The 72,089-nt window shown below is 36.6% G+C and overlaps 1 protein-coding gene across 2 annotated transcripts; it reads right to left on the reverse strand.

Moving 5' to 3' along the window:
- Positions 1 to 282: 282 nt before the first annotated feature.
- FAM174B (family with sequence similarity 174 member B) lies at positions 283 to 55,099 on the reverse strand. 2 transcript variants are annotated; one of them, XM_074234153.1, is made up of 3 exons: positions 54,786 to 55,099; positions 37,325 to 37,456; positions 283 to 25,854 (listed from the first exon to the last, which is right to left on the reverse strand). In XM_074234153.1, the coding sequence occupies exons 1-3, from the start codon at positions 55,097 to 55,099 to the stop codon at positions 25,851 to 25,853; spliced, it is 450 nt and encodes a 149-aa protein (XP_074090254.1). In that variant the 3' UTR covers positions 283 to 25,850. The 2 variants fall into 2 exon arrangements, with proteins under 2 accessions (XP_074090254.1, XP_074090253.1); XM_074234152.1 differs by having other exon boundaries at positions 37,313 to 37,456.
- Between the last annotated feature and the right edge of the window lie 16,990 nt (positions 55,100 to 72,089).

Consider the following 72,089-nt stretch of genomic DNA (forward strand, 5'->3'; position numbering starts at 1 on the left):
ATGCTTTAAAAGCTTTTGACAAAAATATGGAACCCTAAAACAAGAGAGCATAGGAATAAATGGAGTTTTCTTTAAAAATAATCATCAGGGGGTGACTAGGTGGTACAGTGGATAGAGCACTGGCCCTGGAATCAGGAGTACCTGAGTTCAAATCCAGCTTCAGACATTTAATAATTACCTAGCTGTGTGGCCTTGGGCAAGCCACTTAACTCCATTTGCCTTTCAAAAATCTAAAATAAACAAATAAATGAATGAATGAATGAATGAATAAATAAATGAAATAAAATAAAATAAAATAAAATAAAATAAAATAAAATAAAATAAAATAAAATAAAATAAAATAATCATCAGTAGGAAGCAGCTAGAGCACAAGCCCTGGAGTCAGGAGGGCATGAATTCAAATCCAGCCTCAGACACTTAATAATTACCTAGCTGTATGACCTTGGGCAAGTCACTTTTAACTCCATTACCTAAAATAAATAAAATTTAAAAAAAAATAATCATCAATATCTAAAACCATCAGAAAGTATTATATGTAATGGGAATAAGCTGGAAGAATTCTCAATAAAATTAGGGTTGAAACAAGGATGCCCATTATCACCATTATTCAATATTGTTATAGAAAATAGCAATAAGAAAAAGAAATGGAAGAAATTACAATAGGCAATAAGAAAACAAAACTCTCACTCCACAAATGATATGATAGTATACTTAGAAAATCCTAGAGAATAAACTAAAATACTCCTTGAAACAGTCAGTAACTTGAGCAAAGCTGCAGGATATAAAACAAACCCAAATAAATCATCTGCATTTCTATATATCAGCAACAAAGCCTAACATCAAGATATAAAGAGAAATTATAAAGGGGCAGCTAGGTGGCATAGTGGATAAAGCACCGGCCTTGGAGTCAGGAGTACCTGGGTTCAAATCTGGTCTCAGACACTTAATAATTACCTAGCTGTGTGGCCTTGGGCAAGCCACTTAACCCCATTTGCTTTGCAAAAAACCTTAAAAAAAGAAATTATATTTAAAATAACCATAAACAATATAAAATATTTGAGAATGTACCTGCCAGTACAAATCCAAGAACAATATGAATAGAGTTACAAAACACTTTTCCTACAAATAAAGTCAGATATGACAACTGGAACAATATCATGGTAGACTGAGTTAATAAAATAAAAATGACAATTCTATCTAAATTAATCTACTTATTCAGTGCCATACCAATCAAACTACTCAAAAATTATTTTATAGAACTAGGAAAAAATAATAGCAAAATTCATCTGGAAGGAATAAAAGGTCAACCTTGCCACACCAGTTATAAAACTATATAATAAAGTGGCCATCATCAAAACTATTTGGCACTGGCTAAGAAACAGAGAGGTAGATCAGTAAAATGGATTAGGTACAAAAGAAACCGTAGTAAATGACTGCAGTAATCTGCTGTTTGATTAACCCAAAGACTCCAAAATCTGGAATGAGGACTCACTATTTAACAAAAACTGTTGGAAAACTGGAAAATAATATGACAGAAACTAGACAGAGATCAACATCTCATACACTATTCTAAGATATGGTTGAAATGGGTACATGATTTAGACATAAAGGGTGATATCATAAATCAATTAGGAAAACAAAGAATAGTTTATCTATCAGATCTATGGAGAAGGGGAGAATTTATGACCAAACAATCTTGCTGTTAGACTTTGTTGGTAACATGTAGAAATGCTGATGAGACAGAAATGTAGAAATAGATGAGGTAGATATGTAGAAATGCTGATAGAGAATATTACAAAATACAAATTGAATAATCTTTTAATAATTTTGATTACATTAAATTTAAAAGGTTTTGCACATGCAAAACCAATGCAACCAAGATTAGAAGGAAAGCAGTAAGCTGGACAATAATTTTAAAGCCAGTATTTCTGATAAAAGTCTCATTTCTAAAATATATAGAGAACTGAGTCAAATTTATAAGAATACAAGTCATTCTCTAACTGATAAATGACCAAAGGATATAAACAGGCAGTTTTCAGATAAAGACATGAAAGACATGAAAAATGTTCTAAATCACTATTGATTAGAGAAATGCAAATTAAAACAACTTTAAGGTACTACTTCATCCCTATCAGAATGCTTATATGACAAAAAAGAAAAATAATAAATGTTGGAGAGGTTATGGGGAAAACTGGGACACTAATGCATTGTTAGTGGAGTTGTGAACTAACCCAGCTATTTTGAAGAGCAATTTGGAACTATGTATACCCTTTGATCCAGCAATATCACTTCTAGGTCTGTATCCCAAAGAGATCATTTTAAAAAAGGAAAAAGACCTACATGTACAAAAATATTTATAGTGGCTCTTTTGTGTGATAGTAAAGAATTGGAAGTTGAGGAGATCCCTTCAATTAGGGAATGGCTGAACAAGTTGTGGTCTATGAATATAAGAAATCATGAGCAGACAGATTTCAAAAAAACCTAGACTTACATGAACTGATGATGAGTCAAGTGAACAGAACTAGGAGACCATTGTAACAGTTACAGCAATATTGTGCGATGACTGGCTATGATTGAATGAGCTGCAATACTATGATCAAAGGAAATTCCAAAAGACTTGTGATGGAAAATACCATTCACATTCAGAGGAAAAATTATGGAGTATGAATGTAGACCAAAGCATCCTATTTTCATTTTTTTTAAATTTGATTTTTTTCTTAAGGTTTTTTTCCCCTTTTGTTCTGATTCTTCTATCACAACATGACTAATATGGAAATAGATTTAATATTACTGGACTTGTATAACCTCTATCAGATTACTTGCTTTCTAAGGAAAGAGGAAGAAAAAATTGGAATTCAGAATCTTACAAAAACATGTAAATGTAATATTTTACATGTAATTGGAAAAATAAAATACTATTAACAGAGAAAAAACTTAATGGAGAAGGTGAGAGACTAAGAGCAAAGTTCAACTCAAATTAAATTTAACAAATATTAAAGTGGCCAAGTCAAAAAAAAAATCAACCAACCTTAGGTGACCTTCAATTTCAACCTTCTACCTATTCATCTAATTATCTGGGCAATAATGAAAAAGTCTTTAAGGACCTGCATCTATAAAATTAAAATTTGAGTTATAAGATCATTAAGGTCTCTTTTAGTTCTAACATTACTTCAATTATCTCCTTCTTTATCTTTCATTTTCTCTTTATGTACTTCTTCCTTCAATCATGTCTAAGTCCCCTATATCCTAAAATAACTTCCATTTGTCCTGATTGTCCCTTAGGGCTATAGTTTTATTTGTTTCCTTCTTCTTGTTACCAGACTTCTTTGATGAATGGTTTACACCTACTATCTCCCCTTTCTCTTCTCCTGTACCCTTCCTTCTCAACTTGCAATCTGACTTTCCAGCTCCACCATATTATTGAAACTCTCTAATGTCACAAATAACCTTCTTCTATCTGGATCAATGGCTTTTCTCAGACTTGATCTGTCCCTGCATTTTATCATTTGGTGCACTAAACAGTCTCCTATTTCTTCAACCCCTCTACTCTCTTAACTTTTGTGCCAATTTATGATCTTTATTTTCCTCCTAATCATTGCATTCTCCTTCCCATCCCCCATACACACATATACCTGTTTCTTTTGATGGATTCTAATCCTCTCCCCACCCCCATCTTTCCCTTGGGTGTCCCTAAGACGACCCTGGGACTTCAATTATTCTCCTTACACTTTCATTCTCTCTTAGTTCACCTATTTATCAATTTTTACCTAAATCATAATGATTTCCAAATATTTTCTCTGGATACAACCTTTTTTTCCTGAACTCTATTCCATACTAACTCCTCCTGTTTAGTGCTTCCAACTCTAACCCCACTTGACTCTTCTGCCATCACCTCAAGGAAACCCACATAAAAAAACCATCTTTTCATATTTCCCTTTATGTCAAAGACAGTATATATTTGTAGTCTGCTAAGAAAGAAATTATGGAGTCAATATCTACTTCTTCATACTTGTTGACTAATTGATTAGGTCAACAGGAATTTGGAAGATCATAAGATAAGAACATTTTCTCTTCATGTGTAATTTTTTGATGCAAAATTAGAAAGATTTCATCTGTCTTTAGGTTCTCGTTTTTGTTTAGTTCAATCAGCCTCTAGGATAAAATACAGTGGTCCAAAAACCAAGGTTCCAGAAGGAGCCAAGCTAAAGCTGTTTCCCAGGAAAGAGCTCTTCTCTATCTTTAGGGTTCACCTAGAAAGAAATAATCACCTTTTTTCAATTCACTCAGCTTCAATTCCAAATTCTTTGACATGAGTCAGAGTCTCTTTGAGAAATATCTTGGATGTGAATAAAATGCTAATTTTATCTCTGAAATGGTTCATTAATAAATAACAAAGTGTTTATAAATATGCAAAGCACACAATTAGTCAATTCCACAAGTTCTCTGAGATGGGAACATTAAAAGCATGCCCTACAGAGAAAAAAGAGTCAAAGTAAATTTAGATTTTCTCTATAACATACAAGCAATGAATACTGAATAATTTACTTCTGATAGTTTTTACATAAAAGCAAATCATTTGTTCCTTTGAACATGAACAACATGCCATAACTATAATTTACACATATGGAAAACCATATAGAGACTAAATGAGTTATCAATGAGAACAGTAGCAAATAACAGCTGTTTCAACAAAATTTCATGTATCCTGACTTGTACTAATCATCATTTTATTTAAGCCCAGAAGGCCATAAGAAATATTACTCATTCCATTAAAATATATCTCTCTTGAACATTTAAATTAAAACTTGAAATAGTCATGTTATTTCAACGGTTTATTACAAAGATGGAAAGACCTCTCATTATAAAATTCTACAATCCTTCCAGGTTTGCAGTTACAAAATCAAGGAATTGGAAGCAATGAGTATAAACTTCATATTCTAAACTCTCACAAAAATATATTTCTGGGGCTTCTGTGCTTACTTCAAAACAAGCAGAACAGGGCAGCTAGGTGGTGCAGGGGAGGCTATGTGATGCAGTGTATAGAGCATCAGCCCTGGAGTCAGGAGTACCTGAGTTCAAATCCAACCTCAGACACTTAATAATTACCTAGCTGTGTGGCTTTGGGCAAGCCACTTAACCCCATTGCCTTGCAAAAAAAAAAAAAAAAAAAACAAGCAGAAGTCTTGATCTATAGGGGAAAGGGAGGAGGAGAGGGGAGGGGAGAGAAAGAGGGAAGGGGTTGGGAGAGATCAAGAGGAGAAAGACAGAGAGAGGAGAAGGATTTGGGAAGAGAGAGAGAGAGAGAGAGAGAGAGAGAGAGAGGAGTCAGATCTTTGCCTTTCATATCCCCTCACCCCCTAAAAAAAAATGGTTTATGATTCTTAATCCTTTGACAGAATGCGCCCTCAGTAAGTTATCACATTGTCATCTTTAGATAAAATTTTTTTATCTATATCCCGGAATAATATTGTCCTTCCTTTGAAATATTCCCTAGAAAAATTGCACTGCCAATCTCCTTGGTTTATTTAATTAGGTTTGCAATCCCATTTCTCAGAGGTTTAGTCACTGCTCAAAAAAAAATGAACCCATAATGAGGGATATGCTGCATTGGACAGACATTTCAACCATCCCTTATGTAAGTCCAGAAATGGTCAAGAGAGATATTGGTACACTTTTCCATTATTATCTGGATATTAACAATACTAGCAAAAATTAAAGCGATTGCATGACTTAGTGGAGAGAGTGATAGACAAAGTCAGGAAGAACTGAATTAAATATGACTTGTGATACTGGCTATGTTACTATGGTTAAGTCACTTGAAGTCTCTAAGACTTATCTACTAAGTTATAGATGGGTTTCAATATGTGTTGATCATGGGAATTCTCACACCAATTAAAAAACTACAGATTATTGACTTGTGGTAGTCAAGGGATACAATTTAGAGTACATAAAAATTTAGAGTATACTATTAAAGAATCAACATTTAAATGCCTTCACTAATTTTTTAACTAAAATGATTATTTCTTACTCTAAACATGATATTATCTCCAGACAATATAGTAAACTATTTTTCATTATTAGATTCATATATGGTTCTTTGTTCAAATACTGGTTCTAACAAAATCTCAATTTCCCAATCTATAATTCTTTGATATATCTTTCATCAGGGCAAAATTCAGTAGTCTTCTCATCAGAGTTACTGTGTTAAAATTGTTTTATTATGTTCCCCCTGACCATCACCCTCTCCATTCTAGTCAGTATAAAAAGTTTATAAGTAGCCAATAAAAGGGGGCAATAGCAAGAAATAAAAATGCTAAAATAAAATCTGGAGGTCACATGCAAATTGCCCCAAAAATCAAAGAAGCATAGCTTACAAATTTTATCATTTATTAATCAAGATTAACATCCTGGTATCATGTGATGAATCAGCAGATCTATCTAGGCACTGCTGTCAAGGTCCTACTTCATGAAAATCCCAGACAAAAACCAACAAAATACCAAATGTCATTGATAATTCTGAGGTAATGTGAACATATTAACTTTAAAGTTTACCTGACAACTTAGAAATGACTTGGAGATGAATTAGCCTTAAGGTGGCACAGATAAAAGTTAGTCCGTTCCTCCACAAAACCCTATAAAAATGAGACCTCAAACTCTTGTCCCTGCCACTCTTCCATCTCTCTCAGATCCACACTGCTTAATGCTTCCAACTCTGCTTAGTGCTCCCAGCTCCAATCCCTAATTATAGGAGTTATACTGTCTGCATAACCAGTTATACTGTCTCCCCTTCCCATTCTCTTCCCCACTACCACTTGCCTTCCTTCACCATCCCATTCTCCTGTCCTCATCTGGTCTGCCTTTGTATCCCATCTGCTGCTTTCCTCTGCTATATTTTTGCTCTGCACCTTCTATAGACAACTAAAATGCAATTGCCTCCCCATTTCCCATTGCCAGTTGGGGTCTTTCTAGGAAAGTATTCAAAAAACCAAATATGCCTGCTCCCATTTCACAATTTCATAAATTATCATTTCATTTGTTCTGGGTCATATTCCTTTCTTAATAATGTCAAAAATTGGGGCAGTTAGGTGGCACAGTGGATAAAGCACCAGTCCTGGAGTCAGAGTACCTGAGCTCAAATCCGGTCCCAGACATTTAATAATTACCTAGCTGTGTGGCCTTGGGCAAGCCACTTAACTCCATTTGCCTTGCAAAACCATAAAAAAAAATAATGTCAAAAATTTCAAATGGTTTTTACCTACCATGTCACATTATTGATTCATTAAATAACTTCATTCTACTGAAATACACAAACCACCCTTCAAAGGCAACAAAATACATAAATTTTTTCACATTGGATCTAGGTAAACTTTGATCATTCTAAACTTGTTGCAATTGATTTTTTAAAAACCCAAATGCAGGACTTTAACTTTTTTCCTATTAAATTTTGTCAGATTTCACTTGTACACTTTTTTTTTAGCTTATTAAGATCTTTTGGCATCCTGATTCTATTGCTATTGTGTTTTTCTAACTCTGTATTAAACTATCAAATTTGTATTGTTTTTACTGTCTCTTAAAAATGTTGAGACAATGAGGTGGCTCAGTGGATAAAACACTGGGTCAGGAAAACCCGAGTTCAAATTTGACCTCAGGAATTTACTAGCTGTGTGATCCTGGACAGGTCACTTTATCCACTGGAAAAGGAAATGGCAAATCACTCCAGTATCTTTTCCAAGAAAACCCCATGGGACTGCACTGGCCATGATCCATGTAGTCACAAAGAATTGAACATGACTGATCAACAACAAATAATGTTGAACAGAGTAGAGCCAAAAACAGATTCCCTTAGGAACTCCTTTACCTCACTCCAAATTGACAAAGATCACTTGAGCACTACCATTTCAGATAAATCAGGTAAAAATCCAGCTAATTTTAAATGTCTTTCAGGTCACATCTTTTAATTTTTGCTCAGATGGAAAGACTGACTTTGCCAAATTCTTGCTAAAATCCAGTTTTATTATACTCATGGCAGTTTCCTGATTTCTAGTCTAGTAACCTTGTCAACAAAGGAAATAGGGTTAGTCTAGCATACTTTGTTTCTGATGCAACAACTTGACTCTTACTGATCACTTCTTTCCTTTCTGGGAGTTCATAAACCACCCTTCAAAGGCAACAAAATCAAGTATACATTAATTAGAAGAATATAACTTTTTCTTTTTTCATAGAAGGGGAACTGAACAAAACGAAAAAAAATTATAAAAGCATGCTGTCTGAGTCCACTACAAATTTATGTTACATAACTTCACCTAGGTCATCACTTCTGCAAGGTAATCCCTTTCCTCCTCCTTAATTAGCTCACTGCCCCACTCATAGTGATTCTTTCAAATCTTTTCACAAAACTTCCCATTTTCTTCTCTCCTCATATTTTCCACTGTCTCCTCATTCACAGGTCTCACATGAGGCAGCCCTTCTTGCCAAAGCAAACTCTTCTACAAGTACAGGTGATCCTATTCCATTCAATCTTTTCCAAAAGACTGCCTTTACTCTCACATTTGTCTTCAATGTCTCCCTGTATATTGCATACTGTATCCTGTGAGGACTCAGGAATCCTATCACATTGCAGCAAGAGCTTGAAAAAGTACTGGATATTTCAAATTGGATGCCCCACAGACATCTTAAACTCAACCCATCCAAAATTGAATTCTTTATCCTTTCCTCAAGATCCTCCCTTCTTCCTGATTGCCCTATTACTGTTGAAGATATAGTCATCTTCCCAGTCATCAGCTCACAAATCAGCTGTCATCATTGGCTCTTTACTCTCTAACCTTCCATAACCAATCAGTTGCCGAACCCAGTCTATTTTGATTGCTTTTTTGTTCTCATATACACTTTGTTCTCTCCCCTGACAGTGTCATCACCCTGGTGTAGTCCCTCGTCATTTCATACCTGGACTATTGCAATAGCCTTCTTATTTCTTTCCCTGACTCAAGTATATCCCCATTCTAGTTCATTCTCCCTTCAGTTGTCAAAGTGAGCCTAGGCTACACCACATTAATAATAAATCCTCCTTTAAAAGCAACAACTCAGGTTCAGCTAGGTGGTGCAGTGGATAAAGCACCGGCCCTGGAGTCAGAGTACCTGAGTTCAAATCTGGTCCCAGACACTTAATAATTACCTAGCTGTGTGGCCTTGGGCAAGTCATTTAACCCCATTGCCTTGCAAAAAAAACCCTAAAAAAATAAATAAAATAAAAATAAAAGCAACAACTCAAGTACATAAGCAGTTGTGATATTCAATAGAATTTGGATAGGCAGAGTATTGAGATGGGAGTGATAACTCCCCATTCAATACAACTCTTCCTCTATTCATCCTACAATGGTTGGTTCACTTCCTCTTCATTACTTTCCCTATTCAAGTGCTATTGAATACCCCAACTACTGAAGCACACTATCCTCTCCAACTTCAGCTGTATACTTCCTCATTTCCATTCACCTTAAATCTCCTCTTCCCCAATTTCCCATTCTATCTGTCTATCTCTGCCACTGAGCTCTCTGAAATGTCTGCTTTATAATTAACAAGCTTCTCATATTAAATATTTTGAGATCTGTTGCCTCAAGAACCACAAGGAATAGAACCAAATTTATAAAAATAAGAGTCATTTCCCAGTTGATAAGTGGTCAATAGATGTGAAAAAGAAGTTTTTGGAAGAAGAAATCAAAATGATCAATAGTCAAGTGAAAAATGCTTTAAATCATGACTTATTAGAGAAATGCAAATTAAAACAGCTCTATTATACCATCCCATACCCACCAGACTGACTAACATAACAGAAAAGGAAAATGACAAACTTGTGGAGGGTAAGTATAAAAATTGGGGAGCAAATGAACTATTGGTAGAATTGTGAAGTAGTCCAACCATTCTGGAGAACAATTGGAACAATGCATAAAGGATTATAAGACTATGCACATATCTTTGACCTGCCATTACTAGGTCTGTACTCCAAAGAGATCAAAGAAAAGTAAAGGGACCTATTCATACAAAAATATTCATAGTAGTTTTTTTTGTAGTGGCAAAGAATTAGAAACAGATGGGATGCCAATCAATTAGGAAATGGCTAAACAAATTGTGATATATGATTATGATGAAATAATATTGTGCTTATAAGAAATGATGAGCAGGATGATTTCAGGAAAACTGGAGAAGACTTATATGAACTCACACAAAATGAAGTGAACAGAACCAGAATAATATTGTTTAGGGTTTCGTTTTTGTTTTTTTAGGTTTTTGCAAGGCAAATAGGGTTAAGTGGCTTGCCCAAGGCCACACAGCTAGGTAATTATTAAGTGTCTGAAGCCGGATTTGAAACCAGGTACTCCTGACTCCAGAGTCAGTGCTCTATCCACTGTGCCACCTAGTCACCCCATAAACCAGAATAATATTGTACACAGTTTCAGCAATATTATAAGCATGACCAACTATGAAAGGCTTGGCTACTCAATGATCCAAGAAAATTCCAAACCCATGGTGAAAAATGCTATTCACCTTCCAAAAAAAAAGTAGACTTTTTATTTATTGTTGTTGTTGTTCTTATGTTTTTTCAGTCACATCTAATTTGTTGTGACTCCATTTGGGGTTTTCTTAACAAAGATATTAGAGTGGCTTACCATTTCCTTTCCAGTTCATTTTACAGATGAGGAAACTAAGGTCAACAGAGTTAGGTGACTCACCTAGGGTCTCATAGCTAGTAAGGCTCTGAGGTCACACTGGAACTCAGGAAGTGTTCCTGACTCTGGACCAACCACCCTATCCACTGTATCACCTACCTGCCTTACCATATTTTTATTATTTTATTTTGCTTGTTTCCTTTTGCAAAGTGTTTAATATAGAAATATGCTTTGCATGATTTCATATGTATAATCAAACCACATTGCTTGCCTTCCCAAGGAGGAGAAAGTAAAGGAAGGAGAGAATCTGGAATTCAAAAATTATTTAAATGATTGTTTAAAGAATTTAACATGTAATTGGGGAATATTTAATGCAATAAATAAAAATAATTTTTAAAAGATTCATATATAAAATCCTCTGACTCTTAAACCCCTCCATGATGCTCCCTATATTTTCAGGCTTTTTAATCCTTAATCCTATCCCTGCTCCTACATATGCTGTGATCCAGAGAAACTGGCCTCCTCCATTTTTTTCTCTCTCAAGACACTCCATCTTCTGATTATGTTAATTTTCATTTTCTATCTCCCATGCATGTAACACTCTCCCCTCATCTCCAACTCCTTACTTCCCTGCTTCCTTCACATCTTAGAGAAAATTCCATTTGTGCAGTCTCTCTTGCTCTCCCTCCATACTGTTGCTTTCCACCATCTTGATTTTTTTCTAATTTGTCTTGCCATAAATCTTGTTTGCACATGATGCTTGCATATTGTCTCCACAGTAGCCTTAGACTTTAAAGACAGGAATTTTCTTTTAATTTTTTGGGGGGATTCTGTTAAACTGTAAACAGTGTCCCATACCTTAAGCACTTAATAAATGCTTGTTAATTGACTCTCCATGTCCTTGGAGCCAGTTAGATCAGGAGACAAGATATGGTAGCATCTGAGCAGTGCCTCTGAGTTGTTGTGCTTCCATGGACCTCCAGAATCTGGGTCAGGAGGAAAGAGGCTACAGCATCAACCTCTTTTACCTCACATAGTTATGAGAAAAAAATGGACTTACTGATGTCAAAGTGCTTCAAAAAAATGTTAAAAGCTCTGTGAAGATTTAATAACTCCACATTTACTCTGCACAATCGAATTTCATTTCCAAAAGAAAGTTACCACTGTCTATATAATTTATCCTCTTAGAAAAGTAATTATGAGAGCATACCCAAGGCCATAGTAAGTTCCTTCTTTATCCTTCTGCTTCATATTACTTGTCAGATCTTGCTTACACTATGAAGGGGCAGAAATAAAGGCAAGGTGATAGTTGGAGACCCAGTGAAGAATGTGACACTTCTTTTCAATAACATCCTTTATATGGGGAAACTCTCAAAATTCCCAAACTCAAATATTTACAAATGCCAAGGCAACCCACTCTTAAGATGCTTTGGAAAATCACTGGAAGAAGTGAAAAAGGCGGAATGAGTACTATGTATTCAGAGACATGCTCATTACTAGTTCCTGATTGACTTTTTATCAAGGCCTATTTGGAAAACTCAGCTTCCCCCACTTCAACCCCATTCTTTCCGACTCAGTGTAATGGCTACATCTAGGAAGACAGGGAAGAAAGCAAATGCGTTTCTGTCAGTATTCTAGGTCAGGAGGGGAAAAAGAAAAGGAAAATGAGTGAGTGTGTTTGTTCCTGTCCAATAGGTCCTCCCTCTCTTGTTTCAGCAACAAGTATTCCAGGAAATTTGTAGAGGCAAAGGGAAATACCAAACTAGTAATGGGCTTCAGTAGTGAAAGTTTTTTTTTCCTTTCTTTTTTTTCTTTTTCACAGATATCCTAAATCTGATGCCCTGGAAAGAATCATGTTTTCTTAGTCTTTTAAGGGGAGTTGCTTAGCCAAGAGACTGTAAAGATCTGACTCTTCCTTTTATTATGAATATATCTCCTACATAAGCATTGGCTCTCATGAGGCAGGAAGCATAAACAGGCAGAAAATAAATAGCCTCTCTCCTAGAAGCAGAACTCATTTTGGTGTTTCCTATTCACTGGTAATGCTTTTCATACTCTCTTATGGTTGGGTTCACTTTTCCTGGATTTTGCCAGTTATATTTCTTGGTTTCCAGGATTTTATTTACAATGGACTCTACTTATGGCTTGGCTGCATCAGGCACTAGTGGTTGTTATCATTGTTATTTTTAAGTTGGATCCAACTGAAATTAGATATGCTAGTGGGTCTCTGAAGCCAGATGAGAACTCAGGAAGATGAGTCTTTCTGACTCATCCAAGCACTCTATCCACCAGCCACGTAACTGCCCCATAGGCATTGGGAGAAGATACAAAAATAGATCAAATGAGCTGCCCTCATGAGGGATGCTTAAAATTTAGGAGATGATAAGGACACAATCTCCCAGATTCTTCTAGTCTCATTTATTTCTTCATCTCTTTATCTCAGTTGTACTATCAATGCCTTTCCTTCCCTAGATAGTTGCATCTCTTAGTTAGAGATCACCTAACCAATTAACAGTTAGTTATAGGCACTGTGCTAAGTGCTAGGGATACAAGAGAGGTAAAGAGTAGTCCCTCCTCTTAAGAAATTTATAATCTAATAAAGGAGATAACAAATATTTGATATATATATAAATAAAAATTACATATTATATATATAATGAAGTAAGCTGTGTACAGGATAAATAGGAAATAATTCATAAAGAAAAGACACTAGAATTAAGAGGTGTTGGTGAAGGCTTCCTCTAAAAGGTGGGATTTTAATTGGAACTTAAAGGAAGTCAGAGTGGAGGAAACAGAACATTCCAAGCATGGGTGAGTGCCATAGGAGATGCCTAGAGACAGGAGAATGAGCATCTTGCTTGTAGAACAGCCAGAGGGCTGGTATCATTGTATCAAAGAGTATGTATCAGGGAGTAAGGTATAAAACTGGAAGGAAAGCGGGGGTTAGGCTATGAAAGTTTTTGAATGCCAATTAGAGCATTTTGTATTTACTGCCAGAGGCAATAATAGGAAGTCCCCAGGTTTTATTGAGTGTGACATTATAGGACTTAGGAAAATAACTTGCATGACTGAATGAAAAAAGTTTGGAATGGGGAAAGACTAGGGCAGGCAGATGCACCCCAGCAGGTTATTATTATTAATAACCCAGATATGAGATGATGAAAGACATACCCTAGTGATGGAAATGTCAGAAGAAAGAAGAGGGCACGTTAGTGTTTCAAAGGTGAAATCAATAGACACTGGCAACTGATTGGATATGGGTCATGAGAGAGAGTAAGGAATTCAGTTTTACTCCTAGGTTGCATGCCTGAAGGAGTTAAGAGAGTGATGTTGCCCTCTAGATTGAGGAGGGAAGGTAAAGAGGGGAGAGGCTTAAGGGGAAAAGATAATAAGTTCCATTTTGATGTTTTAGATATTTGCTGAATATCCAGTTTGATATGTCTGAAAGGCAGTTTGAGGTCAGAGAGACTAGAGCAGAATGGGTAGATTTGAGAATCATCAACATAAAGATGGTCATTAAATTCACAGGAGCTGATGAAATTACTAAGTGAACTAAAAGAAGAGTGGCCCTGGACAGAAATCCAAGGGATAACTACAGTTAAAGTGTATGATCTGAAGGAGGAACCAGTAAAGGAGACAGAGCTGGAGTGATCTGATAAGTAAAATGAAAACCAGGAGAGAGTAATGTCCCAAAAAAACCTAGAGAGTATCAAGGAGGAGTGAGCAATAGTGTTCAAAGGCTACAAAAAGGTAGGAGAATGAGGATCAATAAAAGATCATTGGATTTATCAACTTAAAAAATCCTTAGTAACTTTGGAGAGAGAAGATTTGGTGGAATGAGATAAGAAACCAGATTGTAAAGGGGGGGGGGGGGGAGAAAAGAGTGAAAGGAGACAAAGTTGAGGCACCTACGGTAGATTGTCTCTTCAAGGAGTTGAGCTAAAGAATAGAAGAAATATAGAATGATATAGCAGGGATGGAAACATCAAGTGCAAGTTTTTTGGATTTTTTTTGAGGTGTTTTATTTCAGATTAGGGGAGATATGGGCTTGTTTGTAGGCAATGAGCCAGATGGGAAGAGAGTGAAAATAAGTGAAAGAGTTAAGATGACAGAAAGGTCACCCTGTTGAAAGAGAAGGGATTACTTGAAAAAGTAGAAGGGTTAACCTTGGTAAGGAATTCGGCTATTTCATTGTGGAGTTGGGGTGGACCAGGAGAAAGTAGCAGAAGATAAGAAAAAAAGGAAGCAAATAACCATTTATTACAATGTAACTAGAACTGTGTTAAGTGCTTCACAATTCTCTCCTTTCATTTTCACAACAACCCAGCAAGGTAATTGTTATTAGTATCTCCATTTTACAGATGAGTTAAGGCAAACTGGCCCAGGGTCACACAAATGTGTCTAAAGCTGCATTTGAATTCAGATCTTCCTGACTTCAAGCTCAACCTTCTCTAGCAATAATCAGATTCTTCACTGCCTTCTACCCTTGGAGATCAGTGTATTCTAATAGTATGCAATTAGCATAGGTCATAGTTAGCAGTATGTAGCCTGGGTGGGTAGAAAGAACCCTGAGGATAAGAATCAAAGGCATTGTGTTTGAAGCCTGGCTCTGTCCCTTATTAACTGTTCATTGACCAACTTACTTCACCTCTCTGGACTTCAGCTTCCTCATCTGCTAAATGAGCAGGTTGGATTATATGATTCCCAAGCCTTCTTTCAGCTGTAAAGTTTTCTCTATTGACCAAGTCATATTCTAGGCCTTGAGGAGGAAACAAAAATGGATAAGCCAAAGCACCTGGCCTCAGAGAGTTTATAATTCAGTAAAAAAGGATTAAAAATGAAGTACTTTGAATGTTCTCAGGATGAGGAATTTTGTCATCCTGGTGGGGAGGAAGGAAGTAGGGATAACCCTGGGAGATCAGGAAAGACTTCATGAAAGAAGATTAATGTCAAAAATGAAAGGTTGGAAATAGGGGATTAGGATCTTGAGAAAGGGCGTCCCACTATCCTGGCAAGAAGGAATGAACCAGCAAGGGAGCCTGCAAGGCAGTTCATCCACCAGTGCTGAAGTCATGTTAAGCACCCCACCAGAAGGCTCTGCTCTCAGCAGGCACTTGATGAATGTGCAAGGCTAAGGCATTCAATAAATGTCACTGACTTGCAGATAATAGGGAACAGCAGGGCTCCTCCCCAGCAGCTGCTCCATATTGGGCTGAAGTGGGCCCAGTTCTTTGGGGATACAATAAAGTATATTGGCAGGAAGAGGCACAACTAGGGATTACAGTGCCAGAGAGAGGCAAGGAAGAACTAGTCAAAAATAGGGAAATTGGAAATGTGCAAATGGCACAAGGAAGGTTCTACAAAGCAATAAATGGAGCTCTGTGTCTCATTCTGCATCCATATTTGAGTCCTATGACTATTCTGATCACTCACACTAACCTAGTGCTCTGTTTTACCATCTGGATAGACAATGAAGTCATCTCCGACACAGGTCTCGAAAACCTAGATTATTGAATATACAATTTGCTTTAATCTGATTCTTTCCAATTTGCTATTGCCTCAAATGTTATTCTGATGGAATTATAGATCAATTTTATGCCCTATTCTCATAATAACTGCTAATACAGTTCATGTTTTCTCACTCCAGGTCTTTGCACATACTATTCCCTATACCCAAAATTGCCGCCATTCTCATATCTGCCAATCCTACCCATCATTCATGGCCCAGGTAAAATGTTACCTCCGTGAAACTTTTCCCCATTTTCCAGCTTTCACAGAACTTTAGTTTTTTCATAAGCAAATATCATATTTATTTTAAGTCATATCACACATTCAAGATATATAAATATAGATAGATAGATAGATAGATAGATAGATAGATAGATAGATAGATAGATAGATATAGATATATATAGCATCTGTGTAATATCCTAAAGACAGGAACAACCACATTTATCTTTTGTATGCCTTTTGGTGCCTAACAAAATGTTGAACAATGACATTCTCTTAGCTGAGAAAAGAACTATATTGACACATTATTCTTTTCTGACACACCAAGATCACTGTATTACGAGTATAATAAGGTTCTACTTGAAGTGCTAGTTTAAATAAACCCTTAAAGCATCAACCAGAGATGTGAAGTTTGGGCTGAACATAGCTTTCCAGTAGGAAATAAAAGACTTAAAAAACACAAACTTACTTCTATAATCCAATACCAATTACAATTAATGGCTACATAGAGTATCTACATAGTGACATCTTAGCTAAAGCAACAACTGGTTATAAATTTGCTCATTGCCCTTCCCTACTTTATTACTCAAAGTTTAAAGCAATTGTTTTGTTTATATTAACATTCTGTCAATACTCAAAAATATTTATTGCGTTTTTGTGTGAAGAACATTGATGGACATTAAAGAAATAAACAAAAAATAGATAAGACATGGTATTTATTAGCCTAGAAGGAGGAATAAGACAAATGCAGATAACCAATTAATAACAATATTGTGTAAGTACATTATAGAGCCATGCAAAACAAGGTACTATGTGAAATCTGAGGTGGAAGGTCATTACTGACCAGTGAGTCTGAAAAGGCTCCAGGGAAAGGGTGGCATTAGATCTGGGATTTAAGGAGGTTCAAGAATTAATTGGTGGGAAGGGGACGGCTAAGTGGCAAAGTGGATAGAGCACCAGCCCTGGAATCAGGAGGACCTGAGTTCAAATCCAGCCTCAGACACTTAATAATTACCTAGCTGTGTGGCCTTGGGCAAGCCACTTAACCCCATTTGCCTTGCAAAAAACAAAAAACAACAACAACAAAAGAATTAATTGGTGGGGCTGCTAGGTGGCACAGTGGATAGAGCACTGACCCTGGAGTCAGGAGGACCTGAGTTCAAATCCAGTCAGACACTTAATAATTACCTAGCTGAGCGACCTTGGGCAAGTCTCTTAATCCCATTGCCTTGCAAAAAAAAAAAAGAATTGGCAAAGAGGATGAAAGACGTTTCTAATACAAGGGATAAGAAGAAGAAGGCACAAAAGTAGAAATAATAAGGAAGATTCAAGGACTGGGCATAAGAAGACATAAAGCTAAAGCTTAGCCCAAGAGAAAAGTTGAGAAAATGTTCCTCCCTCCCTTTTTTCCCAAGAGGTTAGAATTTGGGATATAGCAGAGTGCACATTCTCTGAAGCATGGTTGATGGCTTGGTTGCTTCGCCCCCCTCTTTCTTTTTAATCTTTGTTACAAGGAATGGTTCACTGGGTAGGGAAGTAGGCAGGAATAGATTTAAAAATTAAGGTGACTTAAAAAATAAATATATTAATAATTTTTAATACAAGATTTTTAAAAGAAAGGGTAGTGCCAAATTGTGGATGGACATGAATGTTAAGGTGAAGTCATTTGAAATTAACCCATTAAGCAATAAGGATAACTGAAGATCTTGGAGGTGAGGATATGACAAGAATTATGCATAAGGAAGATTATTTTGGCAACAGTTATGAAAGATGCATGAGGAGAGGGGGACAGAAGAGTGGATTCTGAAAGATGTTAGCTCATTAATCTTTTTTCTTCCCCCATGAGGTGGAAGAAGACAAACCTCAAAAACAGGGGTACATTTCTGCAGCCCTGACAAGGAGGAGGTGAAGGCTAGCTCTAGTTCAGGAGTTTTGAGTTGGACTAGGGCTAAAGCCCACAAGATGTATGCATTAAATCTGAGATCAATAATGGGAGGGTGGGGAGTACAGGGGAATCCAGGTTGCTTAGGATGGAAATTAGAAAAGTTCAAAGCTTCTATCCAATTGACAGTAAGATCAAACCACAAATTGCATAGGAAGACCCAGTCTCAAAAATAAATAATAAAATAAAAATGCAGGTGTGTATATATGTGTTTGTGTGCATGTATTTATGTATTTGTGTATATACAGCAGGCCACATTGAAGAAAGAAAAAGTAAAAGACCACCACACATATAGTCTATTGGCTAAAGCCTTGGATCCTGACTTAGAAAGGCCTGGGTTTAAATTCCACTTGTACATCTGAGCCTTGGATCCTGACTTAGAAAGGCCTGGGTTTAAATTACACCTGTACACCTGCTAACTATGTAGCAATGGGCAAATCACTTAATCTAAGCCTCAGCAGTCTCTTCAGTAACATGTGATTATACCACATATTAATACCTGGCCTAACAACATTATTTTGAGGTTCAAGTATAATCAATGTAAAACACTCAGAAAACTTTAAGACATTATTTTTAAGGCACTATTATTTAATGTTAATGATATTATTTAAGCTCTTTAGTGAACCAGTCATTGGTAAGTTGCAGAATGACAATTTGAAAATCGTGAAATTGAAGTTCAAGGGTACCCCCACTTCTAGTACATATGCCAGAAATAAAGGAAAGATAAAGAACAAGAAAAAAAGGTCAGTGATAGTTATTTTTCTCAGTCACCACTCGGTGTTTCCTAGTGGCTAATACATGGAAAAGTTTTACTAGACTCCATTTGTGTAAGAATCAACTCAAGGAACTGAACAGTCTGCCCCCAGCAGTTGCTGGGTGAAGCTTGGGGGTATTTTTGGTAGGTTTATCATCAGCAAAGAATTGAAATTCATTTGACTAACAGTTGAAATTTAAAAGCACCAGATGGACAACAGCTGTCTTTTGTGTGCAGTGCTCAATTATTTGCTGGACTGTCACTGAGCTTTCTGGCAGGGGTTAGAGGAGGAAGGGGGTTCAGAAAGGAAGATAGTCCATTCCTAATTGCTGGGCACAGTGAGGAAAGGGAAATACCAAGTTCATGCCAAGGTAATATGGAAACCACATGAGCTAAATATCTGAAAAATGTTTTAGCTTAAGCCCAGTTTCAGGCAAATATTTGAAAGTGACAGTGTCACAGTTTGGGGGCAATAAATCTTAGGGTCAGCTTCACCCAGATGTCAGCTATATTTCTAGAAATCACATCTAGCACCATTTCTTCAAGGACAATACAATCAATGCATTTTTATGGTAGGAACAAAGTAACAGAATTAAAATTTCCCTAATGTCTATGATTAGAAAAAGACACCTTCTCTTTGTATTGATGATCTAACTCAAATACAGAAGGCTCTGAGATATAGAATTGCCCACAATAAAAACAAAGCCAGTCAGTCTGGAGGAGCAGCTCTGGACATAGTCAAAACCTGGTTCCAATCCTTGTGACCTGAGGCAAGTCAGTCTTTTAGATTTAGTTACTTCATTTGTGAAATCTATAAAAGAGCAGAGCTCATAGGGTTGTGAAGATCAGAGAATGTACATGAAAAAAGAACACATAAATAAGAACTCTCTTACTGTGGTGGTAGGTGTTAGGAGTCAGGATAAAGGGAGAAAAGCTAACAGAAATCTCACATGTCCTAATAACATATTTCCTCCTCTTTTCTTTATTCCCTCTCCCAAATCAAAACTCCCATTCATTTTTTTAATTTTGCCTGAAAAAGGTTGCTGATACCAGGAATTTAATAATCACTGGATTTATCCCCTCTCTGGAAGTACTTGTATCCCCCAAGGGCTAATTAACTGAAAAGAATTTCCTTGATAAAATGTGTGAGGTGTTTTTGAGCTAAGGGTCTCAAGTTAGCCAACTCAAGGCAGCCACCATCTCCCCACAAAATCTAGTCCACTAGAGGTTAATATATGGAAATACTCTAATTAATGGTATTCAGTGAAAATGTCAACCCTTCCCTCAGACCCCAATTTAAACACACACACACACACACACACACACACACACACACACACACACACACATACTTTTTAAGGGGTCAAGTTCCCAAGCTCAGTAAACTAATCATTGTTAGGGAGAAGAGTGGACTGACTGGCAGAATGAATGGTGAATGACAAATCTGGGACTAGAGGTCTCCTGTAGCATTTGTAATAAGATGCCTGAAGCAGGCATACCTCCCTAAGTGTACTTCTTAAATAAAAGTGCTTTATTTCATTTCATTAGTTATTTCATGGTATACTTATTTATCTCCATTCTTCTTCCAAACCTTTTCTCCTAGATAGGGTTTCCTACTTTAGTTAAGGGAGAGAAGTACCCTGAAGCTTTCCCCAATCCTTTTGGAAATCTTTGGTTCTAGTCGAGGAAAAGAAACACCACAAAACAGAGACTTTTGTCAAAACAAATTATGTGAATATTATTCTCAATATCTTGTATCATACAAAACAGGATTATTACAAAAACAATGCTAGGTTGAGAGCAAAGGTTATGGCAAAACAAATTTTGACATAACCCCTCTCCTCCCAAAAAAAAACCCAATCTTATTCTGAAGAATGAGCTAGTCAAAGTATCATGTATTATGATAAGATGAGCTGCTTATTAGTTATTATCAGTCTTTAAAAAAAACTTTCTGAAAATATACAAAGCAAATGGACATGAAAATGATTAGTCTTTCAAATCTAAAGAGGAAGCATGCCTCAGTCCTTCAAAGGACTTTAAGTGACAACCATTCTAAGGGTTGTAGGCAGTCCTTTCTTATATCCTACTTGCCATTGACCCCAAAAGTTAAAAACTCTAAACTAAAATGGACTATAATTTTCTTTCAGGGACAAGAAGGTTCTTAAAATGAGCTTTCATATGACACTTCTCTACTAACAGTAGGCCATCCAAGAAGAATTATATAAGAACACTAGAATCTCATCTTTTAGCATGTGGCCTTAACAAAAATAATCTTCCCATCAGTCTCATTAAATCAACTAGTAAGTTTTTTTTAATAGTTAAAAAGTGACCTAGATCTATCAGGAAGTCACATCATGGTGTGTGCCACCTATTCTGCTTTGCTCTCTATTCTCAGAAAAATTAAAAAGATTGTGGCGGGGCAGCTGGGAAAGCAGGTGAAAGATAATGTACACAAAATAGCAGCAAATGTTGAGACGCTTTTAAAAGTATATCCATATTGGTATTCTGAAATACAAAACATTTAAACAAAATACCTTACACATTCATGTAATGCTTAATGCCAAATTATTCAAAAACAAACTATACAGTATATATATATATATATATATATACATATATATATATTACTGAGTTCACATCAAATACTCATAAACTCTATATTCTCTGCTCAACAAAAACTAAGAATTTTTCTTTCATCAACACAGCACAAAGTAGAAACAAACAGCACAGTACGAAGCGGTAATTGGACCCAAATCTCTGATGAAGCCATTGGCAATGAAGTGAGAACTTTCATTCAAGTAACCAACTCATGGTATCATGATTCAGGCATCTTCCCCAGGCTCCCATTTATTTTTTCTAATTCAAGCAGTTAAATTATACCAGGAAGGCTTCTACCAAAATGTCAGCAATTATCAACTGTTGACCTAAATACCACATTTCTTTTAATTCTCTGGGAAAGCAGTATCAGGACAGCTTAAGTTTCTTGGCTCTATTGTAAAAAGCCCAGAGTCTAGAGCCCCATTTCTTCCCTCCTGCCATACTTAATCTGGTAAAAATATTCAAGTCTCAATAATAGTCTTTGGATAGCAAAGCTAGTTTAGACAAATATAGACTATTAATACTACCAGAACCACCCTTCCTCCAACCAGTCTGGTAAAAAGTTTTGTCTAGATTAAAGATAGGCTGTTTATCAAAAGGAGAATTTAAAACTCAAGGCTTTTTCTAAGAATCCTTTAGGGTTAAAAAATTGAAGCTTGTCATTTTTAAACATTCTTACAATGCCTTCTTCTACCAAACTTCCTCCTCAACAAAAAGTTATAGAATAATCAATCCTAACATCACCTTTTCAATATGCTTTCCACTTAGAAGGAAGAGGTGATAAGTATTGAGTCATTTTCTTTTCTGCCTTCCACTTGGGCTTTACATAGTGTAGTGAGGAATAAAAAAGAAATGTTATCTTCTTTATTGGAAAGATGTATGCTGAAGGACACTTTCCCAATTCACAATTCATTATCCAAGTGAAATGCAAGTAGAGGAATCAGAAAAAAGTCATTTTCTATCTGTAGCTCAGTCGATCAATAAAGAAAGTTGACTGCAGAACAAGCTTTTTTCCCCCCCTCTTCTCAAGCTTCTCCATGAATGTGTATATAGACCAGCTTCTCAGAAAGTATATATAGACAAACCTCTCCAAGAAGAAAATGCCCCTGGCGTAATGGATACAGGTTAAGCATAGTCTTCAAGTATAGAATCAAACACCAGGTCTGAAGTATTTAAATTTCAAATACCCCAAATTAGAAAAGAGCTGCTTTTAAATTCTTATATTGTTCAGAATGTCATTTTTAGAAAATAAGTTCCTAGAAAAAGAAATAGATGCCTCTTATTTCTGGTTGTTTAATCTTTAGTACAAATGGAGTTACAAACTCTTTCCTTTACCCTCATCCTCATCATTCATACATAAATACATACATATGAAACGATAAACAATACCAATATCAGAAAATTTAATTCAGGTCAAAGGTGAGCAAACTTACATGACTGGTACATAATCTTTAGAGAAATGCAAAAGGTTTCCCAAGAAACCATCTATCATGAAAATGAGTCTTCATCAATTAAACATCGAGAGGAAGTTTCTAAAAATCCATCCACCAAGCCCATGAAAAACAAAAGTAAAAACAAACTTTTCCCATCCCCCATTTTATGTTTAAACATTTTTGTTTAAACTAGATTTGTGGAACCATCCAATGAATTTGATGCAGTAAAGCTTTGAAGTAAATAAATCTAAAGGGGATCAGTCATTTCCCTAAGGGAAAAAAAAAGTTGTTTCAAAAAACATCATTTATCAAAAAAAAAAAATTTGTCTCAAGTCAAATATTCACCTAAATGCTATAGTTCAAAAATTCCACTAAGAATTTAAAGGGTCATCCATAGTGACATGCTTCAGAGATCACTAATGATTTCAGAAACCTAATTATGACGACCAGCTCATAAAGAAAATAAAATCCAGCTTTTGGCCTGTCTTGCCAATAGAATAGGGAGAGGGAGGAAACAGAATATTTTAAAAGGCAGTGTTATCAGCACAGTTCCAGTTAAAAGGTACAGAAGGAGCAGATGGTAAATAGGAGGGTGTCATTTATAGTCACCACTCTGGCTGAGAGGGCATTTTCAAGAGACAGAGTAACTACTCTTTCTCTGTTCCTATTCCCACCCTTTTGGCAGATGGCAAAAAAAAGGAGAAAAAAAGAAAAAAATCAACATATGGAGCCAGTGCATGGGGCAAAGGTCCAGGAAGCATTGTATATTGGATTCAGTAGCTACAAAGTCTTTTCTGGTTTGATTCAAAATGCTATGGCAGTACAAAAAGGTATTCTTAGAGGGAGTCTTCATGGCCCATTATAGACAAAGCACCCTCTCTGCACAAGTTACCTGTGATACCAGCAAACTCAGAAAGTATGAAAAAGTTCTATGGATGTCCCAAGAATCTCAGAATGCTGGAACTCTCAAGAATGGCTGAGACCTTCCCAGGGAGCTGTTTGAGAAATGTTTTATTAATATAGACTTCTTCCAATTGAGTAAAAGAGAGAAATGGGTCCAGAATGTCCAAAAAAGACCAAATAGAACAAACAAAAAAATAAAGGGAGGGAGAAGGAGGAAAGAAGAGAAAAAAAGAGGAGAGGAGGGAAAAAGATGGGAGAGGAGAGGGGTAAGAGGAGGGGAGGGGGGGGAAGAAGGGGAGAGGGGAGGGGAATGGGAGATGAGGAAAGCCAAAGGGAGAAAATGAGAGGAGGGAAGGAGTGGGGGGGAAGGGAGATTGTTTCTAGTCAAACTGAATTCTTTGGGACCCAAAAGGTGCCACTAAGAGATTTTAGTGCTATGTTCAACCAAAGGCAAATTCAGTTCTTTCTGGGTAAGTGGCAATCAACAGATGCACGTACTTTTAAAGTTGAGGTTCAGCAACCCTTGTGAATTATGCAAATCTAATTCTGAAAAATATTTATTGCCTAAACTCATTATCCCTGAAATACAAGAGGAAACAAAAATACATGTTTCACTTCTACATAGATGTATACTCTCCAGCAAAATGAGATTCATCAGTCCAAAGTGACAGGGATATTTCCAGTTTGATGAAAAAACTGTTTTCTCTTCAGTTTCAAATCTACTTCTGATACAGTCACTGATCAACCTTTGTTCTCAGCATTCCAAACTGTCCCTCAGTGAAATTTAGGCAACAGAAACACACACACACACACACACACACACACACACACACACACACACAGCCATGGCAAAATCAGGGGAAGAAAAATGGCACAAACTTTTACATAACTCAAAAGCTGCCTGGTGTTTTATTTTCCCAGCAGAGAAGGAAAAATCATAAAAATATAATTTTTTCCTGAAATCCATCATTCTTTTCAAACCAACCAAGCCTAATTCTGTTGAACTCACACTTTAAAAATAATAATAATAATAATAATAATAATGATAAGCCTAACAAACTATTTCATTTCAGACACCAATCAGCTCCACTGGAGCATGAGGAATAGCATGATTCAGTAGGGGCTAGTGCAATTGTCGAAATCAGTAGCAAGCAATCACAATTTTCTTCACCAATAAGTCTGTCGAATACAAACACACAATGCTAGCAAGGTTGGGACTAGCCACCATTGTTGAAATCTGCTTTTCCATTAAACACACTCACCAAAAGATTAAGGCAAGTGGCTGGAATTTAAAGCAGCCAAGAAGTTGGTATAATCTCAGATTTCGAGATTTGAGCCAGAGAAGAAAAAGCATCTAATTCTAAATCACAGAGCTGAATTTTCTTCTGATTTTTTAGTGTTTGGGGTTTTGGTTTATTTTTTTTTATTTTTCTAATATTCTCATCTTGCAGAAATCTGCTTTAAAAGGGGAAAAAAAGTAAAAAAGAGTTTCTACCCTTCCCCCTTATCAAAGAGCCTCTTCAAAAAAAGAACTGGAGTTTGGTGGCATTTGAAAGAGACATTCAAAGGAGTGACACAGGTTAACCTTAAGGTAGTGGTTTGGAAATGAAGAGCTTAATTCTGACATTTTGACACAGAAGTTCAACACAGGCCCGCCTGCTGATGAACAGTTTATAAATAAGGTCCTGGAGTCAGAGGGAATGTTTGTTTTGGTATCAATGCTTCAGAGATGATAACTTCCACCCTTCATTTCACACTTCAGGGTCCAGCAGGACTTGAAATGACTGAATGATTTTCCATGGTGTGCCTCAACTCCAGAACAGTGGTTTTTACCTGGTAGGAAAAACAAGGAAAGAATAAGAATTAGAACCTTCCAGGAATATCTTCATTAATTCCATTCAGGTATTCATTAAAGGGAGCACAAAGAAGGAAGGAAATCTAAATGCTTCTCTTTTGGTATTCATTCTTTGGTGCTTTTTTTATTTCCAGGATATCCCTATTCATGTGATGATGATGCTGGAAATTACTAATTGTGGAAGGAAAACAACAAAAAAAGATGATGGAAATAAGAATCCCATTGATCCTACCAGTAGCTGCTCCCTCAACCCAGTTGAGTTTACTATCATAATGGGCCACTGGAAGATATCCTTCAGTCAGATCTATGTTTCTCTCTCCCACCCCCAATACAACCCCCAAGGAAAAAGGCAGGTAAGTTCATGCACAGGTACATCAGTCATATTGAAAATTTTAAACATTGCCTATTTTTAATCACCTATCTATCTTTAGGGTCTCTCCCTGAACATAAATCCTGCACTATCAATTATTAGTTTGACATTTCAAAATTTCAAAACTCAGTAAGTCTAAATTGAATTCATCATCTTTCCCCCTAAACCTTCACCTCTTCTAAACTTCCCTGCTCCTGTGGAAAGCACCATCATTCTTGCAGGATCTGAAGTTCAAAATCTCAGTTTTATCCTCAACTCCTCATTCTTCCTCATCCCATAGAACCATTCCAGTACCAAATCATGCCATTTCAACTTTCATGGCACCTCTCTGGCATCCCACCCCTTCTCTAACATCACACAGCTACCTACTATCAGGTACTCATCACTTCTGATCTAGATGACTATTTTAAATCTCCTACCACTCCAATCCACCTTACACACAAAGTAATTCTCCTTAAATAGAGATCTGACCATGTGACTTCTCTACTCATTCAACTCCAGAGACTTCCTAATGCCTCTAGGATAAAATGTAAATTCTTCTGTTTAGATTTTAAACCCCAGCCTAACTTTGCAGTATCATTATTCCCCTTTCTGAACCCTACTATACAACTAAACTATATCTTTTCAGTGATCTTCCCACTCTTGAAATGGACTCTTTCTTTACCTCCACCTCAGAGTCCTTTTCTTCTTTTAAACTGCAGTTCACAAATTATATAAAGCCTTTCCTGATTCTCCAACTTCCAGTGCCTTCCCAAACTGCTTTGCATTTAACTACTCTGCATATATTTGTATTTATTAACTTTATATTTATGCCATATGACTTTTTAGATGTAATTGCTATCTTCCCCAATGGAATTTAAGATTCTTGCAAGCAAGAATTGGTTCATTTTTCCCTATCTATATCCCTAACTCCTAGCCCAGTGCTTGGCATAGTAAACACTTAATAAATACTTGTTGACTGATTGAATACCAACATAGGATTCTTCTTCCAAATACTGAGTCAAGAAATTTACAGTTGGCATGATTCTAGTATGTTAAGCCATATATAAACATACATATTTATATGAATGCCTACAAAAGAATGAGGTCTAGTGAATCTGAAAAGAAATGCTAACAATCAGAATTAGTTGTGCAAACGGCTCTAACAATGAAAATGGAAAAAGCATCAAGTGGAAACTGAATTCATTATAATTATTGTCATCAAGCTTGGTCCCAACAGTGGAGAAAAATGCACCTCCCTCCTTTCTTTGCAGAGGCTGGGTTGGATGGAGGGGGATCACAACCACATGGATGGAATATTCCACACGCTGTCAGAATCAATTAATTCAAGGACTGCTGTCACCTAACAGCTTATTCCTTTTTTTAAAATCTTTGCAAAAAAAAAAATTACTTCATGGGGAGGAGAGGAGGATAAATATATCTGGTAATAAAGTTGATATAAAAAACAAAAGATAACAATAAAAGTATTTTTAAGAGAAAAAGAATTATACAAATGTAATGCTTCACTACTGATAATGCTTCACTACTGTCTGTAGGTATTCAAATTTACTGCTTCCCAAATCTGAAACTGCTTCACGTGGAGGCTTCTACAGTGTTCATGGTGTTCAAGCTGTTCTGAACCTCTCCAATAGCTTGTACACTGTCTCTGTCCCTGTGTCCCTCATGCCTCTGTCTCTGTCTGTCTCTCTCCCCTATTGTTCTCTCCCCTACATACTCTTTCCCCATCCCATATATATACTCTTCATCCTCTCATTTTCTCTCCCATCTCTCCCCTACTCATATATACACATTTGCTCACATGTACATACACACACACACACACACAACCTCTCTACCTCACACAAACTCTCTCTTCTTCATACAAACTCTCTCTTCAATGCGGAATACAATTAAAGCACCTATTATGTGCATAGCCCTGAAAAGAACATTCCCAATCCTCAGAATTTGATTTCTATCTTATGGAATATAACATATGTATGTGTTTGCCTATATACATATATAAATAAATACATACATGTGTATGTGTGTATATTTATATATACATGTGTATAAATAGATATGTAAACAAAGAGCTCATAGATATTGTGTGTATGTTATGTATATAATACATAAGTATAAATAAGTCTATAAGTATAAATAAATATAAATAAAATTTGAATGTATATCAACAGAATTAGATATCATATATATATATATATATACATACATATATATTCACATATACATAAATCTATACTATATACATGGTAGGGTACGATAGAGCAAAAGAGAACTGCTAATAAAGTGTTTTAGGAAACTTTTAAGAGGAAGAGTATGTTTTCATCGTAGGCAAAGAGGAACGGAAGAGAGAGATTAGGAAGGAGAAATGTACTAAATTGAGCCTAGAAACAAGAGAAGATATCTGAGGAAGAAGAGCATTCCAGGGATAAGGAATAATTTGTGCATACAGAAAGAAAATAGATGGCATGTCAAGTTCAGTTTATAATCCAGTTTGGTTAGATATACAGCATAAGCAGAAGGAATGTGAAAAGGAAGGTTCAAAAAGAAGTTTGTTGTTAGATGGACCTTAAATGACAAACTAAGGAGTCTCTATTTTATCCTTTAGATAACAGAGCCACTGAAAGTTTTTGTATAAAGAAGTGAGGTAGTTAAACATGAAGATACAGATTATTTTGGCAGTTAGAGGTGACTCAGTTGAGTGCTAAGCCTAGAGCCAAGAAGACTCATCTTCCTGATTTCAAATCTGGCCTCAGACACTTATTAGTTGTGTGATCCTGGGCAAGTCATTTAACCTCATTTGCAATGAGGCCTTGAACAGGGTTATGACTATGTGAGTATACTGAAGAGAGGTATGTGAGAGAGGTTATAAAGTTAAAATTGTCTGGATTGAACTTGATATGAGGTTCGAGGGAGATGACTTATTCTCAGAAGGTTTTGAGTTTTAGGTGACTGGGAAAATTGAGTCTCGTCAACTAGAAAAGAGAAGTTACAAGAAAAGGAAGAATGGGGTGAGGAGAAAAGAGATAATGAAGAAGTTCAGTTACAGGTAAACTGATCTAGAGGTACAAGTAGGACATCCAAAGTATTGCAGCTCAGGGGAAAGACACATAGATAGTTCAGATCAATCGATCTACATGGCTTGGAGATATAGATCTAAAAAGATGTGATAACTGAATCATAAGCATCTACATGATTACCAAGGGTGAAAATGGAGAAAAAGAAGAAGAGAACAGAATCTGAGTGATGGGGAAAGCAAGTGACTAGGGAGTGATCAGATAGGAGGGAGAACCAACACAGAGCTGTATTACAGAAGTCAATGGAAAAGAAAGAGAACTTCAAGAGAAGTTGGAAAACAGCAAAGAGTGTTGGACAGAAAAAAAATAAGAATTGAGGAAAAATATGAGGATTGAGAAAAGGTCCTTAGATTTAGCAAGTGAGAGGTCACTGATTATCTTTTACAAATCATTCCAGCAAAATGATGCAATCGGAAGTCGCACTGCAGAGACCTTCTGGAAAGTAAATAATGGGTAAAAAGTAAAGGTAGCGGGTACAAATTATTCTTTCTAGGAGTGAGGAATGAAAATGACGAAAGATGTGTTACTAATAGAGTATAACAGTCAAAGACTTTGTTTTTTATTTTAACTCTTAATTTTTTTGAGTCTTAAAGTCACATGTTTGTGAAAAGCAGGAAAAACCATAGTGGACAGGGGTATATCATATGAATGGAATATATGAAACAGAGTTTTTATCCCAGTAAGTAAAAAAGTGAACTCATAGGCTGAGCTCACTAGGGTGGGAATAAAGTTGCGTACACAAAGTTTAGCAGCCATATTGAAAAATGTGGTAATAAGTAGAAAAAACTAAGACTATTGTGCAGAGGTGAAGGTACAATTGAGGTTAAATAATATAAATTCACAAGGGACCCTCTCAAAGAGGAACTCCTCCAGAAGTGCTCAACAGCTTGGGAATAGAAAGAATAAAGGAAAACTGGAGAAATATGGCAGCAACAATTATAGTGATACAATAGAAAGAACACTGAAATGAGAAGTCAACAGAAACTGAATTCAAGTGACTTTGGGCATGTTACCCTCTCTGGACTTTGGTTTCCTCAACTGTGAAATGAGGGAGAAATGGATTAGATGACTTCTAATATTTCTTCCACTTTTAGATCTATGATCTTAAGCCTATGCATATGAAATCAGATTTCAGAAAAATAAAACCCAAAGAGAAAAGAGTGCTGTTGCCTCAATATTCCCAAGCACCTCAACAGGAAATTTGTCTTACCATAGATATGAAGCAGTTGAGAACTTAAAAGATCCTTAGAAATCATCTAACTTAACCCACTTTTTATAAATCAATCGGTCAATAAACATTTATTTGGCACCAACTATGTATCAGGCTAAGCACCAAAGATACAAAAAGACATAAAAGATAGTCCCTGTACTCAAGGGACTCAAGGGAAAGACAGCATGCAAACAAATCAAGCAAGGGACAGAGAACTAAAGTAATTTGTTAATAACAGTACAGTGACTAGAATTTGGGTCTCCTGCCTCCCACTTTAACATCATGACTTTAATAGATTCAAAGTCACAGAGTCAGATAGTTCAAAGAGATCTTGTAGACCCATTCAACTCATACAGGAAAAGAATACCTTCCTTGCCTTGTGCAACAAGCAGGTTCAATACACAGAGGGGGAAAGAAGGAGTATTTCATTGCTTTTTGCTCACAAGAATGAATCCTATAGTCTGCTGTGAGTGTACAGCCAAACTTAATTCAAAACTGCATGTAAATTTAGGGGTTCAGGCAGAGGTAGATTATTAATATGATAATTTTCAGTCACAAGTACTTCTGTTAAAATCCTACAAGAGTGAACTTGAGAGACTGATAGACTTTCAGAGCAAGCAAGGAGCAAATTTGGAGAATGCCTTATATCCCATTCTACTTCCTTCCTTTAGGACTTGGCAGAAGTTAAGGGGTTATTTGGAATTCACCCTCTTCTTTGTCTCTTAGAATCCTTGGTTTACTTCAGGTACCACCTTCTAAATTAAGCCCTTCCTATTTCCCCAAAGATGGTGTTCCCCTTCTCAAATTATCTTGTGTTTACTTATCTGTTTAATGTTGGTGAATAGAAGATGCCCCCCGAGAGCAGAAAGTTCTGTTTTTCATTTTTGTCTTTTTACTCCCACACTGCTAGCTGGCGGCCTTATACAGGGAAGCATTAAATGTTTATTAAGAAAAAAGGTCCAATACACACTAAAATATTTATGCCACTTTGAGCAGGAGGAAACACCAGAATCAAAGTTGAAGCCCCTAGACTGGGGAACAATTAAACAAAATGGTAGCTGAATGCTATGAATTTTGTTGTGCTATAAGAAATGATAAATATGAAGAATTCTGAGGGCTGCAGGGAAATCTGATGCAGACCAAAATATGCATAGCTAAGAAAATAATATGCTCAATGAAAATAACAATGTAAAGGGAAACAACACAATGGAACACTATGTAATTATCATGACTAAGTTTGGCTTCAAAGAAAAAAAGACCCCTTTGCAGAGGTGGAGGATGCTATATTTGTGTAATGTAGCATATATTGTCAAATTTGGTTGATGTGTTATTTTCTGATTATTATTAATGGACAATTTTCCTTTGCTCCTTCTTTGTTACATAGAATGGTTCCTGAAAAAGAGAATAGGGAAAGATAAATTTGTGGGGAAGATGATATAAAAACATAAAATGTCAATATAAAATGTAACTATTGAATAAACTGAATAAATTTAATCCAATTTCTGCATTGTACAAATAAGGAAATTGTAGTTCAGAGGTTAAGTGACTTGTCCACAGTCCACTCCAAAGTTGAGCCTATAATTCTTCAGGAAGTCAATGTTCAAAGTTATGTATCAGATTAGGTCAAGATGAGAGGAGAAATCAAAGCTTACCCAAGGACTGCAAGAAAGAACTTACTGATTTTATAAAAGCCTTACTTTATGAATAAGTTAAATGTTGATACAATATGACCTATAAGAGTTTATGTTAACACTATATTCTGGACAGGTCTAATTCAGGCCAGACTTGTGATTCACTCATAGATTTCCAATGCAATGAGACACTCATGGCCCATAAAACGCAATAAAAGAGACTTTACTAGAATGAAGTTAAAAAAGAATATTTCCTAAAGTTAAAAAGGATACTAATGCAGATAAAATACTACTGCTCTCAACCTCTGTGGTTTCCATGGCAATCAGCAATGATAGGTTAGAAAGCTGTCCCTGTGGGTCAATAGAAATCCCACAAAACCTCAGAACTAACTTTCGATAGGCTGGGCTTTTATATATCTAAGGAGGCAAAGGAAGCAAAGGGACTCCCTAACAGACTTTCCTAAAAGAACTAGTCTAATCTGTACAAAACTGGTTCCATTGCTCTTATGGACTAGCAACACCATTTGTGGGGGCAAAACCTGGAGAAAAAAAAATAGGAACCTATTGATTGGGGAATAAGGAACCCAATTGTGATACATGTACGCAATGGAATAGTATCATGTCATACAAAAAAAATTATGAATAATTCTAAGAAATATAGGATGACATATAAATGAATGGAGAGTGAATTATGCAGAACTTGAAAAAATTCTATGTAGTAAATAAAACAATGTAAAGGGAAAAACAAATCAATTGATCATTGCATGATTATAATGACCAAGCATGGTCCTGAAAGAAGACCATAGTTAGGTAATACTGCATATATGTCAGACTGATGTCTTGGCTGGATTTGCCAAATTTTATGTTTATTTTTTTAATCTTTGTTTCAAGGGAAAGTTTGATAGGTAGGGGACTAAAAGCAGCATATTAAAAATTAATATGGCATAAGAACAAAAAGGATCCATGAAATGTTAGAAATTATATATTTAGTATTTATGAATATTAATCATCAACATTTTAAGTTTAAGCCTAGGTTGAGATAAACAGACCCTCTTTGAAGCTGAGGCAGAAATTACAAATGATCAAACTGGGAAAAAATCATTTTCCTGTCATCAAAAGGCACTCTAGCTTCCCATGAAGTAACTAGTCATTCAGTCCTCTTCTAGGATTCTAGAAGTCATTATTTCAAACCTTCATTAATTAATGACTTAAAAACTATTTCCACATTTATCCCTATCCCCCAAGTATCAGTGATGATGCTCTACTAATGTCAGCAATACAACCCTCAAAAGATTATTATGGTTTAGGCTTCTGTCAGGACAGGCATAGGAGTGGAAATGAAGTCTTCTTAGCAAGGCCATTAATGAGACTAAACAGTCATCACATCAACCCACTTTAATTTGTGCAGCACCAGCAGAAAAACACCCAAACAGACTCTGTTCTTCCATTGCTTGGTGCAAGATGTCTTTTTTTATCCCATTTCTGGTATTTTGGTCTAATTCATATCAATCCTAGTCCATGCTCCAGGGTACTCCAGACCAAAAACTGTACAAGAAAATCATTTCTTGGACCCACAAGAGGTTAAGCACATTCCCTGGCATGCCAGTGGAAAACTCAACAGCTTCTCATCATATTCATACAGCCAGACACCCCGGAGAGGATGGGAAGGTGAGTATTTCTAGAATTGGACCCATCCCCCTCCCTCTGCATTCCTCCCATGACTCCACAAGGAACATTTTATTTTTAAACATGCACAAGTTCTTTTGCCAGGAGGGAGGAGAGGGCTGGAGGCTGTGGCAAAAGAAGTAACAGAAATGACTTGTTCTCCTATCAGCATCAGTGTGTGCTACAGTTGTCAAAATGGCAAATGTTCCCTGTCAGATAAATGAGCACCAGAGTCAAGATAGAAAGATATAGTTCAACAAGCATTTATTAAATACTATGAGCCTGGCATGATGCTTGGAGTAGACTTGGGGATAACCAAAAAAAAATCAAAACACTCCCTGCTTTCAAGGAATTTACACACTATTGGAGAGAAATAACCGAAAAACAGGTAAGTAAATTTAAAAGTGCATTCCAAGTCATTGGGGAGCAAGGATTACACCAACAGTTGGGGCCAGGGCCTCTTGCAGATGGTAGCAAAAACAGATAGAGCCCTCAGTCTGGAGTCAGGAAGACTCTGGGCAAATCACTTAACTACTGTTTGCTTCAGTTTCCTCAACTGTAAAATGAGGATAACAACAGCACTGATCTTTACAGGGTTGTTATTTTTTAAGTGCCTTAGCCAGGCTAGGTCTTTTCATTGATCTTTAAAAAATGTTTGCTTCCTTCCTTCCTTGTAAGAGCTGACACTTGAGCTAAGCCTTTTAGAGGAAGAGAGTCTAGGGTGGTGGGTAATAGAGGTGAGAAGGGAGAGCATTCCAGAAAAAGGGATGATCTGTACAAGGCCACAGGAAGAGAGATGTGGAATGTGGTATCCAGGGAAATGCAGAGTGGGCCACAGTGGCTGGAACCGAGAGTGTACGAGATGCTCAAGGAGTGGCCTGAAGGACTTTGCAGAAGTCTAACCCACCATAAATTAGAGCTCAGAGCCCCAGCTCCATGGAGTACAAGTGGGCTACAGCATAGGACCAATATCGACCTGTACTCAGAAAATAAATCAGTGTACCTGTAGCTGTATACAGTCCACTCAATCAAACCCTCAAAAAATTAAGGTCATAATCTCTTGTAACATGCAGCAATTTTAATTCCTTCGGAGTGACTCAAGCAGGCTTATCCACCTTTCAATCAGCTGGCTTTTTAGCTAATGAGAGTTGGAAACATGTGTTTCTGAAGGAATAGCCTCAGATTTGACCGTAAAAATTAAAGATTTTTATCTCATTGGTTAGAATGTCCTGGGGGGAAGGGGAGGGAGTAAGGGGGAAAGGGGGAAGAAAGGGAGGATGAATCTAGAGACAAGCTTGTCTACCTTCTCCTTTCGTAATCAAATTTCCAACCTGGCAGAAAACCTCAGGAAAATTAAACCTGCCTTTACCCTCACAGCAGGATATCAGTCACATGGTGTTACCATAAGAACTGTGTGTGCAATAATCCTCAGATTATTGTCCTGGTACTGAAAACATGACTTCCTTTCTCCCGCTGTGCAAAAGGGCAGGTGGACTATCATGTGCTGAAAGCATCAAGACACAAGGTCATGACTCAGTCACATTTCCAATATTAAATGTAGCTTTTTCTAAGAGGAAGCCCAAGGACCAGGGATGAATTATGACTAGATAGGAAATAAAAGAATTACTTTTTTCCATATTTAGTCACAAGGTTGTTCTGATTTTGCTCTATCTTAAAAGGCACCTGTCTTTGAAATAAAAAAGTCAACTCCATTTTATTCAGCAGCTCTCTATTCTCTGACCATTAAAACAAGATTACTAGAGAAGTTCCCCTCCAAAATTAATCTAATCATCATATGCAAAAAATGAAAGTGGATGAAAAAATGTATGTTGCCCAGGCATAGCATGCAGGTACATAGGGTCAAATTTAGCTTATCAATCTAGGGCCGAGGAATATTGTGAAGGGAGTATTGGAATAGAAGGAGGAGATGTAAGAAATCACAAACTTTCCACTGCCACACCTGACCATTTCTCAAAAGACAAAAACTTCTACTGATACTATATGACTGTGAATGATGTTATGCTCTCAGAAGAATTTCTTAAAATTTTAGATAACCTAAAAGTAACAAGAAAATACTTCAAAGTTATAGGAAGACACATTACTGAAAATAGTTATGATTAGAAAAAAGGAGCAGGGAATGTCACAAACAAAAATAAGAATTGGCCATCCTGAGTGGTATACTAGAACCCCCAAGATATTAAAATAAAAAGAGGAAACCCTTCACAAAAGGAGATTCTTGTGAATATATGAACAAGAATCACACAAAGTGGATGAGAAATCTTAAGAGGCCTGAGATTTCCTCAGATAAATTTCAGTGACTACCTATCCCCTTAAAGACTGACATTTTAAGGTCTATATAGCTTTAGCCCATCATTCCAGACATGTTAAATTACCTCCCATTACACATTTTATTCAAACTGAACTATTTGCTATTCCCTGAATTCAGTGTTCCATCTCCTACCTCCAAATCTTTGCACAGATCACCCTACATGCACTCCTCTTCTATCTCTCAACTTCCTTCAGGGTACAATCTAAATTCTACCCCCTACAGGAGGAAGTTTCTGATCTTCTCAGATATTGGTACCTCCCCTTCTTTGCCTGGCTTCATGAATCTAATATCCAGAAGCTGCAGGAAGGCAGTTTTTCAATTTTGTCTTTATGTCTCTATGGCCTAGCTTTGTGTATTCTTTATACAGAGCATACACTTAATAAATGTTTATTTGGCCTGGGAATCAGGAGACTTTGGACCCTGTCCCAGCTTTCAATATGTAATAATTATGTGCCATTGATCACTTAAACTTTCTGTGCCTCACCTTCCTCATCTGTAAAAGAAGGACTTCAGACTAGACTTAGATGACTTCTTAAAATACTTCCCAACTCAAGGAATCTATCTATTCTGAAGTATTCCAGGAGGGTAAGAAGAACTTAAAAGGTACAAAAGGTACAAAAATGTCATTTGGATTTTGTTTGGATTTACTGAAGAAGCATCCCTGTGTTTCAAGCTTGACAAGACAACAAACTCTTTTCTATGCATTAATCTATCTTCTGACCTTCTGGCAGACTGGTAGAAATTTATATAATCATCTTACACTAGGGCAGTTGCATGAGAAACAAGAGCTGGAGATGATTATTTTAGACCCAGCTCCTATGATTTCCTCACTTGGATCAAATTTCTCAGTTTATCCATTTCTCAATTTGGAAAGCAGTAGAGCAGAAGGGGATGAGAAATGAATGTTAGTTTAAAGGACAAAACAAGAGGCTGCATATACTCTCCACTCTTTCGGTATTCCATTAAGAGATATATATTATCATAAATGGGATTCCTCAAGCAGGAACTTACAGAAAGAAGAAGTACAGAAAGAATAGGTTTTGCTACAGGTTACTTTCAAGAGTCTGACATATAGGAGCATAAAATACAGATCATTATATTGACCCAAACAGTAGAAGTCAAGAAGGAGGCCTTTACCAGAGTTACTGATAGTGTACCTGTAAATATACCTGTATTTGACATCAAAAACTGTTGAGTCTTCCTCATCATCATCTTCTTCATTTAAAGGAGTCATTTCTACTCTCTCTGCTGGAGTGGTAATGATATCATATTTCCGTGTCTTCTTTATTCTCTTTCCAGACCTAGGAGGGGGAAAAAAAAATACTTATAGAACAGAGAAAGAAAAGAAAGAGGTTGACCTGGCCTTTACCTCAGTCTGCAAAGGTAATGGACTTATTATAGCTCTCTGAGGCAGAAGACCAATTCCCATTGTATTCTTTTCTCTTGAAATGGCAACCGAGCTCATTCTCAGGATCCTGGTTTCTTATAAATCACATCATTCCAGTATAATCTTTCTGCTTATAACATCCTAGTCACTATTCCTCCCAAGGGCCACCACCAACATGCCATCTTCTGACTGTGTTAATTAAAGGTACTGAATCACTGGAGGTCTTGGGGGCAATCTGCTAACCAAACAGGATTAAGGAAGAAATACTATCTCTACAGAATCAGAGGAAATGAGAAGGAAATTTGGAGATTCAAGTCTATAAAATGTTATTTTATAGCATACTGACCAACCATTGAGATATGGTAGAAAGTTTGAAACCAATGATCTCTGCTCTACCCCTAAATTATCATTCTGCCCAACTTGAGGAACTGTCAATCAACACTATGATATATTAGGGGGCAATAGAACATTCATTGGACCAGAGTTCTTTGGCTCTACCACAGTTAGCCATGTGATCTTGAATAAATCACATCACCTCTGCAGGGCATCAGGTTTCTCCTTAATAAAAATAAAAGAGCTGGGTAACAAAACCTCTAAGTTTTCTTCCAGTTTGGTGATACTCTAAGAACATGAAACAATCAAAGACACCCAACCTCGGCATTTTTCTTAAAAGTATGGAAAACATTCCTTGGGTTAAGCTCTATACTGATGCCTCCACATGATATAAAACAGACTATAAGTCTTTAAGACTATGCTAATAGAAAAACTATCACATTGTAAGATTTTGAGTTTTGACCCAGTGCATAACCTTATCATCTTAAGATTAATCAGAGTGGCTAAATTCAAAGAACTTCATCACCAGGAATTTGCCTAGTAAGTGATAATAAATCTTAGTTTTGGATTTGTTTGTTTTTTTCCAAAGCAATGGCATTAAGTGACTTGCCCAAAGTCATACAACTTGGTAATTATTAACTGTTTAGGGCAAGATTTGAACTCAGATCCTCCTGACTCCAGGGCAGTGCTCTACCCACTGCACCACCTGGCTAGCTCATGATAATAAATCTTTTTGGCCACAGCAACTTACCAAGATTACCAAGAGGAAACCTAGTTCCTTGCATTCAAAAACTTTAATAAAACAAGTGTTCGCATTTACAAAATTTGTTGTTGCTCAGATGCTTTTCAATCATATCTGACTCTTAGAATTTTCTTGGCAAAGATACTGAAGTGGTTTGTCACTTTGTTTTTCAGCTCATTTTACATGATGAAACAGTAACTAGGGTTAAGTGACTTGCCCAGGGGCAATGCCTGAGGCCAGTTTTGAACTTAGACCGTCTTCCTGATTTCAGGCTCAGCATTCTATCCACCATACCACCTAGCTGCCCATTTACAAAATTATGGCTCACCAAATTCCCTAAAACATTAAATGTGTTGGCATAGAACCAATCCCTTCTTAGTTAAATTTAAAATTCTGAGATTAGAACTGAATTTCCTCCTCTATTGATGAGTCACCATAGGATTGCTCACAATTGCTTCTCTAATGGGACTTTCCCTTCTATTTTCTTTTCAAAAAAAGGGATGAGGGTTCACTTAGTTTAAAATAGTCAAGGATATAGACAAGTCTACAAATTATGCACCTTTCAAACAAAAGAAGCATGTTTTAATATCATAAGTCATGGCACCTTTCTCACATAGCTCTGAGGCACACCATGTTACAATCAGAATTTTGAACACATAGCAAAGTGGCCAATTATAGCTGAAAGTCAGAAGGATACTCCCAGGGCAGTATTAAGGAAATCCCAAAAGCATGAATTTTGGGAATCTGTTTTTACACAAAAGACAAGCTAAGTATACTTTAGATAAGACTCTTTATCAAATTCTCCAAATAGAAGAGCATAAAACTGTCTTTTTGTATGCAAACCACTACCAGAAAACAATGATATATATGATATGTATCTTAGAAACCATGTTCAATGAATATGCAAGATGAGCTATGTGTTTTAAACAAATTCATGTGATCAGTATGAAGATGATTTATGATGACAGTGAGTTACTGTTATAAACTTTCACCTAGGGAAAGAAGAGGGTTCCTATGGGCCACTAATGGAGAAAGGTTGCATAGTTTTCTGTCTCAACCATTTAGCTAAGACAATTTCTGAAAAAATAGACTACACAGCTGGTAAATTCATGTTGTATCCTGGAAAAAGATTAATAATTGTCAACTTTTCATTTATTACTACCTTTCTCCAGACATACTTTTACATATGGGTGATTTTATGTAATCACTTATAAGTAAAACACATATGAAAATTCAAACTAAAGTATGAAAATGTTTACCTCCCAACTATGCCCAGGCTGATGAATGGACAGTACAACATGTTTGTCCATTAGTAGGGATATCTTAAGACAGGAAGAAAACAAACTAGGCCTAGAAATGAGCAGGTAGAAAAGAATATCATGAGAGCATTTAGAAAATATAGCAATGTTTTCAGTGATCCTAAATGGTTCATTTCCATCAAAGTCCATCTCTTTCACGACAATAATCATCTGCTGTTGCTATATGGTCGCCAATTATGTAAAAACACAATCTGGGAAGAATAAAACTTGCAGGTGACCCAAAAAGCAATGGAAATAATGAGATAGCTATGCACAATGAGATAGGTACATTGTCAGTGAAAGATGCCAGAAAAAGAGACATTCTGGGCATATATGACCAAGTCATTTAGGCAGCAAGACTGAGCCAATAACTGGGCAATCCAAATAGTGCAAGGTATCTCTAAGCTATTAGAAGAGCCAAAAAAAAAAAGAGCCAAAAAAAGAGCTCTGGCATGAGGTGTAATTCTTTTATGAAGCATTTATGAAAAGACATGGAGGAAAATTGCATAAAATGAGAATGCTATAGACTGGTGGAAAAGATACCCACACTGATGAGATTTTTCTAAGTAAATAAAGATTAGGATGTGATTATTCACTATACCAAAGTATTTTTTATCAAAAAAAAATTCACTATACAATTGCATTAAAACTGCAAATAACACCAGGTATATTTATGCAAAATTATTAAGAGGTACACCTATTTCATAAATTTGCACTGTTGCACTGATGTGTTCCATGTGGGAAAGAGAAGGCTAGCAGGGATCCACAAAATTGACAATATTTAAATATTCTAAATAGTCCATAAAATATTTAAAGTAAGTCTTGGTTTAAGGATTTTAGAACTAGAAGTTCCTTTTAAGATTATCTAGTCCAATCCTCCTTTTAAACATGAGGAAATAATGACAGGGAGGCTAAGTGACATACCCAGGGTCACAAGGTGGTAAATAATGATGCCAGAATTTGAACTCGCAATCTTGGATTTCAAACTCAACATTCTTTCTTCTATTACATCACACAATCTTGAGATTTGAGCATACCTGACTTACATTCTTAGATTTTCTGTCATTTTTCACTTTCAGAATCACAACCTCAGTTTTGAGTCTAAGTTCAAACAGTGCACAGAATCAATATTGAACAAGCTCAGAAGGGAATAAGAGAGGAACAGAGAACAGAGTTACAGAGGAGCAAGTGGTCCAAAGAGATAATGTTTTTATTGGGGGTAAGGGGAAATAAGTATATGACCAGTGATTGTTAACTCAAATGTATAGATGATAAGGCCATATTATATTTCCTCTTTCTTTCAAATAGGTGATAATTCCAAAATCTTTTAGTTCCAAGCAAAAAAAAAAAAAAATCTTTAGGTGAGTTAAAACCTCTAATTACTCTTACAATAATGTTTTGAAAGATCTATTTTTATAGATGGATAAACTCCAATAGGCTACCCTTCAAATGCACTTGGCCCTTATACCTAGAATGACCTATACCTGTTGAATTCCTCCCTTTAATCCTTTAATAATAGCAGTAATAGTAGTAATAATAATAATAATAATAATAATAATAGCAGCAACTAAAATGCTTATATAATGTTTACTATTTGTCAGACACTGAATTAGATATTTTACCCATTTTGAGATAATTTAAGCCCTACCAATCATTTAATTAACTATAAATTATTTTTACCAAAAATGTCCATTTATTATTTCATTTGATCCTTTAAATAGTACAATAAAAAAATGCCACTTGGTCCAGAAAACCTTTCCTGATTTCCACCATTCCTAACAAAATCCTCCTTGAACCTTTCTTTGTACTTTATATTGTACTTCTCAGATATGGTGTTATATAAAAGCAGCTCTGTGTCACATTTCCTCCTACTCCTCTTTGATGGGAAGGATTAGTCCTGCCTTTTTGGTGTCCCTAGCACTTACCATGGTGCCCAGTTTTAAGATCCATGAAAACAGGGACAAAGTCCCCTCTAATTGTGACTCTTCCTCCTCTGCCACCATCATTCAATACCTAACCTCCAAGCAAAAAATTTAATAAAGTAAGTCAAGAGAATGATAAGAAAAGATGCTAAAGTAAGGATCCTTAAAATTTACTAGATACCTAATTTCTAACCTCCAAAATCAAGATACTAACATCCTCCTATCTTCGTGCTGTATTATACTGGAAAGTCTGCCTTAGGAGCCTCCTTCTGGACTTTCAGAATTATTCCTAGATTTCTCAAAAGAACAAAAAGTCAATACTACCTCCTCAATGCTACAACATCCCATTGGTTTGGGGAAACTTGCTCCCAAATCAAGTCTGAAAATAAGTCTTTAAGCTTCAAAAGAACATGTAGATCTTAGGAACTGGGTAGGAATAACAAGGCTCAAGAAAGAAGAATTTTTAGCATCCAGAGAGCCTAATAATTGATGTCATGGTCTAGCCAGGAATCATATGCACTTCCTCATATTTTTGAAGCATCACATGAAGAAAATTCAGAGTCCCACTGAATGACTACACTTGGAACTTCATATCTATTTGAGTAAATGGCCCCTAGGTAAAACTACTGCTAACCTCAGAACAAAGGGTTTCAAAAAAAAAAATCTCTAAATTTATCACTGAGGAGATTCCTCAAAGGCAAGGCTATGGGAAAGTACAAAGTGCCTAAGACAAAAGTCTAAACTGACTTTCCTCCTCAATTAATTTCCCAGTCACAACACTCAATAAAACCATCTGCAAAGCTGTAATAATGTCCCTAAACATTTACTAAGTCCACAGGAGAATCTAAGGGAAAGAAACATCAAGGGCTTGAAAAGTCACTACCTGTAGAGCCAGCTCTTTCTAAGCATGCTGCCTCTATTAAGAGAATAATTTAAAACTCTGAAAATTATCCCAGCGGCCATTAGAAAAAGCCCTCATGCGTGATTTATACAACAATTTTGATGTAATGAACTTTAGAAATCACATTTCTAACCACCGATTCTCCCAAACGTCAGAGAAAGGAAGCAATTTTTATGCTGTTCAACTGTCCTGGGTGTTAATAAGGTGAAACTGAAACTTGTGAAGTCTTTAATGACATCTAGACAAGTTCTTGCCTGTGGCTCAACTGGAGGTAATGTCAAATAAGGGGTGAAAATAGAAGTAGGATTGAAAGACCATATAGAAAAACATGCCATGTACTGGCAAAGTCCAGATTCTTGTACCATATTTCTCAAATTAAAAATATATATTTTTTCCCCCAAGCAGCTGGCTGCCAATTAGAAGAGAGGAAAGGAAAAGAGGGCCTAGTTCAACCCCAGTCTTACAAAGAGACCCAAAGAAGCTTCCAATAAAACATCTCAGCACAAAAGATGGTCCTAACTTGATTTTGTTAAGCCAGATTGTACCACTCTAGAATATCCTTAACAACTAAAACAAGATGGTGCCTGTACCTGGTCATCTTGTAACCAACCTCACCAATTTTCAAAATCTTCCTAATTTCCTGAATAGTTCTATAATCTATTAGAGTTCACCAGTGGATAGGAAGTCACTCACAGATCAGCAAAATTTAGGTATGTTAATAGTGAAGATGAGCTAGAAAAGTAGGGAAAGGAACAACTAGAAGCTCTCTGGTCCACCTGATGTGATTTTTTAACAAAAAATTAAAGAGCAGAAATGAAGTACAAGATTGGCAGATGATGCTAGATAAAACTCATTTGTACAAAGTTATGATGATGAGATTTAGGATTTATCTTTGTTTCCATTTCAATTCAAGTCTCTCTCCTGAAATTTCTCGCCTCTTGATTTTAATAATAACAATAGTAATAACTAGACCTAACATTTATATAGTGCTTATTATGTACTGTGCTTTACAAATATTATCTCATTTGATCCACACAACAACCTTGAGAGATAGGCAATAATTATTATACCCATTTTACAAATGAGAAAATAGAGACAAAAGATTAAGTGACTTGCCAAGGGTCACACAGCTAGTATTTAAGACTGCATTTAAACTCAAATCTTCCAATTACAGAGTTCTGTTCACTGTGCCATCTAGCTGCCCACAAAGAATTTTATTAGGAAACTAATGTACACTCTTCACATTTGTATCACTTAAAATTGTTATTTATCATAGCTCATGTCACAATTTAATCTTTACTGGGCCACAAAACTCATAAAAGGGTGCACAAACCAAGGCAAAAATAGAAAATAAATAATTTTTTAAAAAATTAAAAAAGAAAAAGAAAATATAACACGAAGTGAAATGAAAATATAGCTTTCACATTTGAAGCTTAAGTTCTCTGTGTCATTACTAATTTAAAATGACACAATTTGGGGCAGCTTTGTTTTCCCAGTAGAAAGAGCATTGGCTTTGGAGTCAGGAGGATGTGAATTCAAATCTGACCTCAGAGAACTTAAGCAAGTCATTTAAGCCCATTTCCTTGCAAAAACAAAAATAAATAAATAAAATGTCACAATTTCATTTTAAGAAAATCTATGAAAAGAGAAGAATTTTTATAAGCTAGAATCGTGTTCAAGAGCTAACATTTATGATCTATATGATCTTAGCTTCATCACTTAACCTCTCTAGGGGGTTTCCTACATCTTTAAAATAAGTGTCCTCAATTATTTCTAAGATTCATTCTAATTCTAAAATCCTATAAATAATATAGGAATTTTTAAATTACAAGAAGGGGTCAGGAAACCAATTTATAAGTTAACCAATCCAGAAAATGGACCTCTTTATAAATACAACCAAGTGTTTAGTTTGTATGTGTCTGAAACTATATTCTGAGGTGAGATATTTATGGAACTGGGATAGAAGTTATTTTCAACTTCTCTAAAAACCAGCTGAATGAATTTTGACAAATTGATCAGTCAGTCTAAGTCTCAATTTCTTTATCTGCCAAATGGGAATAAATTTTGCCCTAAGTCTATTTGACAAGACTAAGAGCTCAAATGCTCTAGAGTTCATGAAATCTTTCATCATCTCTACCTCCTTAGAAATCATGGACTCACAATTTCAGAGCCAGAAATTGTCTTAGAAGCCATCTAATACAATCCCCCTTCAGTTCCCTAAATATTTGTCATCAGGATCACTTAAATTGCAATATAGTAATATTTTTATTGTGTCATATCTCTTCCATTAGACTATAAATTCATGCATGGAGGACAGGGATCTCATCATTCTATCCCCAAACTTTATAGTTTACCAGTGTCTTCTCACAATGGACATTTAATATTTGCATAGTTGATACTTGATATTCATTGAATTAATAATAGATACAAGCATTCTGAAAAGGCATAAATAATTATAAAAAATGTAAAGCATAATTACTCATTATAATTAATGCTTAATTGTTACTAGGATGACAAGTTTATAATAAAACTTAAAATACTATACTGCCCCAAAAGAGGAAAGAGAAAATTCTTAAGTACTACAGATCTTAGAATCAAAAACTATAAACACTGGGGCCAAATATTTCTACCTGCTGATGTGACTGTGTAAGTAAAGCTTTAGAAATGAGAAAAGAGTAAAGTAGAATAGGAAGCTATTTAACACTATAACAACAATCACTTGGCTTGTTACTGGATGCTACTAGCAATCAATAAGAAACTGAAGATGACTGTAAAAGTAGTGACCACTTTCAAAAGGTGTTAATCACTTTCTTCTTTATCTAGACTCTACCATTTTACCTTAACCAGATTAAAGCCAGATTGGAAGAACAGGTCACTTTGCTGGGACTTTTCAACTCACTGCCTGTGACAATGAGGAAGAGCAATGCCTGTGACTGGAATGTCACAGCTCACTTCAGTGTCAAACCCAACATGTTCATTCCCTGTACACTTGATAAGGAGAGGAAAAAATATCTCCAGATTATGCTGCTCAAGAAATAATTTGTTACTATAATCAGATTTTCTAGGGCAGCTGTCAGTATTGTTCTGATGAAAACACTAACAAAGATCTGAGACTCCAACAAAATACACAAAAGGAACCTTTAGGACTATAATGAAAAGTGAGTTGATTGCTAGCCAGCAAATTCAATAGGATGCCTTAAGTAGATTACATTCAACTACAAAGGCATTATTACTAAAAGAACATAAATTTCCCTATTATTAAACTTATTTACATTTTCAGCTTTGGTATCAGACCTCCTTATTGGATCTTCTTCCTATCCTAGGGGTTGTGGAAGAAAGACAAGGAACAATTAAGCCATAACTACTCCCCAGCAAAACAAGCAAGAGACAAGAAAGAGGTTTCTCCAGAATTCTACAGATCTATCTACATTTTCATAATTTAAGGAAGAAACTGTCTTCTTAGAGCAATTTGTAGGCATGTAAGTTCTCTGCAAAATTAGTGAATAAGATGAATTACTCAAATGGATTTGGAAGTCAGAAAGGTCAAGGTTCAAATCTCACTCCTAACACTTCTCTATATGATCCTGAGCAAACCTCTTAACCACTCAGAGCTTTTGGCTTTCTCATCTGCATTTCCTCACCATAAGGGGTTTTTGTGAGGCTCAAATGAAATAATGTATGTAAGTCACTTTGTAAAACTACAGAGATGTTCATTACACAATGCTAGGAGTCAGGAACACCTGAGTTCTATAATACCCCAACATTTATGAATCTTGTGCTGTGAGCAAGTAAATTAATCTCTCAGTAACCCCAGGTAATCTATTCTTTTGATACTGGTAAAGGCAGTTTTCACCTAGTATTCTATACACCAGGGAAATTGCAGGCCCACACTCCCTCTCCATACACATAAAAATGGTGTTACATGACATTAATCTTTAAGAATTATTTCAGGGGTGGCTAGGTGGCACAGTGGATAAAGCACCAGCCCTGGAGTCAGGAGTACCTGGGTTCAAATCCGACCTCAGACACTTAATAATTACCTAGCTGTGTGGCCTTGGGCAAGCCACTTAACCCCATTTGCCTTGCAAAATCCTAAAAAAAAAAATTATTTCAAAAAGGATACCAAGAAAACTTTTATGCTTCAAAATCATCCTAGATAACAAAAATTGCCTTGTTTACAACTATATGCACTAAAATTACTACCCTCAAATCATATCCGTTACCATTTAACCTTTTTTTTGGAGTAGGAAGGGGGAATGGGGAGGGAGGATTAAAATCTCAGATTATCTTTGCAACACACACACACACACACACACACACACACACACACACACACACACACATATATTCCTCTCCTTCCTTTAACTTTTGGGAAGGCAGATCTTCATTTGTACCATTAATCTTCCAGAAAGCAACTTCTCAGCATTCTCATGAAATCTCATCATCATGCCAGGTCTTTGTGACCCTCTTTGTTTAATCTGTTAGAGGAGTCATGGGGTAAAGAGTGACATCAATTTCTGCTAGACAAGTTTCTCCAGGTTTGCACGTGTGTTTATAAAGGGCTGAGTACTATTTATTTTTATCATTCGTCCAACAAATTAGGATGAGAGAATGAGAAAGTCATTTTCAAGAGAATTTATAAAAAGCAGAGTTATACTTTGTCACAGACATCCTTATCTCTAACAAAATCATAACCTATCAGCTTCCATTATGTAGCAGTCTTACTATATGCAATTAGGATGCTTCATTCTTGTGAATATGTAAGTGGGGAAAAATACCAATAGGGAAGCTTTCTTTAACAAAGGTACCTGTTTTGGAATTTCATCTTAAAAAGTTTTCTGGGACATTGAGAGATTAAGTAACCTGTCACACAGGCATATGTTTTAGTGATAGGACTTGAGAACATGGGTCTTCCTGATTCCAAGACCAGTTCTCTATCAATTATGACCAACATACTACCTTGACCCTTTATAACAAACTGGACAGCAAAATAGAAATTATTATAGAAATATCTTTACCATCAACCTGCTTTTTTTTACTCTATCACCAATTCTGTGAAAAGCCTTGAACTCTTCACCCTCTTCTCTTCTCACATTTGAAGATTTCATACTTTCTCATTCTTCTACTATCACCTCCAAGCTATTATGGGAAGATATGGAAGAGTACTGAATTTTAGATCAGGAAATGCATTCAAATTCTAGCTCTAATGCTTACTACTTGTATGGTCTTTGAAGTCACTTAACCACTATGGGTCTGTTTCTTAAACTATTAAAAAATTTTAAAAAATCCTAGATTATCCAAAGGTTGATTCTGATATAAATTTATGTTTCTATGAAATTATCCATCTCCATCCCTTCTGTCTTCTAGCTGCAGTCTCATATTCCCCAAATATCTGCTCTACACTTCCAATGACTTCAAAATCAAACCAAAAACTTAACTCAAATAAAAAAAATTTTTTAATGGGGCAGCTAGGTGGCGCAGTGGATAGAGATCAGTCCTGGAGTCAGGAGGACCTGAGTTCAGATCCAGCCTCAGACACTTAATGATTGCCTAGCTGTGTGACCTTGGGCAAGTCATTTAATCTCATTGCCTTACATAAATAAAACTTAAAAAAAAAAACTTAACACATTTTCTAATCCCCAAACTAGCTCTCCCTCCTGACTGATTTCTTTAAAGGGGGCCCATCATCCTATCACCTCAGTCATCTTTTAACCTTCCCTTTCTCTTCCAACCTTCATCTAATCATTTGACAAATTCTGTCCATTTTTGGAATAGTAGAAGACTCCTTAACTCCTTCTAGTGTCCAAATCATATAGTATGCTATCACTGGATTCATTATGCTAACACATTCCTTTGATAATTTTATTTATTCCCCTGCTCATAATTTCAATGTTCCCCAACATCTATAGAATGAAATCCAAATTGAAGGTCCTTTATTATCTAGTCTAAAATCTATTTCATCAATCTTCATCTTCCCCAAGTCGTCATTCAATCTAAAAATGGTATACACATTGTCTCCCAGAAATGTCTTTTGCTTTCTACATCTAAACCTTTCTTTGCTCATATCATTACCCCCTTCCTATAATGTCCTTCTACCCTCTTCTTCAAGCCTTTGTGATGTATCCACAAACATTAATTAAGTGCCTACTATGTATCAAACAATGTGCCAAGCATTAGGCAGACAAAGGCAAAAGAAAATCCCTTCTCTCAAGGAGTTTGATTGGGGGTGGGGAGCACATGCAAATACCCATAAACAAACATGTCATATACAAGATAAATTAGAAGGTAGGACTTTAGCTGGAATTTGGTGAAAGTCAGAGAAACAAGGTGGTAGAGCCAAAGAGAGAGAAAGAATTCCAGGTATGAGGGACTATCAGTGAAAGTAAAGAAGCCAATGTCAATCGATCACAGAGTCCATAACTAAAATCTGAATTTTTCATTAATTTTGCCATTTCTGTAGAAGACTGTAAAACATACTCATCTTTCCTTTTACAATGTTTCATATATTTAATACCTCATACTGTGTCTATAAGACAAACTCAAAAGCATTATGTGGTATGACAGTATAAAGGCAAAAACACATTAAAACAAAAGGCTCTGGAACAAATTAAAGAAAGGATTTTCTCTTTCCATCTGAGAGAAGATACCAAAGTGACATTTCATGCAGACCCACGGCTTAGCATGAGAAGTATAACTCTAGGGCTATAAAACTCAATTCATGTTATTGACATAATGGAGAAATCCAATATCTAAGCAGATGAAGAAGCACAATGAGGTCTCAAAAGGAAGAAAAATATCTAGACCCTAGGGGCTCAAGAGCCTCTAGGCCAGGGAGGCAGATGTTCTGATCCAAATAATGATTCCCTCTATTTGAAGGATAGTCTTGTTCCTTAAAATTTGAATACAAATTAAACTTTGGTTAACTGAATCGTAATTTGAATGCAACAGAAGAGATGGGTATTTTAAATTTGAGTTGAACCCAACTGTAAAAATAGGACAGAAGGAATGAGAGGCAGTGGAAAATGACCTCTAAATCTTAATTCTTTAGCAAAAAAAAAAAAAAGCATACAACCTCACCTTGATTTGTGTGCAGTTTATTAATACACATTAAGCATTAATAATAGTAGCTGGAATTTACAAAGCACTTGAAGCTTTATAAATACTTTATACATATCATATTTTTTGATCCCCACAACATCTGGGAAAATAGATGCTATTATTATCTCACCTTGCAGTTGAGAAAACTGAAGCTGCACAAGATTAAATGACTTGCCCAGAGTCACATAGTAAATGTATCTGAGGCAAAATCTAAACTTAGATCTTGTTGATTCCAAGTCCAGGCCTCTATCTATGACATTTTGCCACCTTATTACATTATGAAACAAAACACTCAATAAAAGTTTCAGTTCTCCAGTATTTTTATCATGATAAACAAACTAAAGCTATGTTGATATTCTCTCTTAAAGTCATAAAAAATAGTCAATGGGGATTCTTTTCATTGCCAAAAATGGGGGAGCAGGGATGGGGAGAGGGAAATGCTTTGTTTTGTTTACTGTTTAGTTTCTTCCTAATCAACAGTCTGAACAGAATTCTTAGGGTCTCAGGAGTCTCCACAAGGAAAGACTCTTACCTTGAAGTTTTGCCACTGATCCAAACCAGGAATTGTTAGCTGACCTATATTGCCCAGCCAGCCTCATCTCAACCCCAACGACCCCCAAAAAAACCTCTTTTCAGATAGAAGTTTATAGAAATGTCTAGAAAAGTAGCTGAACAAGAATAAGAATACACATTAAATATAGCTATTTAAGCAGAAAGTAAATAGGAGTAAATGGAGAAACAATTCTGAAGAGCCAAGTGATAACATTTTATACCTCAAAACCCATTTACTTCAATGTAAATAGTTGTGAAGTAAATCTTACTGATTGTATTGATAATGAGTACTGGATTTGTAACAGGCTGTTTTTGTTTTCACTTTAGGTCCCATAGTTTCTTCATTTGTAAAATGAGGGAAGTTGGTCTCTGAGGTTCCTTCCAACTCTGGATCAATCAACTTTCAGAAGGGAAGCATCATAGTCTAGGCAGGTCACTTTGGGAGTCGGCCACTAGGTCAAGTTTACATCAGTTGTCCTGCTTTTTCCAAGTCCTTCCCTTGCTTCACATCTGATCACACAATTTATCTGATAATGAGAAAACCCAGGCAGGGCAGGATGGAAGTAATCATAACTATAGATGTGAAACTTATAAGCTGAGCATTTGCAATTCAGAGACTGCTCTTCTTATTTACAGAACCCTTTGATCAAAACATACCAGAATTCCCATGCTTTGAGGAAAAAACAGGAAAAACAGAAAAATTTATATTCAGAAAACATTGAGGGGCTAGAAAATCAAAGAATGCTGAAGTTCTTAAGTACCTCCCAGTTCTAATTCTGACCAATGATCTTGATGCCAGGAATACAGGGAAAGACTTATGGGGAAAACTGGAAGAAAATGACATTGGGGGCAGCCTAGGATCTCCTATTTTGACCCTGAACAGGTCAAAAGCAAAAGTACCACTGCCTCCAGTTAGCTATCTTTCTGACTACTCCTATTTTCCTTCCTCAGGCTCTTTTTTTTTTTAATTAGATAATTCACTCAGTGTAGGTATCTGCTACTTTACAAACACTGTCCTCATTTTTTTCCACATCATCTCTATTTTTCAACAGTCACTCAGTACCTTCTATGTAAAAAAGCACTGTGCTTATATATGTGGGAATTAAAAGGAAATGTCTTCAAGAAGCTTACAATTTAGAGGGGAAAACTTCAGTTAGACAAATATTTAAATCTAAGATAACTGTAAGGTTAATGGATATAGAGTGATGAGTTCAGTGGAAGTTCAGCACATATGCAACCTTAGGTAAAGAAGGAGGGGATCATGAAGGTTTCAGAAAGATGTAGAATTTGGGTCATTAAAGTCCTATTAGAGGATTTCAACAAGACCCATAGGAAAAAAAAAACATAACAGAAGGAAAGTGAAAGGCCATCATGGTAGGACATGAATGAGAATAGTGAGTAATCATAAAGTATTTGCTTATATGAGGGAATAGAATGAAAACACCTAGAAAAGAGGCCCTGAGGTTTTGTAAGGTGAAGGAATTCCCACCTCCACCCCCTCCTCAAAAAAAAAAGGCCCATTTATTCCATCACTTCTAACCTTGCTTTATAACAATTAGCCATGAAAACTATCCTTAGGGAATATAAGTCAAAGAAAATTGAAAAGGAATTTTCCAAAAGTAACATTTTTATAATTATCAGATTTAGTCTCCTTTTTTGCCAACAATGATAGTTAAATTAGATTCTTCTTGCTCCCAGGTATAGGATCAGAAGCTTAGTCGAATAAAAAAGGTCCAGGAGGAGAGAACACTAATCAGTTTGCCATGACAGATGTTTCTTGGCAAAACTAATCTCTTTTTATCATTCCACTCCCAAGTAAACAAGAATCCACCCCCTTTTAGCCTGTAGAGTAAGCTGCATGACTCAAATATGCAGGGCAGTCCTTTCACATCTGGAGCCATGCTGGTTTATATTCTACTTCCCATTCTTGGGGCAATGACAAGGAGCATGCTGGTTAAAGAGTTAAGATATTTTCTTTAACTTTTTTTTAGTCTTATGGGTTTGGTTTCATGTTTTGGTCCAGTTAACAACTGAAATCTCCAAGCAACTGCTTCTTTAGCCACTTAAGTTCTCCAACTGGAAAGCCAGCAGGATTCTGGGATTTATGGCTTCCCATCTCTTGTTTTTCATGGCCCTGAACTTCTGGGACATAGTGTGTTGTTTATTTTCATTTCTCCGTAAGGAAAACCCTTTACGCAAGTTCTGTAGCAAAAAAAAAAAAAAATCACAAAATTTTTCATCAAGAGCCCTAAACTTCCCATCTAAGTTTTTTCTCATCTATTGATGGTATTCATACACTTAGTGAGCTACTGGCTTCATACATGTTCCCATAAATACAACAGACATTAAGGTTTGTTGGATAGCCCAGGAAGGGTGTTGTGTGACCCATGAAACCCCGACCCCCTACAGGTTTGGGGCAGTTTAAACTTGGCTGAGCAACAAGACACATTTGTTACACTTCATGCAGGATCAACATCTTGCAGCCATTACAGAAAATGCTACTTCAGCGCATTATTATGTGGCCACACACAGATACACCGTTCCCATGGCAAACGTTAACTCCTCCACAAGCTCTCAGGCATGAAACCACTCCTATCCCTATCACCACCAGCACACATATACAATCTGAAATATATAATCAACCCATTACCTTGAACCTAAAATCTATAAACTTTCATTTAAAAGTTTCTTAGAGAGCAACTCTGTTTCATTTACTCAACTTTTACCTAAGTCTCATTATTTATATCCCAATTAGTCTACTCTGTCATAAATATTTACATAGCATTTTCTGGTCACAAAGCATTTTTACGGACAATATCTTTGTCTCTATAACAAGCATTTCACATGTTGAATTTGGAATCAAAGAACCTGGTTCGAATGCCAACTCTTATTTACCAGCTGAACCCTGGTATGACCCTGGATAAGTCATTAATCTCTCTCTATGCCTCAGATTCTTCAATTGCAAATCAAGGAGGTTGGATTAAATGGTCCTTCCCTCTCTAAATCTATAGTCTGATATGGGCAGCCATCATGGCATGGTAGAGAACAGGCCTTAGAATCAAGAAACTTAAAATTAAAATTAAATCTTTTCTGTGACACATATTAGCTGTCTGAGTTTGGGCAACTCACAATCTCCTAGACAATTCATTTTACAAATGGATCAGTAATCTTCTTAGGTGAAGGTAAGTTTTGTACATGTGTGACTCAACAGTAGACCAAAAAAATAAAACGGAAGACCACTCCAGTGATTTAAGTAGCTCAAGTACAATGATCCTCATTTTTTAGATGAGGAAATAAGCTCCTGGAAATTCCAAGTATTACACAAAACTAGTAAGTGATTTTTGAATTTCAAATACAGGTCTTCTGATAGAGGCAATTAAGTGGTACTGTGGAAGCAGTACTGAACATGGAGTCAGAAGTACAAAATTCTAATTTCAGCACCATCTGTGTCACCCTAGATAAGTAACTCAACTTTGGGCAGCCTCAGTTTTAACCCCAAAATGGGAGTAATAATAGCATCCAAGGTTGAAGTACCGATCAAGTGGGATAATAAAGTGCTAATGAGATTATTCTAAACATAACTTCCTTCTATGACTTTTTAAATCTGTTTAAGTGAAAGGAGAGAAAAGGGGATTATTTGCAGTGAGAGAATGAGTTTCCTCGTCACACAAAGAACTCATGGTAAAAGGCACAACTACAACACATAAATCTCAAGACTTCTTTTCCTGGTACTCTAACCTAAGTTGTGGCAGGGCCTGTAGCAGCACCTGTGTGTTCCAATTCACAAACACTTCCTAGAGGGTAAAAAGTGGACCTGAAGAAAAGGCATCTGTGACCAAAGGCAGGGCCAATGGAAGCCTGAAAGGCAGAGACAATTCTGGCAGAGGAAACATGAATTGAGACACCAAAATGAGAGTGGAGAAGGGTCACAAGCATCACTGCATCTGAGAGCTTTGGTTGAGGCTCAAAGGGTTGAACGTGTCCAAGGATGGTGGCGCTGTGGATAGAGCACCGGCCCTGGAGTCAGGAGTACCCGAGTTCAAATGCGGCCTCAGGCACTTAATAATTCCCTAGCTGTGTGGCCTTGGGCAAGCCACTTAACCCTTGCAAAAACAAAAACAAAAAGAAAGAAAGTATCCAAGGAGCAGTCCAAAATGTATAAAAATGGAGATACAATTACACTAGTCTATCAACCCTACTGGGGGAGGGGTTCCCAACTTGCTACAGTTGCCCTACGGCAGAGCCAAGATCTCCTCATAGCCGAGGCGTGTCAGCCTGGGGCAGCGGCTGCCCGGCGCGGGGGCCCTGGCATCTCCAGGGTGCGGGGCGCTGGCCCTGCCGGGGCTCCGCGGCGGGAGGGGGGCGCGGGGAAGGGGAGCCCGCTGCGGCCGAGCTACCTGAACACGCGGAGCAGCAGGCAGGCGATGAGCAAGGAGGAGAAGGCGCACGCCACGATCACGGCCGCCTTCAGCGTGGGCAGGTCCCGCAGCAGGCTGGAGATGCGGGTCACCAAGGCTTCGCTCCGGTTGGCGCCGCCGCCCGCCGCCGCGTCTCCGTGCAGCCGGGTGGCGTTCCCGGGCCCGGGCCCGGGGCTGCCCTCGGCCGGCCGCGGCGGGGCCCGGGCCGAGGGGACGGAGACGCTGGCCCAGACTCCGGGGGCCAGGAGCAGCAGCAGCAGCAGCGGCAGCGGCGGCGCGGCCGGCGCTCTCATGGTGCTCGCGGCCGCGGCTGTCCGGAGCCTGGCACCGGGCCGCCGGGGCGCGGACCGCAGGAGACCGGGGGGCGGCCGCGGGCCGGGGGGCTCGGCCTGGCAGGGAGCGGCGGAGGCCGGAAGAGCCCGCGCAGCCGCCGCCGACACGTCGCGCCAAGCCATTCGATGGGCTGCGGCCCCGCGTGGGCGGGCCTGGCGAGCCGGGGGCGGGGGGCGGGGGGCGGGGAGCGCGGCGGGCCGCCCCCCGGCCGGAGCCCCCCACCTGGGCCGGCCCCCTCCCGAGTCCCCGGGGGGCCGCTCTCTCACCAGCCCAGAATACTCATAACTTAGCAATAACCATTATAACGTTTCCGTGGGTCAACTTCATTTACAGCATTTCATTAACTTAAGGCCGAGCTGAGCCACAGACTACGACTTTTTGTCTATTTCCTCCTTTTCCCCTGGAGAAAAAAAGAAAAAAGGTGCAGAGGGGATTTAAAAGTCTGGAGAAGAAGTGAAGCGGTTGGTTCTTCCTCAAAGATGAGGAGATGCTGCTAATTTAGCGCCCCGCCTAAATATAGCACCTCCACCGAAAGAACGAATCCCCACTCCAACTAAAGGCTTCTAAGTGACAGCAGCCTTGTGTTTTGAACGACAAGTAGTCATATTTATTGTAAAATAAATTATATTCATGAAAAAAACCACCTGGTAGAGTGGATAGCGTCCGGGCCGACTTAGGTTCCCTTGGACACTAGCAATGTGACCCTAACTTCTAGGCACTGCAGGTCACTGCTGGTCGGTCACAGAAGGGTTGAGATTTGAGAGTCACATTGGGAATCCCCTGCTGTTGAAATCACAACTCCATGCTAAATATGTATTATGTGACAAAAGTCATCCAACTTTCCCTCAAGAAACTTTCATAATTTCTATTACCATATTTGGCAGGGTTGTTTTCTCAGGAATGGACCCTATCCATGTTTAAGGGTCTGCTATTTCCGAACTTCTGACAACCTCCTAAGGGGTAAAACAATTTGGTTCTTGAATCCAGCCCTATCATTATCATTTAGACACACTTCCCAGCAATGAACTTCCTTTGCATGAGGCAGAGACTTCCATTCCCATTTTACAAGGGTTCAGACTTCAACAAGAGACTACTTAGGCCACTCTGGGTCATTTTAGAAGACAGCAGCAGAACTAAGAATGAAATTGGACTCAATTTCCTGTCATAGCCAAACTACTAGAAAGGCTTGTCTATACTTGCCACCATTTTCTCAGTCACATATACACATACCCCTTCCCCACCCCACCCCTATCTTCTCAATCAATCCCTTGCAATCTGGTTTCCTACTCACTTAACAGATGGAACCTAATCTCTCCAAAATTGCCAAAGATCTCAGCTGCTTAAACCAATGGTCTTTTCTTAGTTCTCATTCTACTTCACCTCTACACAGCTCTTGACAGTTAAACATCCCCTCCTTGACTCTCTCTTTTCCTTTATCTTCAAAGACTGATTTCTTTTGCTGCAATGTAATTCAGCAAGTAAGCAGTAAGTGCCATGAAACAGGGGCTGTTGATATAAAGACAAAATAGTCTTGGCCCTCAAAGAACTTGTATTCAACATGGAAACAAAGTCAAGACTGACAAATTGCTTTCTGTGGGGAGTGGGGGGAGGGAAGTAAGATTGGGGGAAAATTGTAAAACTCAAAATAAATAAAATCTTTAATAAAACAAAAAAGAACTTGTATTCATGCTACCAGACTTCCCAGCATGGCGTGCCCTCAATCAGAGAGAGTGCTGCACTCTATGAGGAAGGAAGAATTGAAGCAGCACAAAGGAAACAACATATGTAAGTTTAGAGTAAGAACTCCAGGTGTTCATATGGACTATTGTGCCCAACCTGTGGCAGAGTATTCCAAACTCATATTGGCCTGATCAGCCACAGTTGGGCACACTATAATTTATCTCAAACATAGTGATATCATTTTGATCTTCAGTAAAGGACAAGAACCAACCAACCAACCAACCAACCAACCATTCACACTACTGGTTCTCCTCCTACCTGTCTGATCATTCTATTTCAATATTCTTTAATCAATTATTATCCTCTACCCTGCTACCAAGTACCAGGGGTCCCCCAAAGCTTGTTCTGGTCCATTTTTACTCTTTATAATCTCTTCTTCAGGGATCTCATTAGCTCCCATGGAGCTTCTTAAAGATTCTGCTTACAGACCCCTATGGATCCAGTTCTAATCTCTCTCTCCTGGATTTCATCCCCTCCTTTATTATCAAGTAATTGCTTTATATCTCCACCTAGATGTAGTCATATCAAAAATAGATCTCATCTTTCTCTAAAATCCATTCCTCTCCCAATCCTTCTGTTTTATGTTAATAGAGGCATCACCCTTCTATTTGTCTAAGTTTACCATCTTGGAGTCAGCCTTGACTTGATGCAAATAACAAAATTAAGATAGTCACTGCTCTCCAGAAATTTAAATTCTAATAGAGCAAGAAAATACATAAAACATATAGGAGAGTGGTAGCCAAGGATGCTGATTTCTGGAAAGCCATAGGGACCAGGAAGTAGAGTCCTAATACAATTAATGGATTTATTCTTTCCAGGAATTATTACATTTATATGATTATTGTTTCCAGAATCAGAAGTGGAAAGGGAAAAGGTAGGAAGGTATTTAATTATTATTAGAGCATGAAATAGAAATGGGGAAAAGCAGTCAGTGCTGGGATAGATATATAGAACTCTTACCTGATCAGTGTTCCAGAGTCCTTGGGCAAGGATTGAAGTGCCAGATCAGAGGTGAAGGCTGGAAGTGGTAGGAGGAACAATGGCATGAAGAGACCCATAGATCAGAAAAGAGAGAAGAAAATTTCATTTTGTACTCAAAATTGTTCATTGCAGTTCATCTGAATAGAGTTGACTTTCATTTATTTATGTGTTTGCTTTTTAAATATTATCTAAGTTGTGAAGGAATTTAAATGACAAAAAAGAAGAGATCATATGTGATCCTAGAGTCAATAACAGGGAGTCACTGGAACTTACTGAGCAGATCACAGCCAGAGTTAAGGAACATCATTTAGATAACTGTGTGGAGGATAGATTGTAGAAGACAGAGACTTTTTTTTAAGGTTTTTGCAAGGCAAATGGGATTAAGTGGCTTGCCCAAGGTCACACAGCTAGGTAATTATTAAGTGTCTGAGGTCGGATTTGAACTCAGGTACTCCTGACTCCAGGGCCCATGTTCTATCCACCACACCACCTAGCCACCCCGGGGTTTCTTAATCTTTAGCACACTAGTAAAGCCTATAAACTATTTCTCAAAATGTTTTTAAATGCAGAAAATATATTTATCAAAGCTAAAAAAACAGATCCCAGGCTAAAAATCATGGACTAGAAGTGAGGAGTCCAATTAGGAGAATATTGCAATCATCCAGGCTATTGAATTATGGAAAATTTGGGGCCGGGAAGGTCTTACAAATGTGAGATATGTTTCTAAGGTCTAATTAACAAGAATTGGAACCTAATTGAATGGTGGGAAAGTAAAGAAAAGTGAGAATTTGAGGATTGTCAAATTAGATCTCTAGATTTATGGTGGCACACTTTCCATCTTTTTTCATCTTCTCCAAATGTCTGATTATTTAGTCACCTTCTCTCCACCTTGTACACAAGGATATGGTGAGAGACTTTGTCAAATGCCTCACTGAAATCCAGGTGTACTATGTCTTTGAAATTCCCTTGATCAACCTACAAGTCTATTAAACCTGTCAAACAATGAAATGAGGTTAGTCTGGCATGACCTGCTCCTGATGAACAAGTTCTCTGAGTAGCAAGGTTTGTTTTCTAGACATCTGACAGCTACCTCAAAGGACCTAAAAACAGTTTTGCCTAGGAGTCCTTTTTTCTGTATTAAAAAAAAATTCCACAATGTATATACTACCTTCCCCCAAAATAGGTTATGTATTATCTTGTTAAGGCAAGGGATGTTATGTTTTCACCAGCAGTTTTTCAAATCAAATCAACAAATATTTATTAAATATCTACTAAATCTTGGAAAGTATCAGTCTAAGGAACATGAAGATTCACATTCCTACAGGACAGCCAATAATAGAAAAGACTGAACACTTAAAGACAACAAATAGAAAAGCAGTCATAGGACAGTGTGTCTTTAATTACCCCCAATGAATTATGCAAACAATAATTGCTATAGAAGTTATAAGAAGCTAGACCAGTATTTCTTTGGTACATAGAGGACCAAGGAGGTTTATGTGCATTTTATTAGCTCTGGGATCATCAATTCATCCCTAAAACCCACATTTGAAGATATTTCCCCAACAGTTCTATAATTAACAGGACCAGGCAGATATGATTCATGATGATAATTCAATAATTTCTGAGGGAAATTTTTCCATACAATGGATGGAAGAAAAACCCAATAGTAAATATTTAAAACAGTCTGAACAGGGCTCTGAGGAAAGTGATTGAGCCACAAGAAAGACAGATGGGCCTTACTGGCTATGGTAGTATGAAGAAACAATAGCAGAACCAACAAAGACCAAAGTGTCCATGATAGCTCTGTGGTTAATCTAGTAAATTCAGGAACTATGAAAACCACAAAAACTTAGTAGTATCACCTATTTTGGTGGAGAAGACAGGACCAAAAACTAAGAGAGAGAGAGAAAGCCATATCAATACCAAAATGAGGAAGAGAGCCGCTGACCAGAAAAACACTGATTTTGCCATCCAACAAGCCCATTAATTTAATTTATTTGTTGTAACAATTTTATTTTGCGGCGACTGTGAAATTCAGTCATTCAGAAACTGAGGGAGGGAATGCAACTCAGCAGAATGTAGACTACATCTGTTCTCTTCTTATCCAAGATAAAAAACTAGTCATTTCTCTTTCTTTACCTGGATTTTAATAATGCTACATACAGTGCTTTCTAAGCTTTACTACTTAGAAGAAAACTAAATATTCTTAGGATATCTAGAAAGGAATTAGATTGTTTTCCAGAGACACTGAGTAGAAGTAAAATAGGTTATAAAATTATTCTTGAAAAAAACTTTAAAAATATAAACACTGTCCAAATGAGCCCAGAGTCAAATGGCCACGAGTTCCAAGAGAGAAGGATAAAAATGGAGAAGACAAATTCATTCTAACATTTCTGCCCACAGGAATCCCTCTAGCCATTAAAATAATCCTTTAACCTATTTCTTTTTTAACACACACTGAGTGCAAGACAACACTCAATGAGTACTTTTAAAGTTCTATTGAGCCCACTTCTCCCCCCAAAAAAATTGTTGCCAGTTTTTGTAAATAAAGTAATTATACAACAAAATCAATTTTTTCTGAAACTCAGACTATAAAAGTCCTGTTTTGCATTAGAAAATCTCTCAATAATTAATATAATATAATATAATATAATATAATATAATATAATATAATATAATATAATATAATATAATATAATATAATATGATATAATATATAATAATATAGGAGAAAGTACCTTTTTTTAAATAACTGAGCTAATTCATAAGGATCAGATCCCTATTCTTAACTTGTTTCCTTTGTCAGAGCTACATTGGTTCTGATGGATAGCCTGATGCCACTAATTTTACTTTCCAATGGGAAATAAAAGTTTTATCATCTGATATTCATACCTAATTTTATAAATTATTCATCATTTTTGCATGGAAGTAAAATAGCCTCAAGCAAGAATATTTCAAAGAAATTTTATACAGTATTCATAAAAGAATCATGTGCTGGTTGCCAGACAGTTTGTACAAGTCTTGAAGCTAAAATACACTAAGCACTGTCTCTATTTTTTAGCAGGAAAAAGATTGTCAAAGTTCTGTCTCTGTTCATTCTTGATAGGTACAAAAGATTTATGTTTTCTTTGAAATTAATATGGACTTTAGTAGTATTCATATACATAGGTCTAAAAATAATTTGATATAATATATATATAACTTTTTAAATCATTTTTTCAAACCTTTCCATGTCAAATACATGAACATGTAATTGCTACATCAGAAGATACCAATAAGAATGAGGTGGGGGAGGAGAAGGAAAGAAAGAGGACAGAAGGGAAAGAAGGAAGAAAGAAAATATTGTCTGATGTGATTATGGAAAATGGGACCAAAATCAATTAAAGTTCGGATAATTTCAATTTCCCTCAATTCTGAAAGTTAGTTTACTTTTTTAGAGAGATAAAAAAACACTAATAAAATCACCATTAGATTTTTAAAATAGACAAGGTCTACTTGTCATTCAGCTTCTGTCAATATCATACAATTTTTATAAGAAGTAACTTTACATATTTCATTCTCTGAGTTAATCAGTTCAGTTTCCTGCTTTCTAAAATGACATTTGGGCCTATTTTTTTATGGTAATAAGCATCACTATCAATATCAACTGAAAGGACCATTAACTTCAAATTGTAGCTAATGAAAAGCAATGATTCTTCCATATATTCAGGTCAGGCTAAGTTAACAGCACGCAATGTAAGTTCTTTACATTTATCATTTCATCAATTTTTATATAGTCTGGTTGGTATATAAAAATTTTACACACACACACACACACACACATGAAATAAAAGGCTTTTGCCAAGTTAAGAACTATTTCAATCTCTGTGTCTAAAGCATCCCCTCAGAGGGACAAGGACAGCACCAGTTTTGTTTTTAGCAGGGCAATGGGGTTAAATGGCTTGCCCAAGGTCACATAGCTAGGTAATTATTAAGTGTCTGAGGCCAGATTTGAACTCAGGTACCCTTGAAGTTAGGTACCCCTGACTCCAGGGCCAGTGCTCTATCCACTGAGCTACCTAGCTGCCCCTGGCAGTACCAGTTTTAACAAACCAATTGAGCAGCATGCAAAAGTGCCACCCACTTATTTTAAAAAACAATTTCAAAAGGAGTCATTTCACAGTATTGAAATGAATAATGCAGAGATGGAAATATCCAGGAAACCTTTGAATGGAGATTGTTCCATCTGTCTGTAGCTACTTATTTATTCAAACATATGTATGGTCTGTATTAAAGTCTCTGGATTTCTGGGGTGCAAAAACCAGCTGAATAAGTCCATACAGTGCTACCAACTTTCCCCTACTAAAATATCTTTTTAATAGGGAGCCATCTTTGATTTGCAGTTTATAAATAGTGATTATGGGGTTAGATCCAGCTGAAGCTGTGAAAATTTGGCAGTTTTTGCCTCCTTATGCTGTCTATTATCCTATCAATGGGAAGCATTAAGTAGTGCATAGAGCACTATATTTAAGTCAAAAAGATCTGAATTCCAATCCTATCTCAGGCACTTATTCACTATATATTCACTACATATTCACCTATTCACTGTAGCAACCCTTCAGCCTCAGTGTCCTCAAATATAAAATGGGAATAATATAGCACCCCCATGGCTGGGTGGTTATGAGGAACAAATGAAATAATGTATGTAAAGTGCTTTGCAAAACTAAAATCATTCTGTATATGTCAGATATTATTAATACCATTATTATTAGATTTAGGCCTAAACAAAAGGACTTCTTTCCAACAGACCTATTGCTAATGACTTCCAACTATTAGCATCATTCTTTTAGATTAAGATATTTTTTCATAAAATCTCTCTTAAAATGCAAATGTGAATTATGTAAATGGGATGCATTAACCTATGATCCTATTTTTTCTTTAAGGAGTCCTAATCTCATTGGTGTGCGTAATTTTTCCATCAATTTAGATCATCTTAATTCCTCCATGACTTAACAGAGTTTTCATAAGCTTCTATAATAAAAAAAAAAAAAACCACTGCCCAAGCTCTGATGATAATCCTTTGGTAACTTTAGGTTTCCAAGGGGTTATAAATGAAACAATAAGTCAGTCTGGGAATTTTCCAGAACCAAAAGGAATGTTAATTTTATTATAAGTCCTAAGGTAAGGACAGAGAGAGGGACAAATACATAGGCATGCCAAGTTAGAAAATAGCTGAAGTAAATGTACATGTCAGAGCTATCTAATGAGGTCTCATCATTTAGAACACCTAGGCCACAGAAAAAAATGAAGAGCTTTTAAGTGAAGATGAGTGGAAACAGTAGCAATATGGTGCCCAAAACACATTATAGATCATCTGAAGAGAAAGAGGAAATAGGAAGATGTTTGGAAAACAGATTAAAAGCCTGGCTCAGAGGTGATTAATGGCACCTGAGATAGAAGAGATTGTCCTGAGACCATCCCTCATGCAAACTAGGCTAGCTTTTCTTTAAAAGTCACTAGAACTATTTTAATTGACTCAGGGCACTGATAGCTCAAGTTTTTGATCTTTGATCAAGCTTTCTGGAGGCCCAAGTTAAAAAGAAAGAAAGAAAGAAAAAATAACCAGGGCAAGAAAAGTGAGCAACTTTTAAACAAAAAAGTTTGAAACACACTTTGTTGGAAAAATTGTAGAAGATAGGCAAGGCAACAAGGTGATGCAGTGGAATAGAGTAGATAGAGCATTGAAGTCAAGAGGACAGGAGTTCAAATCCAGACTCAGACACTTGACACTGATTAACTTTGTGACCTTGGGCAAATCAGTTAACCTTGATGCCTCTCAGTCTGCACCATCTCCAGTCCTCCTGATTCATATCAGGTTACAGAACTGATGGCTCTGAAGGAGAAAGTGAGATTGGTGACTTAGCATGGCACCCTCTCACTCTAATCCAAATCATGTGCTCCCTGGCATTACCTCCCTAATGTCATGATCTTCTTCAACAATGAAGGACAAACATCATAATCAGTTTTCTGATTGATGGACCTCAATAGATAACACAGAGGCAGGAACAATGTGCCCAAAGGAGTCAACGCTATATCTTTGCTGAATATCCTTCCCCAACTATGGTTAAGTACTCTTCCATTTGATAACTATCAAGTGTTCTACAAGTTTCTTATTTGATTCTGAATCTTGAATTTAAACTACCAAACTAGCCAGAATCAGGTCTGTCCTATTATAGCATGTCATACAGGAAAATGACAGGTGCTGTACATTTTTCTGACCAAATCAGACTCTAATAATCCTAATTATTTTTTGACTTTCATTAAGATTGACATCTTTCAAGAGGTGAAAACTCAATGAGGGAAACATTTGTACTGAATCTAATTCTTACCACCACCACCAAGACACAACAACAAAACAACTGGTTGCTATGATAGAAATTATGGGTAACTTTGTGGGAAATAACTACTATATCTTTGAATTTATGATCAAATAGGATGTAAAATCAGAAATATTCTAACATGCACCCTTGATTGGGGAGAGTAGATCTTGAAAGTTTAAGAAAAAGGATAAATAAAATTCCATGGAGTAAAATTATATAGGGAAAAGTAACAAAAGAGAGAGAGAGATAGGAAGCTCTCAAGAATAAAATTGAGAAGACATAAAGAAAAATAGTTCCAGTGGAGGAGAATTATCAAAAGAAAGTTGAACAGCAAATTTGTCATTTTTAAAAATAAATATAAAAGATAGAAGTGAGAGAGAGTAACAGTGAATTATATACAAAAATATGGCACAATTCTGTACTAATAGTTTGAGAAGTACTAACAACATTCAGAATAAGATGAGACTGCTGAGGAAATGTAGAGTCACAAAAAGAATATTAAAAGCTATATAAGATTCAAAAAAAAGGGATAAGACTGACATTCAGGATAGATGAGACTACAATAGATGACTGTGTAAAGGTAAAGCCATCCACTCTTATTTCTCTTCTGTTGGGTTTTTTTTCCTGCTAAAGAGAATGATCACTGAACTTCAAAGATCTGAATAAAAAATGGCTAACAGGAAGTTGAGACCCAAGAAGAGTAGGCAGAGTACATGGACCTCCTCAACCAGTTCATACACTCAAAGAACTGAAGACTAGAACTGAAGATTTCTGAAAGATCACATAGAATGAAAGAGTTTCAGGAAGACAGGAAAAATCATTTTGATTTTTTAAAAAGGTGGCAAGAGAAAGAAGAATGGCATATACAAAGTATAGTAGGTCAGTTATCCTAACTTTAATTACTGCAAGAATTCTAAAATGTGAATGAATGAATGAAAGATGAATAGAAAACTGGTTCAATGATAGGACCAGGGGAGTGTTACAGCCAGCTGAAACTGTCTTTTGAGCCCATTATTAATCAATCCCTGATTCATAATTTGTTTGTTGATTTCTAGACTTAAAAAATGTGATATAGAAAATATTAACAATGTAAATTAAACATAAAAGTGTGTCAAGTGCCTTTTTTCACACACAAACAGAGCCAATTATTAAATATTTAACTACTGTGGGACTCCAAAAATATCATTAAATAACCTAATGTCAATTTGGTTGGAGGGTTCAATTGCCAGATTACAGGGATCTGTGCCTGACTCTGTTCTATTTAATACTTTAAATATTGCATGTTATGCCAACTTGGGAGAAATGCACAACACACAGCAGAGTACAGTCAGGATTTTCAAAAGGACCTTGACAGATTAAAACATTAGACCAAATTAAATAAAATGAAATGTAATATGGATAATGGTAAACCCTTACATTAGGGTTCAAAAGAGCATATGTCAAAGAATAAGTTAGGAAGTTAGATGATAGCAATTCATCTTTAAAAAAGGCTAGGAATTTTAAAAATATGCAAATCCAACATAAATCAGGAAAGTTACAGCACTCTAGATTAGGGAGGTGATCATTCAGGTGTTCTTTCCAGTTTTCACACTACATTGTGTTCCTTTCTGGGTACCACACTTAAAGAAAAACATTGATAAGACTTAGAACTAGAGCAGTGTTATCAGAATAGTGGAGGGCTTCAAGGTCATTCCATGGGTAGAAAAACAGGTAAAAGAAATATGGAATATTTAACATTGAGAAGATAAGTCTTTGGAGAAACATGAATAATTGCTAGAATTTACATAGTTCTTTACATACATTAGCTCACTATCTCCAAGGATTTGAAGGGCTGTCAGTGGACTAGAGATTAAACTTCTTCATTTTAGCCTTAGAGAGAAGAGCTAGGGAAAAAAAAGATTAACTGATGAATAGTTGAGACAAAGAAGTATACTAAGGCTAGAGGTGAAGAAAAACTTCTTAGTTATTATCCATGTGTATTCTGGAGTCAGCCTGTGCAGCTTATGAGGACTAGTTGTTAAATTTTCAATGTTAGCATGTGCACCTTGGAAATTGGTGAACACTAGATATCAAAGATCAATTTGTTCTTTTGTTGATGTCTAGTCCTAAGAAAGTGATGGTGATTAAATTTCAAAGTGTCATGAATACTTTTTTTTCCCAGAAAGCCTGTTGTTAAAGATTTACTAGCAGGGGCGGCTAGGTGGCACAGTGGATAAAGCACTGGCCCTGGAATCAGGAGTACCTGAGTTCAAATCTGATCTCAGATGCTTAATGATTACCTAGCTGTGTGGCCTTGGGCAAGCCACTTAACCCCATTGCCTTGCAAAAACCTAAAAAAAAAAAAAAAAAAAAAAAAAAAAAAAAAAAAAAAAAAAAGATTTACTAGCACACCCCTGATTATGGTTATTTAAAAGACAATGAATTCCTGAATACCTTTAAACAAATGTCAGATAACTACCTGTCAGTTATATTGAGGAGGGTCACTCTAATTCATATATAATTTTGACTACTTAACCTCTAAAGATTCCTCCATATCCTTTTCCTTCTGTGATTCTTGTTTGATCATAAAAATCTCCCATAATAGCCCACTCTTCTGGAGTCTCATCTCTGCTCCAAGGTTACTGAGAAGAGGTTCGAGATACAATTAAATGAATTCAAATCCAATAAATAATCATTGCCAGATGCCAACTTGGAAGGGAAGTCACTAATGAAGTATCTCAGTGATCTGTCCTTGACCCCTTATTCTTTGATATTTTTATCAGAATCTTAGTTAAAGACCAGAATACATGATTATCATGGATCTTGCCAGAAGAAATGAATCTAATAGGGTGATATCAAAGAGAAAGATGTACAAAATGTACAAATCCAATACATAAGTTAAAAAAATAATTGCATATGTCCTGAATGGGAGAAATTTGTTGAGACCACAGGGTATGGTTGAATTTACTGAGGTAGACAGAATAAAGAGAAGGAATAAAAGGATAACCAATTATATCCCTGAGAAATGCCAATATTTAGGGTGTAGGTTTGAGAATAAGAATAAGTGAAGAAAATAGAAAAGGAACTAGCAGAGAAGTGAGCCAGAAGTTCTCATAAAACTGAGAATAGGGTGGTAAGGAATGTCAATTTCAGCAGGGAAAAAAAGTTGAAAAGAGACCACAAAGGGAAAAAACCAATAGAGTTGGAGATTAGGGGATTAGGTCATTGATCCCCTTTGGCAAAATGGTTTCAGTGAATTCATGGAGGCAGAAATTATAAATGAATGAGGAGAAAATGAGTTAATAACTAGAAGTAGCAAGTATGGACTATTCTTTTACAGAGTTGCACTAAAGTAATAGAAAGATTATGGCAGGCTAGGTTAGCAGCAAGGGCCAAAGATTATTTTAAAACAGGGAAATCCTAAGCATATTTATAAGTAGAAAAAGAAACCTACAGAAAAGAGAGCGAGGAAAGATATAAAGGAGAAGGGCAATAATTGATGGAGCAGGGTCCTTGAAGAAACAAGAATAAGACTGGATAAAGAACATTCCACTTTAGCCTTTGTCAGGGGAATATTCACTTTTATGAATTGTTTTATTGCAAATGATGGCTTATATCTCCAGGACTTACCAGAGTGAGACACTGTTTATTGATTCATTAATTAATTGGAACAATATTGTTTTGACTTCAAGACTGGTTAATATCTAATAAGTTACCTGCAATGGGCCATCCCTGAACTACAATTTTTATAATATATGTTTAAAAAGAGAAATAGGGTGGTAGAGAACAGATGAGCCTTAGTGTAAGGAGAACCTGGATTTCAATCCTACCTATGACACTTATTGGCTGTATAATCTTGGACAAGACTCTCAATTTCTTCAAACCTCATGCAAATTAAATGAATTTCTGAATTGCCATTGTCTACACTAGAGGGACTTTTCACACTGGGAGTTCCCCATAGTCCTGAAGTCAGATCTTCACTTAATAGCAACAAAATTCTAAAATAATGTGAAATAAAGTTTTGACTTAGGAACAAGAGACTGTATGCACACACATGTTATCATTTTAAGGTCAACCATCTATCATTTAAATAGGCATTACTCTAGTCCATAATGAAATAAAAATTGCAAATGGTTTAAAAACAGGTGTTACCAAAAACACACTCTACTAATTTACTAATCATTCAAAGATGCTATCAAGGTAATAGATTGTCACCCCACAGAGCGTTTGCTGTTTGCCATAAAAATAGTTCGTCCACATTAATTATAAATACTTTTGGGAAATAACTTCATAGATCCCTGTTGTCAGGAAGTTGCATATTTTCTACTGTATTTGGGTGAAAGTATGTTTGCAGTAACCAGTTAGTAATAAAAAAACATCTCTGAAAGCTATTTTGAACTTTCTGTATAATGCATTTAGGGATTTTTCTCACGGCTGATTGCCATTATTTCAAATAGTATTTGCATAACTTGGACAAATTTCCCATTCTGCTTGGAACTGCATGATTTCACAGTGCCCTTTGGTGACATCATGCTTAACAGAATTACAAAAATAAAAGGCACAGTGGGTTTACTAGCTTTTTCAAATATAATATCAACATACATATATAAATAAACATTATATAATATAAACATCTAATAAGAATGTAAACTGTTGAAAAGAGATTTCAGCTTTAGAAATATACCTTGGTCCAAATACATTTTCCAATGCTAAAGGCTGTCACACCATGACTTTCTCTTCTCCCAAGTCATTCTAATTTAGGAACCCATTTTGAACATGAATAACTAGAATAGTTTTGAAGGTCAAATTGACAAGATTTAGACTTAGTCATGAACCTAATTCAATACCCTCATTTTACAGATGTAGTTGTAGAGGGCTGTCCCCACATTTAACATGAAGTGTTATCAATAGGAGTATGTCTCAAAGGGAAACAGAGTAGACATCTCTAGCACTTTTGCCCCACTATTCTCCAAGCAAGATTTTAATTTCTGTCAAAAGGGAAAAACAGGAGTCTGAAATCAGACACACCTGTTCTTCTCAAAGGGTGCTAGGCTAGAATTATTTCTAGTATCTGCTCTCTTAAATATTATTTGTCTAGGAGATGAAATTTTCAGATTTTATCTAATTTTTTGATCACTGTTTCATAATTGACAAAGAAGAGTGGAGCCTCAAGCTCTATATCCAATGCTTTACCCCTTTCCATCAAAAACCAGCTCCACAATGAACACACACATGGCAAATAGTAATTATCAAAGAAAAGCATTTATTCAAATCAATAGTAAAGCAAAAATCAGAGAAAGTTTACACATGAGACAGATAAAATAGAGTGAGGGGCTCTCCCATTGGGAGTGACATCATTCAGCTCAACAAAATAGAAAATCAAATCAGACTGGGGGATAGGGACATGATGGAGACTGACAGCTCCTCTCCTGACAGTATTTTTCTCCAGGAACCTGAAATGGGGTGGGTACCTCCTATCTTCTCTCTCAAACATAGAAGCTAAAAGTGCCTGAAGCAATTTCAGAATCCAAAGATTCTTCAAGAGACTCAGAAGCTCTCAAAGCTGGAAGAGAACTGAAGGTAGTCCCTCAAGCTCTCACCAACTCAGAAGGAGGAGGCCCATACCAATGAACTTTGGAACTGGGGTTTTACAGATCAAGAAACTGAGATCCTGAGAAGGACTAGACCAACGTCACCCACGTAGTTTCTAGTAGATGCAGTACTTGGGCTCTGGTCTCCCGAATCTTAGCCCTGCTATACAATCTTAGAAAACTATTCAGCAAATTTAAAAACTGGATCATACTTTGATACAGATTCAGTCTCTTGCAAATTGATGTACTATGTTGAGTTTTATAGCTTGAAAAAGAAGTTTGGTCTCAGTAGTAAAAATGGAGGGAGGAGGAGTTCCAGTCTAGAATTTCATAGCCTCAGCAGTATGGAACACATTTAAAGTAGATTCAATAGTAACATATTTAGAGTCCCCCAAATGTCTGTCACTTTCATCAAAGCTCTGGAACATGAAACATTAAGTATTGCCCCTGGGGCGGGATAGATGAGCTCTGCACTTACCTTGCTCAGAACCAGGTCTCTAGATCATTTCATTTTCTATTCCTCTCCTTTTCCCCAGATCCCCTTTATTCCTTCAATTGAATATAAGCTTCTTGAGGATTAGGATTTCTTGGGTTTCTCAAATTTGTATCCCAGCTCAGTGTCTGGTCCTTAATAAATACTTAATAGATGTTCCTTCTTTTTGAAGAAGGTCAATATGTAAACAAAAATTATCAGTCTCTGGGGATAAATAGTTTATAACTATTCAGTGTCAGTTGACCCAGTCTTCATGATCCCATTTGAGGTTTTCTTGGCAAAAATATTGGAATGGGTTTTCTTGGAAAAGATACTTGAAGTGATTGCCATTTCCTTCTTCAACTCATTTTACAGATGAGAAAACTGAGACCAAAAGGGTCAACCAGCTACTACATTTCTGAAGTCAGTTTTGAATTCCAAATGATGACTCCAGTCATCATTCCAATTCCAAATTCCTGACTCCAGTCCAACTCGCTATCCCTCTATATGCCCCTAATAAAGAGAGAATTACAAAAGAGAAAATGGCTAACATTGATTACATGAAACTGAAAAGCTTCAGTATCAAACAACGTTAATGAATCTAGGAAGCAGTGAAATAGGGAAAAAAAATCTTTGTATCAAATTTCTGTGAAGATCATTTGAATCCATATATAAAACAATTAATATGTAAGGAAATAATAGAGTAGTGATAGTGGTGAGTCCCATATATAGAGAGAGACTCACATATGGCAAAGATATTGTCCCCCATTATAGCATAAAAGTTTCATTATGTGGCTAAAAGAAGGCTTATCTAACCTCTTTTCCCCCATACTTCAAAGGAAGATTTTTTTATTCCTGCCAGGAAGGAAAGCAAAACGTTGACTCCAGAGGCTACTTCTTTCCACAGAGAAAGGAAGTAATAGACTAGAAGTATATCTATCTTAAATATTGTTTGTGTAAGGGGATATGACTGGGTTCAATCCAGCTTCTGATCATTTTGTCATAGAACCCTAAGTTTTATATCCAAGATTTGACCCTTTGTGCATCTAATATCAGTTCCACAATGAACATACAAAGCAAGTAGAAGAGAAGCCCATTTTCCCGCATCATAGTAAAACAGAAACCAGAGAATATACATAGTAAAAAATAGGCCACAGATGTGTGGTCAGAGGAAGCAGAAGAGGCATCATGAAAAGCAAAAATAATAATAATAATAATGATAAAATAAAATAAATATTAATACTTACCACTGATCTGTGTTTTATATATATATATATATATATATATATATATATATATATATATATAATTCTGTATGATTCCATTCACTTTTGTAGGAAAAAAAAACAGTTGAATTTGCATATTTTAGCCTCAAATCCAGGGAAAGACTCAAGGTAACAGTGGGAGCTGTGACTTATTTCAGATTGCACAATCCCTCACAAACTGGGTTGAGGGCATACACTAATGCTTGTCTATTGCTATATCTCTGTATGTCACCAGTATAATTGTTGTAGATCCTTTCATTTCATATGTTCATTTTCATAGCCTAGATGATGTATTTCATATGTATACGACATTTAGTATTGCTGATCTTGATTAAAATCAACCTACTGAGTGAGTCAGTCAATATATCTGCCTCACCGAAAGGGTTCTGCATGTGCTACCTCTATTAAGTTCATAAGGATAAATCCTGACTCTGGGTCTGCTTGTACCTCCCCAGTCATAGACCCCACCACATGTCACTGATATACATCAGACAATACAAGAGTGAAGGAGCTCTCCCATTAGGAGTGAGAAAACTCAACTCAAACTAAAAAGAGGGTCCTGG

The sequence above is a fragment of the Macrotis lagotis genome, chromosome 4 (genome assembly GCF_037893015.1).
Source record: "Macrotis lagotis isolate mMagLag1 chromosome 4, bilby.v1.9.chrom.fasta, whole genome shotgun sequence".
NCBI classification, from domain to species: Eukaryota; Metazoa; Chordata; class Mammalia; order Peramelemorphia; family Peramelidae; genus Macrotis; species Macrotis lagotis.

Excerpts from the sequence above, each read along its gene's own strand:
- FAM174B (XM_074234152.1), bottom strand. The coding sequence starts at position 55,099 with ATGAGAGCGCCGGCCGCGCCGCCGCTGCCGCTGCTGCTGCTGCTGCTC. Across the intron at positions 37,457-54,785 it reads CTGCTGCTCCGCGTGTTCAG|GTCTGGAAAGAGAATAAAGA; the intron begins GTAGCTCGGCCG and ends TCCCCCTCCTAG.